The sequence below is a fragment of the Magnolia sinica genome, chromosome 6 (genome assembly GCF_029962835.1).
Source record: "Magnolia sinica isolate HGM2019 chromosome 6, MsV1, whole genome shotgun sequence".
Classification (NCBI taxonomy): Eukaryota; Viridiplantae; Streptophyta; class Magnoliopsida; order Magnoliales; family Magnoliaceae; genus Magnolia; species Magnolia sinica.
The window spans coordinates 40,564,462-40,636,550 of record NC_080578.1 but is presented as its reverse complement, the minus strand read 5'-3'; the positions used below and the strand labels follow the sequence as shown (position 1 = coordinate 40,636,550).

The following is a 72,089-nucleotide window of genomic DNA, read 5'->3' as shown; positions in this document are numbered from 1 at the left end:
ACAAGCCTAAAAGAACGGGATGGATAGCTCGATATACCTACCTTGATGAAGGTGGTCGCCAACACCTCATGACGTCCTCTGGATGTAGAGCTAGCATCATCCTGACCTCTTCCTTAACCACATTATGGTTTCTCCACTGAGCGAGAACCGCCACATGTTGGCTAAGGGGCATGAGGGTGCATGACCTGCTCGCCGCTACCTCGGGAGTCTTACGTCCTGAGGTACCCCCCATCTCCTCCTGCTAGTCGTCAACGGCTGTAGCAACCTCGACCTGGGAGTCCTCATTCCGAGCTGAGGATGACTCCAAGTTCACGACTTCCATTGTAGCTGACTCTAGGGGGAAGACTGTAAGTGCCATAATGTATAGCCCTTTGTGTTGTTAAATTTGTGGTGCCAAAGACACTGTTATGAAGCTTGCATCTATGATGAACAATGCTCTACTCAAGATCAACTTAGGTTGACAAGCACTGTTCACAAGTCAACAATCTCAAGATGCTTTCAAGTTCAACCTCAAGATCTCAAGAAGCTTTCAAGTTTGAACTCCATCAAGACTTCAAGCTTTGCTACTTTCAAAGGTCACTTGTCTCCTATGTTCAATGTCCTTACTTCACTATTGAGGTATGACTGACCTTAGGTTGACCTTTAGAGTAGGCCGTTTTGGATACATAATTCATATGTTTTATATAAGTGAGTCACTCTGTTCTAAGACTAGTCCTGGACTTTGTTCGACTAGTCCTAGCACTGCTTCGACCTGTCTAAACATTTTCTGGATCAGTCGTAAGTTTGTTACAAAAATTGAAAATTTTTTATTAGGCTTCGACTAGTCCTAGGGACTGTTCGACCAGTCGTAGGAACAATGTCGACTGCATCTTCGACCTGTCGTAGAGTTACGACTCAATGTATAGCGCTCAAAATTGACTTGCTTCGACTAGTCGTGTGAGCCTACAACCAGTCGTAGGAGACCTACGACCAGTCGTAGACCACCTACGACCAGTCGTAAAACTACCAATCTTATCACGCCCGAAATTTTCAAATATCTGTTGGTTCTATGACCAGTCGTAGAGGTCCTTAGACCAGTCGACGGTGTGATTTTCTCACCTATAAATAGATCACGAATCTCAAAATTATAAAATAGAAAAAAAAAGGCAATTCAAGTTAATTTAATTCGGTCTTCTGAGAGATAAGTCGGTGCTCCATTTAAGCTAAGTGTGCATATTTAATATTCTCTTTCTTTAGCTTTGTTAATTAATTTTGTTTCTTACATTCCAATCTAATCTGAAAAGAGGAATTGTTGTTTTCCTTTTTCTGGAATCAAAATCAATTAGAGCTAGCCCTTTTGTTTTAATTTAAAATCTATTAGAACCTAGAACCATTATAAAGTGAGCATTGGACATTGAACTTTGACATTCAAATCTCTACTCCAACTTGGTTCTTCTGAGCTGCTATAACAAAGGAGAAAATCAGGTATTTTACAATTTGTGTAATTTACATTGTTTGGTTTTATTTGAGGTTAAGCCAAAAAAATCTCAAAGTTGTTGGTTATCTGAGAAGAGCCAGAAAACTCAGAAGTGGGGATTTTTGAATTGTGTAAGCCCTTTGAAAAAGACACAATTGTGAAGGTTTTGGGTGAACCTGTGAAAACCTATTTGATAGTGAACGTTAATATCCCCTATGTGAGGATATTAGGAGTGGAGTAGCATTTTATGTGGCTGTTGTTTAACAGTTGGTGAACCACTATAATTTTTTGTATTGTGGATATGTGATTTATATTTCTTATCTTTTATCATTCAGAATTGTGGAATGTATGTGTGAATGTGAACGTTGTAACCATTTCATTTCAAGCACAGTGGGGAATGTTGTAATAATTTAGATTTACATTTTAGCATTATATTTTTGCTATCTCTTTATTATTATATTGAGTTTAGTTTCTCTATTTATTCTAGAAATAAGGTTTTCCTACCATAAACTTTGGTTTTTGGTGTAAGGTTGTCCTTAGAACATTTTTTGTTTATATTTCTCTATATTAGGTTGCTTTCCATTCCTATACTGTGATTGGTGTATAGTGTTATCTATTCCTTGTTTCATATTCCACTGTATTTATTTTTAATTTAGCATAGTCCTATTCACCCCCCCTCTAGGACATATAGCTTGGCCATTTCAAGTGGTATCAGAGCCTAATAGCTCGCTCTTATTGCTTTTTACTTGGATTTAATTCCTGAGCTAACGATCTAAGCTATATATAAGATGTCAAATTTTGATAGCCTATCAGTCACTAGGCCTCCACCCTTTGATGGCTCCAATTATGCCTATTGGAAAGCCAGGATGAGGATCTTCCTTAAATCAATAGATGAGAGTGTGTGGCAAGCCACAGTGACTGAATAGAACCCACCTACCACTGAAGTGACTGGTATTGATTGTTCAAAATCAATGAGAGTAACACCATATTTCTTATGGACCACCCTTCAGAAAAATGAGAGTAGTCCCAATGCAAAAGCACTAAATACAATTACTTGCGCACTATCACTAGATGAGTTCAAAAGAATCATATCCTGTGATACTGCAAAGCAAGCCTGGGATATATTACAAATGACACATGAGGGTACTACAATTGTCAAAAAATCTAAAGTCCAACTCCTCACCATTAAATTTGAAGAAATTCATATGGAGGAAAATGAAATGTTTATGGACTTTTACACTAGATTAAATGACATTGTAAACTCAATGTGGGGTCTTGGTGATAAAATCCCAGAAAGTAAAGTGTGTGCAAAGATACTACGCTCACTTCCTGAACGGTTCAACTCTAAGGTAATCGCGATCCAAGAACTTCATAATACAGATAATATGAGGGTAGAAGAACTAGTTGGTTCTTTACAAACCTATGAGTTAAACTTTAAAGCTCCTAAAGGTAAATCCATTGCTCTCAAATCTTCTAAAGGTATTTCTCAAGAAAACTCGGATTTAGAAAATTCTGAAGACGATATGGCTCTTTTAGCGAAGAAATTTTACAAGATTTTCAAAAGCATGAAAATGGTAGATTTTCAAAAATCAAATGATAAGAAAAGATCTAAACCTAGATCTAAAAGTTGGAAGTCTTTGAAAGATAGTCAATGTTACAACTGTCAAGAGTATGGGCACTTAGCAAACAAATGTCCTAAAAAGGACAAAACAAAAAGAAAAGGAATGTTTAGCTACTTGGGATGAATCATCTGATTCTGAAGCTTCTTCTGAATCAGAAGATTCTGAAACCGAGTCGGGCAGTGAAGTTAAAGCCCTTATGACTCTAGTTAAATTCACTTTTTCAAATCATGATGATTTAACTAGTGAAGAAAATCTGAATAGTGATTATGAAAATGAAGATGATCTTTAAGATGCTTACAATGCCTTATACAAGGAAATTTGTAAAATTGCTATCAAACTTAAACTTCAAAAAGAAAAGTTTTCTAAACTCAAAGAATGTTTTGAATCACTTGTTTTAGAAAAATCTCAAATTTTAGATTATTTTGAAAAATAAAAATGCGACTTGGAATTCAAAACCTCGCTGATTGAAAATCTGAAATCTGAAAATGAGATACTTAAAAATGAAGTATCTTCTCTTCTGAGTTTAAAGGATACATGGAGGTATGCCCAAGGAGATCCAAAGTTAGAAAAACTATTATCCGGATCAAGAAAAAGTAGCGATCAATCCGGATTGGGCAATGATAAGAATACTCCTAATCAAAAGTATACTCCTCATAAGTTTGTGAAAGGAAAGTCCTCAAACTCAACAGGGAAAAGTACTTATCAAAGTTTTTCTAAAAATACAAAAACTTTTCATAAACCTAAAAGCAGCCATGTTAACTTTAAAAATCAGAATCGAAACCCTCTTGCTGAAAAGATAGTAGATTTACTCAAGGAGCTCTTAAAATCTAACTCAGTAGGTCATTCTTACAACATCAGTCAGAAGAAGACCAACTATACTCCTAAACCCAAAACAATTCTGAAATGGGTTCCTAAAGTTGCATGCTTGGTTGCTCACACCACTTCCAAAGCAACAAGCCATTCAAAGTAGTACCTAGATAGTGGATGCTCAAGGCATATGACTGGTGATAAAGGTTTATTCACCGATCTTAAAGACATGACTGATGGTTCAGTCACATTTGATGATGGAAGTAACTACAAGATTATAGGCCAAGGTACTGTTCAACTCTACAACCTTCCTTTGTTTAAAAATATTTTATATGTTGAAGGTCTTAAACATAACTTGCTTAGCATATCTCAAATATGCGACAATAACCATAGTGTACAGTTCTCTTATCAAAGTTGTGCGATTTTAAACAATAAGGGTTCAGTAATACTAACTGGACATAGAACGTCTGAAAAATGCAACATTGTTAGTGAATCCAACTCATCTAATCAATCGTATTACATGGTCCATACAGATGAGACTGACTTATGGCACAAACGTCTTGGACATGTACACTACCGAAATGTATATAGATTGAGAAAACGGGAACTTATAAGAGGTTTACCCAAACTGTAAAAATTAGATAAAATATGTGGTGAATGCCAGATTAGCAAACAAACAAGGAACTCACACAAAAAGGTGAATTCCAATACCACATCAAGACCATTCGAGCTTCTCCATATGGACCTAGTAGGACCTACTAGGACGGAAAGTCGAGGTGGCAAAAAATATATCCTGGTAATAATAGATGACTTTACCACGTGGGTTGTCTTCTTAAGGGACAAATCAGAAACCCTTGAAGAAGTAAAAAATGTTCTCAAAAGGATTCAAACTGAAAAATGTTCTCAAGTCAGTAAGATTCGTAGTGATTATGGATCTGAATTTGAGATTAGCGGTTTTGAGAAGTTCTGTAGCGACCAGGGAATATTACATGAATTCTCAGCGCCCAAAACTCCACAACAAAATGGAATTGTTGAAAGGAAAAATAGAGTGCTTCAAGAAATGGCTAATGTCATGTTGAACAGTATGAAGCTCTCTAAGAATCTTTGGGCTGAAGCAGTCAATACAGCTTGCTATATTATTAACCGGGTTTACACTAGTAAAGGTAATAATAAAACAGCTTACGAAATGTGGTTCGATAAAAAGCCTACTATCAAATACTTTCGAGTTTTTGGCAGTAAGTGCTATATTTTCTGAGATCGTGAAAATCTAGGAAAGTTTGATATGAAGAGTGATGATGAGATCTTTTTAGGATATTCTTTAAACAGTCGAGCTTATAGGGTTCTGAATAAAAGGACCGATGTGATACAAGAGTCCATCAATGTGGTCATTGATGATCACTTAAGCACACCTATCTCAAGTTCAGATAATGATGAAGTTCTTATAATTGATAAACCTGATACTTCATCTAATCTGACTAATTCTGAGCTAAGGATTGTTAAAGATCATCCAACCACAGATTCTTGGAAACCCTCTCACCGGTGTTCGTACCCGTAGACAACTTGAGGATATATGTAATTATGTATATTTTACATCCCAGATAGAACCATCTAACGTAAAAGAAACTCTTGCTGATGAAAACTAGATTGTTGCGATGCAAGAAGAACTTAACCAATTTGTGAGAAATGATGTTTGGTATCTCGTACCTAGACCTAAAGATAAACACATCATTGGAACCAAATGGATTTTCAAAAATAAGTCTAACGAGCTTGGTAATATAATTAGAAATAAGGCTAGGCTAGTGGTACAAGGTTACACTCAAATTGAAGGTATTGACTATGATGAAACCTTTGCACCAGTAGCACGACTTGAATCAATCAGACTCTTTATATCCATTGCGTGTTTTAGAAAGTTTAAGATTTACCAAATGGATGTAAAAAGTGCATTTTTAAATGGCGATCTTCATGAGGAAGTTTATGTTGAACAACCAATGGGTTTTGAAGACCCTAAAAATGCGAATCATGTGCATTGTCTTAAAAAAGCACTTTACGGTTTAAAACAAGCTCTTAGGGCATGGTACGAGAAACTAACAAAGTTTCTATTAAGCCATAATTTTCAAATGGGATGTGTTGATAAAACTCTGTTTATTAAAAAACATAAGGATCACATCTTATTAATACAAATCTATGTTGATGATATCATTTATGGATCTACCTATACTGACATGACTATTGAGTTTGCAGATTTGATGAAATCTTAATTTGAAATGAGCTTGGTTGGGGAATTGAATTATTTCCTTAGGTTGCAAGTAAAACAAAAACCTGATGGAATGTCCATTTCTGAATCTAAATATGCTACGAACTTGATTAAGAGATTTGGATTTGAGAATGGTAAGAACTTTGATACTCTTATGAGTACAACCTTGAAACTCTCAAAAGATTCTGCAGGTAAAAATGTGGATCCGAAATTATATCAGAGTATGATTGGTAGTCTATTGTATTTAACTGCTAGTAGACCCGATATTGCTTTAAGTGTTAGTATTTGCGTTAGATATCAATCTGATCCTAAAGAATTGCACTTGACTACTGTCAAGCAAATTATACGATATGTCGCAAGTACTGTTAATCTCGAGCTCTGGTATCCACATGAGACTAGTGTTCAATTAGCTGAGTACTCGGATGCTGACTGGGCTAGTAATCTTAATGATCGAAAATCAACCAGTGGTGGTGGTTTTTATATCGAAAACTGTTTAGTTTCTTGGTTTAGCAAGAAACAAAGTTCTATATCACTTTCAACAGCTGAAGCTAAATATATCGCAGCTGGTAATGCGTGTACACAGCTTGTTTGGATGAAACTTATGCTAAGTGATTATGGAATTAAATAGGATTCTATGTTATTATATTGTGATAATTCCAGTGCCATAAATATTTCAAAAAATCCAATTTAGCATTCTCGTACTAAGCACATTGATATTAGATTTCATTATATTCAGGAATTAGTAGAAGAAAAAGTTATATCCTTGGAATATATTCCTTCCGAGAATCAACGTGCTGATATTTTCACTAAACTGCTCGACAAAAGCAGGTTTAATAAAATGAAATTTGATCTCGGCATGTGCATTTTAAAATGATTAATTATGCCTATTTGTATCATATTGTATATATTTGCTAGTTTAGTTTTCAAATCTTGAAAATTTTACAAAAATCAATTTTTTTAGCCTGTACTCGACCAGTCGTGCTATGACCGGTCGTGTATATCCACGACCAGTTGTGAATCGCATGGAGTCACTTAAAATTTGGGAGAAATCACTTTCTTCTTCATTTCAACTTCTCTCTCTAACGAGCTGACCCACGACTAGTCGAACCCATCTTCCAAAATCTTCAAGGTTAGTGCTTCATTTGCATTTTTCTTGTAGATTTGTGTCTAGATTGCTTCTATTTCTCTCTTGAAGTTGTCTATTTTGAATTTAGTTGAGATTTGGAGATTTTTTTTTGAAAAATCTGATTTATGAAAACCCATTTCTCAATCCATTGCAACTCTCTATATTCTTGAAATTTTTATTGTATATGGCTTCTAAAGGAAGAAAATCAACGGCCCGTGGTCCATCTTCTTCTTCCAGATCAGCCCCTATCACTAAGCGTCATCTTAGGGCTCCTGAGGACGATCCATCTTATGTTCGGGACATAAGATTGCGTAATGTTATTGTTGAACATCCAGTAGATATTAATCATGTTGCTCCGTTTGATATTTTTCCTATGCTTGTAAGTGCTATAGTTTAAGCCCTGTTTGTTGTCAAATTTGTGATTGCCCAATTCATGTTTGCATGCATATGTGCTTTCTCACTGAAAAATTTAACTTTTTCTATCTCCATAAGAGAAGGTCATTTGAAGTTGATCGACATTTGATTTCAGCCCTTATGGATATTCCAGTGAATGATGAGGGTATTCCTATCCATACTTTATATGATAAACCCTCTGTTGTTGAAAAACGTATGCTGACTAATGACTTATGCAATTTGGATGTACAATGGACGCATAAAGGGAATGCGCTTCCCTCAAGGTATTTGTTACCCAAATACAAAATTCTTCATAAAATCTTTGTGTCTAACTTATATCCTCGGTCGGGTAACAAATCTGAATTGACGTCCTTCATGGTTTGTATTCTTCATTCTGTTGTTAGAGGTGTTAACATTTGTTTACCATCCTTGATTTGTCATTTCATCATTTAGTTTCGTTTCCATCTTGGTCATAGTGACATTCCTTTTGGATATTTGATGACCATGTTGGCTACACATATGTCAGTCAAATGCCAGTTGGAGAGGCCCCTATCCATCATCTGATATTTAACAATTCTAATATTAATAAGATGAAACTGGATTATCTTCCTGGCCAAGGTGATGGTGTTGGCGGTGCTGAAGCTGTACATGAGGAAGAAGCTGGTGATCTTCCTCCTGATGATATTAACATGGATGATATTTTTAAAGAGCTTGAGTCCGATTCTACAAATGATCCAGATTATGAGCCTTCTTCATTTGATGCACATCTGAGTGCATTGGAAGATAAAGTTGAGGGTCTAAATGCTAAGATGGAAAACATGTCTGTTGCCTATGATTTACAGTTCAAATATATGCGCAAATATCTTAGGGGCTTGCACAAAGGCATGCATCAACTTGATCCTTCCATTCCTGCTCCTTCATCTGGGTCAAATTAGTATTTTTAAGATTATTGGTTTGTAATAACTTTATTACTCCTAACTTGTTTTGAGTTTGTCACTCTCTTTAACTTAGCTCAGTCTATGAATTATGTGTGTTGCTTATGCTATGTTCTTATATCTTGTCTAGTTTTCTCTCATATTTCTCATTGATTATTTCTCCTCAGTCATCTATTTTGTGCTTCCTTTATCCTATTGTGACAAAAAGGGAGAGTATGGATATGTTATAGACATGTATATTGGATGTTGTCATGAGGAGGGAGTAGCATTGTATTGTATGGTGTTTTATGAGTATGTTACTCAGGGGGAGTATGTTACTCAGGGGGAGTATGTGCAAAGGTGTGAGCAGAGGTGTTTACAAGTCTGCTGGATGCTGGTTGATAATAACTGGTGCATGATTCTTTAATCAGATATTCTGTGTTATGTAACATATCTTGAAAGTGTGTTTTGTCACAAATTTGACAAAGGGGGAGACTGTAAGTGCCATAATATATAGCCCTTTGTGTTGTCAAATTTGTGGTGCCAAAGACACTGTTATGAAGCTTGCATCTATGAAGAACAATGCTCTACTCAAGATCAACTTAGGTTGACAAGCACTGTTCACAAGTCAACAATCTCAAGATGCTTTCAAGTTCTACCTCAAGATCTCAAGAAGCTTTCAAGTTTGAACTCCATCAAGACTTCAAGCTTTGCTACTTTTAAAGGTCACTTGTCTCCTATGTTCAATGTCCTTACTTCACTATTGAGGTATGACTGACCTTAGGTTGACCTTTAGAGTAGGCCATTTTGGATACATAATTTATATGTTTTATATAAGTGAGTCGGTCTGTTCTAAGGCTAGTCCTGGGCTTTGTTCGACTAGTCCTAGCACTGCTTCGACCTGTCTAAACATTTCCTTGATCAGTCGTAAGTTTGTTATAAAAATTAAAAATTTTCTGTTAGGCTTCGACTAGTCCTGGGGATTGTTCGACCAATCGTAAGTACAGTGTCGATTGCATCTTCGACTTGTCGTAGAGCTACGACTCAATGTACAACGCTCAAAATTGACTTTCTTCGACTAGTCGTGTGATCCTACGACTAGTCGTAAGAGACCCACGACTAGTCGTAGACCACCTACGACCAGTTGTAAAACTGCCAATCTTATCGCGCCCGAAATTTTCAAATATCTGTTGGTTCTACGACCAGTCGTAGAGGTCCTTAGACTAGTCAAAGGTGTGATTTGCTCACCTATAAATAGAGCACGAATCTTAGAATTATAAAATAGAAAAAAAAAAAGAAAAAAAAAAGGCAATTCAAGTTAATTTAATTCGGTCTTCTGAGAGATAAGTCGGTGCTCCATTTAAGTTAAGTGTGCATATTTAATATTCTCTTTCTTTAGCTTTGTTAATTGATTTTGTTTCTTGCATTCCAATCTAATCTGAAAAGAGGAATTATTGTTTTCCTTTTTCTGAAATCAAAATCAATTAGAGCTAGCCCTTTTGTTTTAATTTAAAGTCTATTAGAACTTAGAACCATTATAAAGTGAGTATTGGACATTGAACTTTGACATTCAAATCTCTACTCCGACTTGGTTCTTCTGGGCTACTACAACAAAGGAGAAAATCAAGTATTTTACAATTTGTGTAATTTACATTGTTTGGTTTTATTTGAGCTTAAGCCAGAAAAATCTCAAAGTTGTTGGTTATCTGAGGAGTGCCAGAAAACTCAGAAGTGAGGGTTTTTGAATTGTGTAAGCCCTTTGAAAAAGACACAATTGTGAAGGTTTTGGGTGAACCTGTGAAAACCTATTTGATAGTGAACGCTAATATCCCCTGTGTGAGGATATTATGAGTGGAGTAGCATTCTGTGTCGCTATTGTTTAACAGTTGGTGAACACACAGGCGAACCACTATAATTCTCTGTGTTGTGGATGTGTGATTTATATTTCCTATCTTTTATCATTCATAATTGTGGAATGTTGTGTGAATGTGAATGTTGTAATCATTTCATTTCAAGCACAATGGGGAATGTTGTAATAATTTAGATTTACATATCAACATTATATTTTTGCTATCTCTTTATTATTACATTGAGCTTCAGTTTCTCTATTTGTGAAATAAGGTTGTCCTACCATAAACTTTGGTTTTTGGTGTAAGGTTGTCCTTAGAATAATTTTTGTTTATATTTCTCTATATTAAGTTGCTTTCCATTCCTATACTGTGATTGATGTATAATGTTATCTATTCCTTGTTTCATATTTTGCTATATTTATTTTTAATTTGGCATAGTCCTATTCACCCCCCCCCCCCCCCCCCCCCCCCCCTCTCTAGGACATATAGCTTGGCCATTTCAAAGACCTCCCCCACTGGTTCGTTAGGAGGAGCCCCCTGAGCTGCCCCATTCACAGTTACCTCAACCGACCTCGGCTGTTCGGTGAAAAGTGCCTCATTGGTAGGCTCAAGCTTATCCTTAGTGACCTTAGAGGAATCTCCTCGACGAGCCAGAGGAGGGGCAAGAACCTTCTTGACTGCGCTCCTTCGCTTCTCCAACTTGATTGCTGAGGGAAGCTTAATCATCATCAATGGGCAGGGTTGGTCTGCCATTTCTACAACAACAAAAAAAACTACAAGGGTTAGACAAGAAAAAACTAACATTCGAGCGTAACCCGATAAAAAAGATCGACCAACTGCATACCTATCAGCTCAACTATAGATAGGTTGTCCTAGTGCAAAGATGAAGGAGTGATTAGCCACCTTCAATTCCTTTTAGCTGCACTCTGCTCCTTCATCAAACTTGACGTAGCTACAACTCAGATAGGTCGGGCAGCCTCCGGGGAAGAGTTACAAGAAAGCATGACTAGAGTCAGTGATCGACCACAAATAATATGCAAGGGCTACAAATTGGCAACTCTGACATGGGAAAGAGAAGGCGGTGGGAACTCGAGAGCACAATCTACCCACGTCCACTATTGGGGCTTCCCACTCCCCTAACACGAAGAACCACTTGTCTTTACAGCCTTTATTAAATAATGGGTTGTCAGTAATGAGGGTCTAGCCCTGGTTCGCCCAGGAAGAAAAGTAGTAGTAGCCCCGAGCACTTGGCATAGTCTTCGGCCTATACAAGTACAAGAGCTCATCTACGGTTAGCTCGGTATGTTCGAGCTGATGCCACAAGATTTATGTGCCAAAAATGGCCCTCCAGATGTTGGGAATGAATTGTCTCGGAGCAAGCTTAAGACGGTGGGTGACCTACCATACGATAGGATGGAGAGAAAGTCATAGACCGCACTAGAAGGCCACGACATATATAGCCACCTCACTCGCACGAGGGTGGCCTAGATCTTCCCCAACCTCAGGAGCTCGGAGTACCACAAAATTGGGAATGTGGAACTCCAACCTGATCGAGGCTAAGTCTGTTTCCTGCAGTCTTAACCTAAAGGGGACGCTGTCGGAGGTCAGCCCTTCAACAAGTGAAGCAACCGGTCTCATCCGAGCTGATGTTACTTTCACCTCCTGAGCTACCATCACCGGAGATGGCCCACTCAAGGAGGCACCCGGGTGAAGATCTACGCTCTTTAGGATAGAATCTCCCCGAAAAGCTCCGAACACAAAGACTCCTCAGGATCCCTCCAACGACATTTAAAAGGAAAAAAATGAAAAAGGGAAGAAGAGATAGGAAAATAAGCAAGAAGGATCGGATAAGATGCAGAAGATTGGTCGGAGAAGCGTTGAGATAACTCACTAAAAACCGCTCGGCTACTGAAGGAAACAGAAGAGGGGCGATGCGAGTGAAGCAAATAAGGGGGTAAGGGCACCTCCCTCCCCTATTTATAATGACTTCAAATTACAGCATTAAATGTGCACATTCAATGCTACAATTTAAAGAGATGCCTCGGCGCACGCCTCTGTCCATGTGGCGGCCAAGGATTCGTGGGTAGGCCTCACTATTGAGGCAGAGACAGATGTCCTCCTTCCATTCATCCAAAGACGAAGAGGCACCGCTCCAGGCACGCCTCCTTGTATGACTCGTTGTTATCATCACCATATCTTTCTCGATTCCAATGCACGCAGCATTTTCCTCTTCCACAATAATCATATGCGTTATTGATCTAGCCGACCTCCCCCACATGAGATCTCATGCTCGAGCGTCAGTCCAAATCCACTTACTTCTTGAGCTCCTGGAGATAACGCTCAAAAGTAGGGGGGCTACTATTATAGGTAAATCTAGAGTGACCAAAGGATTAAAATAAGATGAAAATAAAAAAGACAAACAAATTGGATGAGAGGTCGGGTATGAGCTTGGCCTCAGATGCCGACCATGACCTCCACGACCAATTCGAGTAGCAACCACGAATGGCGGCCTCAATCTCCTAGTTGATGCCTCACGGTCTCAAATAAGGGAATGACTCTATATGCTGACCTCTAGAGATGAGCTTGAGGGCCAGTTTTGACCAAGGGTCCTGATCTCAGGGGTCGGCCTCAACCATCGACTTGGAGGTCAGCCTCGGCTATCAACCTCGACCTCAGATACTGACTAGTAAGGAGGATCCCCTCTGTATATGTGTAGGATTACCCCCCGCCCGTGAGATCTTTGCCGAAGATCATGCCAAGATAAGTATAATATATCCGGGGAAAGACCCCTTCTATGATACGTATCTACAAAGCAAATTCACTACCATATACGTAAGTAGTGTTAATGGGTTATAAGTAGAGATCCACCTTACAGGGAGAGGTACACGCAATTACCCTAACCCAACTACATCCATTACAACCCCACACTGTCTTAGGCATCGGAGGGTCCACGGCTACAACCGAGACCTCTTATTTTTCTCTGTTTTACAGATGTGCGATGGGCTAACAAGGACAACCAAATTGTAGCATCAACACTAGGAGTTGATAGTTAGCACATCCCACACACACACGTACAGTATCATGTATAGACTAGGTGCTTGATTACTACATTGTTTGTAGTATATGTAATTGGACTCACTAATTGTAACATCCCGGTTCCCTAAACCCGAGTACACTACTCGTGTTCCAAAAACCCGAGCGTTAACCTTTAAAAACACCCAAATTTCATGTACATTTTTTTCTCTTTTTATCAGAGTTAATAAACTTGCGGGATAGAAGAGAATCAAGTATAAGAGGGAGTCCAAATATACAAAACCAACTATTTCAAGCGGTTACCCAAAAACTTACACAAAACAATGTCTTAACCTTTTCCAACATGACAGTATAAATTAAATACAAATAAAATCAGGGATGGAGAGTCGCAAGATCATCTGGCTCCTCCCATTCCTCATGAACACCAGCATACACATCATCTCCATCTCTTGCACACTTAGTACGGTTCGATAGCGTCAATGGCTATCGCAATGAGGTAATCACCGAGATAATTAAGCATAGTTAATAAAGGCAGTTTATAATAAATATTCCACAAAGATTACCATGAAAATTAGATAAGGTTCATCAGATACGCATTCATTAAATAAATCACACAAGATAATCTTATTTAAATGCATGGACACGTGCACATACTCACAGACATGGGGATGCATATCCAGCTGGTAAAAAGTCGCCCAAGGAGAACTAGCCACCCAGGAAAATACTCAACGGTACGCCCAAGGATAACTAGTCACCCGGAAAAGACTGTAATGAGGTAGCCCAATGAGAACTAGTCACCTAGAAAAGTACACAAAGGCACGCCCAAGGAGAACTAACCACCCGGAAAAGACCAAATAATGTAGATCACCTAAGGACAATTAGTCACCCGAAAAAGTACACAAAGGTACACCCAAGGAGAACTAACCACCCGGAAAAGACCATATGCCATGGAAATGCATAATTAGCCCAACCATTATTATTTCAATTTCAAATCATCATCTTAAGGAAGCTCAAAGGTCACTATGGGGGGTTTGTCACCTAGCATAGGCCGACAGTTCAGGCATAATGTCTCATTCCACCATCTCTGGCATATGAGGTTAGTAAATAGGGTGTTTAAAGGTAACTTACGCAACTAGTGGCCAATCGTAGCCCAACAAGTGGAACTCACCACCGTAAGGTTATATAATTCATTAAAGCCACGTGGGGCAATTATTCCATAAAAGCCGCAACGGCCGAATATTCCATTTAATGGTATGATAAAAAGGGATTATTCCCCAAAAGTCATATAGGCATAAATGATCCACGAGATGATAAGTCCACAATGTAAATTTATTTAATCCATAACATAGGTGGCCACTAGTTCGAGGGTTTCCTAAAAACACCATCAAGTAATTATAAATAATAAAATTTTCCACATATAATATCGATAACACATGCATAGCTAAAGTATTGACCTTAAAACCGAATAGAGATAATTGAAATTCATCACATATTCAAATATTTAACTTTAAACTTAATTCATCAACTATTTATAACATTCGAATTCAACATGAGCTACCAATCATATTAGGCAATCGATAAGATATGTGAACAAAAGTGAATAAACAAGTCAATTATTTAGATGTAGAAAAGCTTGAAGGATAATCCTCACCTTAGGGTGTGGGCTCTCTTCAAATATGGTTCAAGTGCATATACTAGCTTAAGATCAAGTTCAAACTTGAAATCCACGATAATCTGATTCCAACCGAACACAACTTGACTCTAATCCACTAGAATCGAGAATATCTACACCTTGACTCAACTAGGTTCAATTGGAGAGGGAAATCTGACTTCGGGGAAAAATAGATTCCTATAATCAAACAACCCCAAAACTGGGAATAAGTCCAAAACATGAAATTGAAAGGTAAACTCACCTAGTTGCTAACTTAGACTAACTCAGTGCTCAATTTCAAGCCCTTATTGAAATTTGAACCTAAATAAGGTTCACCCAAATTTGATTTTAAACCAAACACATCCTCCATGCACTGAGTCACTGACTTAGTGACTAGTTCATATTAAGATGCAAAAACAACTCCCAACAACCCGGTTTCAACCGAGTTTAACTAACTCAGTGGTTGAACCACAATTACTTATTTGATTACAACCCCAGACAAACCAAACTCACTGAAAGTCAGGCCAACTACTACTCAGGAAGCTAACTCAGATTAAGATAATCAGTCTCGACTTCTACAAACAATGAAGAAGATGATAGAATGATTACCTCTAAGGAAGCTAGATGAGGAGAGACTTGAAGCACGCTCTGGTTGCTGAACCCAGCAACCTGACCTGATCAAGACTGAATTCCCTGGAACAAATGAGTCAACTCGGCAACAATTTGGTGAGATAAATTGAGTCAACTCAGGGGTGAATCGCTGACTCGGCACCCCGTTTTCTTTCTTCTTCACTTACTTCTTCCATCTTCTATATCTCTGCTATCCAAATGGCCTACACCAGGCCTAAATTTTAACCAGATCCAAGACTCGAAATCTCAATTCGCTTGAGCGAACTCAGCAGCAACTCTCCGCTCCTTTCTCTCTGATCTTCCTCTTTTTCCATCCATTCTACTCTTGTCTTCCCACAGGGATATCAGCATCTCTCATACCCAACCCAAGCCCGACTCGGAACATACTCCTAACTCAAAACGAGTCGAGGTAGCTTGACTTGGCAGCGGCACGCCCTGCTCTTTCTCTCTCCCCACTCCATCTCTTCTTCTCGTTCCTTCTCTCCTTCTTCTCCTTTCCTTTTGTTCTTAGGATTAGCAACGAATCTTGAAGTTGCTTGAACCAGAATAACTCTGAACTCGGTCCCTACTCGCCCAAAACTCGGTAGATGCGGCAAAGAAAATGACTCGGCCATTAAGGTCGGATCCAATCTCCTAGCTTCTTTCTTCGATCTTACTTCTGTGACATGTCTGGATGAACTCCAGGGAGCTTGTAGAAGGGACGTTTTGAAGCTCCGAGTCCAAAATCCTGGTGGTTTCAATGTTATAAGATTTCAGGAGCTATCCATCAATGATGAGGTGGTTGGGAAGAAACAGCTGTTGCAATTGTTTCCCAGACGCTTTGAGAGCTAAGGAGGACGATTTGTGTGGCCTGGATCGATTCTAGAGTTTCTGGATTGAGGCTGCGTTGATTTTCCAAAACGGTAAAGGCGGGGTGTTTTTTCTTTTTGGAGCGACTTCTTATTGTGTAACCCTAATCCATGTGGAGTTTGTGAACAGTTAGGATGCTCCAATTTGAACGGCCAGGATTGGCGAGAAGAACTCCCTCGGATCGTCTCTAACTGTGCAAGGAAGGGAATCTTTTTTGTTTCTGGAAACCAGTCGCACGCGCAACTCCTTTTGCGCTGGAGTTCGTGTACCTCCACAGGTGTATCTGCATGTGGGACCCATGGGGTTTCAGTAGGCTCCATCTGGAAGACGTCATGGACGGTTCAGATCATCCAAACGAGTGATGGTGGTGGGCCACGATCGAGCCAAACGGTAGTCATCTGTTTGAACTGCAGTCGCGCGGGAAGAGCGGAGAATTTCTCCTTTTTGAAAAAAATCTTGGCTCAACACGCCTTTGACTGACTGTGTTGACGGTCCTGTGCACTGGGGGTGCACTGTCCATGGTTCACACTCACACTAATGTGGGGTCCATCGTGATGGATTTAACAAAACCGCTCCGTCTATCTACTTTAACAGATCATTATAAGGTATTAGACAAAACATGAGGCTGATCCAAAGCTTAAGTGGTCCATAAAAACTAGGTTTTTTGTTAATCTCTGATTTCTATTAGTCTAATAGTTAGATTGATTTCCATCCGAACTCCAACGGTCAAAAGGGCCTTAGGAATTTTTTTAGATGATCAGGACGCTTATTCTATTGGCGTTCACTATCAATACCTTTAGTATAATATAAAATTTTATCATTATTATCTTAACTTAAAATGGCGGTGCCTACTTCTAATTAGAACTGTCCTTACGGTAGATTAGTCCTTGTAGTCATGTACTCGGTTCTTAAAGATTTTTTTAATTATTATGTGGGTCACACCACATGAACGTCTAATTATCAAATCTCGGTTTACTGAGCATTCAAACCATCCAACGGTTGGATTGACTAGTATTTAATTATCAATAACCATGGGGATCCTAAATAATGTTTAGGCATGATATGTGAGTTAGATATGAATCCAGATAATCCGATTTGTGTTTTCAAATGATGGTCCATATAATGGAACGTTGTAAACCTGATGAACGGTGAGTTTGATATCAACAATGGACGGTTCATTCTACCCATTGAGGAGATCAAGATCCTAGAAATGAGTCTTCTTGATGATGTGATGGTCCAATCTATGGATGACGAGTGTACTTGATGGTTAGATTTAGGCTAGCATGAAGTTGAATGTTTAAGTAGGTTGGATCTATGTTTACACTAGGTTAGGTCTCCATAGTAACACCCGAGTACTAAAAACTACAGGGTGTTACACTAATGGCTTGGAAGCCTCAGTGTTAAATTATTTTACTTAATTTAATTTACACGTTGGTTTAAGTTAAACAATTGTATTTAAAAGGTATAATTTTTATTTGGTCCTAATCATCATCCCTTTAGGACATAGCCTTCATTCTATAACTCTGCCAAGCTTCCGCACATAGCCCGTGGCCCGTCACCACATGCAATTTCAATCCTCACTTGGATCACCAATATTCATAGTGAATATCGATGATCCACAATGAATATCGATGACACACGATAACATCCTCAGTTGCATCGCCGATATCCACAATGAATATTGATGATCCACAGTGACTATCGACAATTCACATAGTAACATCCTCACTTAGATCGCCGATATCCAGATATCCATGGTGAATATCGGTGATGCAAGTGTGGATGTTATCAGTAATCCACAGTGAATATTGTGGTCCCAATGTATATTGGCGATCCACAGTGAATATCGGTAATCTACACCGCCGCAACTTAAAAATAAATAAATAAATAATTCTCACTTTGAAAATGACATCCACCTTCCATAGAGGAGGACCACCACACTCTTCTCCCTTTCACAAACTCTCACCATTCATAATCAACAAAAAAATATAAATAAATAATAAAGGGAGACCACAACAACCTTATCCCTTTTACAAACTCCCACCATTGATATCAACCAACAAAAAACAAATACAAAACACATGAAACTACTATTATCTAAAAATGAACTTATCTTTGGATATAATAGCTTTTACGTTAGATAATGTGAAAAAAAAAATCTTTAAAAATCATTCGTTTTCCTCCCAAAGAGTGTATAGTGAACTTTGTAGGACATTCATAGATAATGTGCTGATCCCCTGGAGAACGTGGGCTACTTTGTACAACTTCTAAGGACTGTGAAAGCTTCTCTTATGTGGTCACCTCTTGGCAAAAAAAGAAAAAAGAAAAAAAGAAAAAAAGAACATAATGATATTTCTGTCTTAAAAAGAGCAAAAACCAAAAGACTAATGGTTAGTAAAACAAGGCCTGAAACCTTTGGTATTAGGGCCTGTTTAATTTTCCATGATACATGTAAATCATGGTAAATAATTATTTATTATCTTTTCACCGTGTTTGAAAACGTGAGAGTAAATAGACCTCGAAGATTGATATAAAACAAGACTTATGGTTAGTAAATCAAAGCCTGAACCTAAGTTCCGTAAAACAACAGGACTGTTGTCAGGGCTATTAAAAAAAAGCCCAGATTTAGGTGTGATTCATTTGCCTCTGCTGTAAAATGATTTAGCGAAATAGATGAACGACATAGATATAAAACACATGCATTATGGTGTCCACACAACGACAGATTCAATGACTTCGGTGCTTTCCGTATCCACTGAATTCGCATGCCAAATTGTCCGTATTTACGCCCCCACAACTAAAGTCCCTGGGATGCGCCATAGGAAGCACGCTCACTGCTCCACCTACCAAGCAAATGAACCATGCAATGATGCACAACAGGACGCTCCAAAGCACATTCATTATTCCACCTACCAAATGAACAGTCCAGAACTCGTCCATTAATGATAGGGAAATTGACCATACTCGCCTCAAAGTTTGGGTAAATTACCTAGAAACTACATCATTCCATATATTCCAAGAAGGGCCTTCTGACATGCTTTTAAAAATTTCTTGGACCAAAACGTCCTTATCCTTGTTTCAGTAGTTGTACGGTTTTTCAGGAAAGAAGAAGTTACGTCGTATTTAATGCCAAGAAAGTGATGTGTACGGAACCCTTTTTTGCGTGCGGGTAAGGACCAAGCTCGTGGGGCCCACAATGATGTATGTGTATAATCCATGCTGCCCATCCTTTTTGCCATGTCATTTTAATGGCTAGGGCCTAAATATCAGCCTGATCCAAAGCTCGTGTGGGCCACATAATAGAAAACAATAGGGACAAAGAAACCCACTGTTGAAACTTTCTAGACTCACTCACTGTGATGTTTGTTAAAAGAGGACACTACCCAAGTCAGGACTTTTTTGGGCCCACGCCGAGCAGGCCGACAAGGTGGACGGAATGGATCACCCCATTATGGGCCTTAGGCTATTGTATTAATGGCTATCCTTTCATTTAGTACTAAAGGACGTGAATATGTAACAACTGCGACCCATATAACATGCGAACCATGACCCATATAACATGATAACTATGACCCATGACAACCATGACCCATATAACATGAGAACCACAACCCATGACAACTACGACCCTTACCACATTACAACCATGACCCTTACCGCATTACAACCATGACCCGAGTGTGGGTCGTGGTTGCCATGAGGTAAGGGTCGTGGTTGTCATGAGGTAAGGTTCGTGGTTGTCACGCTATACGGGTCGAAGTCTTCATTTTATAGGCCTTAGCAAGGACCATCTAGTGGGGCTTACATTGATGTATGTGAATAATCCATGCTGCCCATCCTTTTTGTCATGTCATTTTAGGGCTAGGTGGATGGATCGGATCACCCCATGTTAGGATTTTTTAGGCCCACGATGAGCTAGCTAACAAGGTGGATGGATAGGATCACCCCATTGTGGGCCTTAAGCTATGGTACCAATAGTTTGGTAGAAGAGGAAGTGAACACGTGGATACCACGATCCATACAACATGACAACCACGACCCATATAACATGACAACTATGACACATGCAAACAACGACCCATATGGGCCCACATTGATGTATGTGTACAATCTATGCCGCCCATCCCTTGTTGTTGGGTCATTTTAGGGGTAGGGTCAAATATCAACCACGACCCTTTGTGGATAAAAACCACAATCCATTGTGCATGTAAACCACCACCCTTTATATGGATCATGGTTGTCATGTAGCAAGGGTCGAGGTTATCATATTATACAGGTCGTGGTTGTCATGTTATACAGGTCGTGGGTGTCATGGGTCGTAGTTGCCAAGTTATATGGGTCGTGGTTCTCTTGTTATATGGGTCGTGATTGTCATGGGTCGTAGTTGTCATGTTCTATGGGTCAGGGCTGTCAGAATTTTTTAGGCCCATGGCATGCTGGCCAACAAGGTGGATGGATCGAATCACCCCATTTTGGGCCTTAAACTATGGTACCAATGGTTTAGTAGAAAAAGAAGTGAACACGTTGAAAACCACGATCCATTCAACATGACAACCATGACCCAAATAACATGGCAACTACGACCCATGCAAACCACGACCCAAATGGCCCCACATTGATGTGTGTGTATAATCTATGCCGCCCATCCTTTTTATTGTGTCATTTTAGGGGTAGGGCCCAAATATAAGTCTGATCTGGTGCACATGGGGGCCACAAAATAGAAAAGAATGGTGAGCCTTAAGCTATGGTACCAATGGTTTGGTAAAAAAAGGAAGGATTTTTTGGGCCCACGGCGAGTTGGCCAATAAGGTGGATGGATCGGATCACCCCATTATGGGCCTTAAGCTTTGGTACCAATGGTTTGGTAGAAAAGGAAGTGAACACATTGAAAACCACGATCCATTCAACATGACAACCAAGACCCATATAACATGGCAACTATGACCCATGCAAACCACGACCCAAATGGGCGCACATTGATATATGTGAATAATCCATGCCGCCCATCCCTTTTGTTGTGTCATTTTAGGGGTAGGGTCAAATATCAACCACGACCCTTTGTGGATGAAAACTACGATCCATTGTGCATGTGAACTATGACCCTTTATATGGAGTGGTTGTCATGTAGCAAGGGTCGAGGTTGTCATAGTATTTGGGTCGTGGTTGGGAAGTTATATGGGTCATGATTGTCATATTATATGGGTCATGGTTGTATGTGAATAATCCATGCCGTCCATCCTTTTTGCAGTGTCATTTTAGGGGTAGGGCACAAATATCAGCCTGATCTAGCACTCGTGTGGGCCACAAAATGAAAATATTGGTGATTGTTTAAACTTTCTAGGCTCACTGTGATGTTTGTTAGAAGTGGACACAACCCAAGTCAGGACTTTTTGGGCCCACAACAAGCTGGCCGACAAGGTGGATGGCTCGGATTACTCCATTGTGGGCCATAAGCCATAGTACTAAACATTTAGCCGAAGAGGAAGTGAACACGTTGTAAACCACGATCCATGCAACATGACAACCACGATCCATGCACATGACAACTATGATCCATGCAAACCACAACCAAATGGGCCCACATTGATGTATATGTATAATCCATGCCACCCATCCTTTTTGCAGTGTCATTTTAGGGGTAGGGCACAAATATTAGCCTGATCCCGCGCCCGTGTGGCCCACAAAATAGAAAATATTGGTGATTGTTTAAACTTTTCAGGCTCACTGTGATGTTTGTTAGAAGTAGACACTGCCCAAGTCATGACTTTTTGGGCCCACGACAAGTTGGTCGACAAGGTGGATGGCTCAGTTTACTCCATTTTGGGCCATAAGCCATGGTACCAAAGGTTTAGTAAAAGAGGAAGTAAATACGTTGCAATCCACGATCCATGCAACACGACAAACACGATCCATGCACTTAACAACTACGACCCATGTAAAACCATGACCCAAATGGGCCCACATTGATGTATGTGTACAATCCATGCTGCCCATCCTTTTTGCAGTTTCATTTTAGGGGTAGGGTACAAATATCAGCCTAATCCCACGCTCGTGTGGGGCACAAAATAGAAAATATTGGTGATTGTTGAAACTTTCCATGCTCACTGTGATATTTGTTAGAAGTGGACACTGCCCAAGTCAGGATTGTTTGGGCCCATGGCAAGCTAGCCAACAAGGTAGATGGATCAGATCACCCCATTGTGGGCCATAAGTTATGCTACCAATAGTTTGGTAGAAGAGATAGTGAACACGTTGTAAACCACGATCCATCCAACATGACAACCATGATACATGCACATAACAACTACGACCCATGCAAACCACGACCCAAATGGGCCCACATTGATGTATGTGTATAATCTATCACTACGCCAAAATTACAGATTTGCGACAGACCAAATCCGTCGTAAAACCAAATAAATGATAGATTTCGTCCGTCGCTGTTTACTGGGTCATTTTTTTCTGACGGATAAAATTCGTCATTTAATCTGCGACGGATAAGGTCTGTCGCAGATTAATGATGGATAAGATCCGGCGCAAAATTTTTAAAAAAAATCCATTTCTGAAATTTGGAGAAAACCACGAATTATTCATCATAAAAATATTGGCGACGGATAAGGTCCATCGCTAATATGAGGAGCGACGAACCTCAAATCCGTCGTCCAATCTACTTGTTCAGAAATTAGCGATGGATTTGGTCTATCGCGAAAATATCTGCGAATTAAAAAAAACAACGTTAGATTTGTTTGTATTTTTTTTTAATCTTACACCTGATAGTCATTCCAAAAATAATTCATACGGAGATGATATTGAGAAAATTTAAAAGTAACTGAGTCACAGTTCTTTCATTTACAAAAGATAAGATTGAGAAAATAAAAAAGTAACTTTAAAAAAGGAAATCAGTTTCATTTGCAAAAGAGGGGACCAAGGAAACCTTTTATGTATTATTTTTCTAAGAAAAGAAAATCTTGCCACAAATTCATGGATAGGTCCAATGGTTTTAGCATACCAGTTCTGGGGTCAACTTCTCTGCCAACTTTGCAATTGCTAAAAAGAAAAAACACATCATGCAATTAAGCAGATAGAAATCAAAGAGAAGCTGATACAACTCAAGAGAGAAGCCTTACATGATTGGAAGCTCCTGTTAAAACTGCCAGTTTCCTTGAAAAGCTATTCAAAATGAGGCTTGCAGTATAGAACACCTTCCAGTGAAGAGTAATTGCTTAGCTGAAAAGTAAAGCAGCAACATCAGATGGGAGCCACGTTATACACCCACCCTTCCCACCTATTACTGTTAAGTATATTCTAGAATATCATATGGAAATGGAACCAATGCAATGTCTTTTATACCAAAAGCATAACTATATATGCAAATTTGTCTGCCAATTTGTAATTTTATGTTCATTCATTTTTTATCGGTAAAAAGCTATATACTGAAGGAGCTAAGAAGCATTATAGATGCAAAAATCATTCCAACACACAAAGATGCTCTCTAAACTTTGGAATCCATTTCTTGTTCAAAAGTAACTTCTTTAAAATATTGAAATCATTTGTGGCCCTTGTATTTTGGTATATATAATGGCCATTGAAAATTGGGCTCAGACACTTCAAAATATGCAACACCCAACAACTATGTCTGCACAATTTTTCCAAGTTGCATACATAGAACTGAGAAATATAAACACAAATTTAAACATAATTGGATACTGGCTTGTACTCAATCAAGAGTCCATTCCATGTAAAATCCTCAATTAGAGCAATTAAAAGACAAATGCAATAGAGAACAGCAAGGATACCGGTAAATTGACTCAAATGCTTTAACTTCCTTGCATTCATCAACATTAGGAAATGAAGGATGAAGTGTAAGTGCATGGACCAAATATGTGAGCATAGTTTCTAGATAAGAGGACAAGTTCACATCAGGTTGCATAGAAAGTTGTCGTGCCTTCAGTTGGTAACACATTTGAACAACCTCCGTTACGTTATGTTTTTCCTGTGGAATCAATATGACAAAGATAGAAATACATTAGCCAGTATAAGAAACTTCAACCCCATTCATATAGGCTAGAAAAGACACAACATTCAGTGAAATGCAACATAGAGAAACTTCGCGAAGTGAGTGCTCTATAGAATAAATTATAAGAAATGCTTGCCTCTTTAAACTCAAGTGGATGGGATCCAGTTATGTTGAATAAGAAGCCACAAGCATACTTCGCATCTAGAAGCCTTTCTTTATATATTGGTGTACTTTGTTGAGGAATAACTTCCTAGCTTGTGGGTAGACATCCTACATGCCAAGATAAAATCAACTGCTACTAGTGTGAAACATATTAAAATCTCTAGATAAGCAAACATCATATGCTTTTAGACTACAAAAGGCAACGAAACAATCAACACATTTTATCTTCATTCTAAGAAGATAAATACAATGCTTAGTAAACAGCCATTTCCAACAAACTTTCGCATGAAAGAAAAGATCCAACCTATGATAATCTTAAAGTCAAATAAAAGACATCAATTGGTATTTTTTTTATCCCAGTACTTTGACAGGCGCAAGACAGCTTTTGCTGAAGCAAGCCTTAGATGGGCCTTGTCTATAGTACTGCAAGATGAGAAAGTCCTCAGGTATAATTCTACTGTCAGCTACTTAAAACAAGAGATAATTCCTATACAAATGATAAATGTAAAATGAAGGCAAGGATGCCCATTTCCAAGAGATGAAAAAGTGTCATGTTAGTAGGCCTATAATACCTTGATTTTACATCCTTGAGTCCGGTCACATAGACCCAACTCAGATCGACCCTAGACCTATGCCATCTCATTCGTATTGTCACCGCGGTTCCAACGCTGCATCTCATGCATGAATCCGACATGTATATCTTGAGATATTAACCGCACCATTCTTGGCCATTCATCATGCATGTAGGACCCTCGTAGACCCATGGGCACGTTTCCCCATGTGAGGGCCCCACCTAGTGCTCTCTTTTCTATGATAGTTACTCTTAGCCTAGCCATCATTACTCCTCTTTTCAAAACTCATCATGGGCTTCTTTTTCTCTTTTCTAGAGAGCAGTCATGAGATTTTCTATCCCAAGCAAATCCCTCTTCCCTAAGCTACCCATTCTCCCAAACTAATCATCACTTTGTTAGAACCCTTCCATCCCTCTCTCTCTTCTCTCATTTCTCTCCTTCTCCTTTCTTGCATGGTGGAAACTTCCACCACTCCATTTTTCCAGCAACTTCTCCTCCATCTCTCTCTCAATCCCACCATCTTCACACCATCTCCTCCATTAGAACACCACCCTTGGAGCTTTGGAGCTAGTACCTTGAAGGAGATGGTGGATCTTGAAGGTGGGTGTTACATATTGAAGCTTCTCTATTCTTTCCTTTTACATCTCTTTTCTATTATACTTAGGAGTATGTGGGACCCACCAATCAATGTGGAGGTCCTACATGGCTCTATGAAGTGAGGCCAAAGGCCCACTACATGCATGCACGTTTCCATGGTGGGCCATTCTCCATGGACCCACCATAGTGGATTTCCTCTTTGAATCTAGATTATTTGCATCATCTAGACCTGAGATGCATGGTGGGGATGGAATCCCCACCTCAGAATTTCTTAGATTTGTATAGATTACATGCATGCATGATCTATGTAGATGTGTGATGTGGATGTGTTGGTGAAGGGTTCATAGTATCGGAACCCTCCCCTTTGGCCGTAATCTCTCTCTCTCTCCCTATTTTTCTCTCTTTATTTCTTTCTCTTTTGCTACTGATGTTGGTGGCCCACTAATGTGATCAGAAAATCCTAGATCCACCGGAATTTTGGGGATGTCCAGGCCCACCTGATGGACGTCCCGGCCCACCCTGACATGCATGGGTTGGATGACCCTTAAAACTTGAATTTCTTGGATATCTTTGCAAGGTGATGAGTCTGAAATTTTTATGGTCCATCTAGGTGGACCCCACTTGTATTATTTGGGCATAAATCCATCTGGATATTTTTCTCTGGGCTGAAATGGACAACATATGTTGCTGTCCATATTTCAGGCCCATTTGTTGCATAGTTTTTGGGCATTGTTTTAGGCCAGCTTGTGGAGCTTTTCTCCCTGATTTCTTTGGGATTTTTCTGAGTTGTGGACCACACCTTAATGTAGGATGGATCCCACACCCTCTATCCTATGATTGAGACCTATGGGATGGGCCAAAGAGGGCTAGACGTCCAGAAATTTCTGGATAGTCCAGCGGGGTTGCATGTCAAAAATGGACCTATTACACCTTGATTTTGGGGAAAGTGGCCCACTCCAGTGGACTCCACTTGCTGTTCATACGTGGCAGCATCAAATCCACCTATTTTTTTCTTAGTTTGGCAGGCCTAAGCCCACCCCATGAGGTACCAAAGATGGGGACAATAACAAATTCAGCAGCAGATTTTTCAGAAATACCTTGCTGTCCATAAAATGCATGAGTTAAATAAAATACTTTTACTTTCACAAAAATTATAAAATTTTTCAAAAAGGTGTCCCACCCATGGTAAAACCTACCTGCAAAATTTCAGGGCCAATGGACCCTATTTGGGCATCCAAAAGGGTAGGCCAACATAGTGGACTGCCAGAAATTTCTGCTATGCAGTCCAGCAGCATAGTCCCATAAAAAAACATTTAAAAATATTTTCTCAGAAGGTAGGCTATATTTCAAGGTCTTACCTTATTATAAGATTGATGAGGGACCTTGGTCCAAATTTCAGGAATTTTGGAGGCCCAGAACCCACCCATTTGGATGGCCCAAATTCAGGACAGTGATATTTCCAGCAATATTTCACCCTGGACAGATTGTAATTTCAAAATTTTATTAAAATAGTTTTGAGTATCCAAAAAATTATGAAAATTTACAAAGAGGTGGCCCACACATGGTGGGACCCACCTATAAATTTTTGGAGCCAATGAACCCTTATGCACACTGTGGCAAGGGCCGGACTGGCCCACCACGTTGGGACGTCTAGGATGATCAGAAATTTTTGGGTAGACTATTTTCCGTAAATAAATTAAAATACTTTTGAGTATCCAAAAAATCCTAAAATTTTGTGGGGGTGTGTGCCACCCATGGAAGTATCACCCTACAAAATTTCAGAGTCATCGGGACCTTGTACTACTCACCGTACGGCCTGGAGTGGCCCATCACGCAGGGACGCCCAGGCTGGGGCGTCCAGCCTTAGCTGGCCGTCCAGTCTACTTTGTGGGCCCACCTAGATGTGTTGTATATCCCATCATCCATCCATGTGGGGTCCTTAGGGGACTCGATCATCTTCCCCTTCGATGGTTTCCAATTGGGGCCCATTTGGATGAGATTTTGGGCTAAATACCTGGGCCCATAGGGCTGCCTATACAGGAGGCATCCCTGTCTTGGGCTGCTGCTAGACCTACAATCCAACGACACAGCCCACTTGATATATGAGTTTGTATGTCCCCCTCTCATCTGGTGGGACCCACTATTATGTATGTGAGCCATCAGAAATTTCATATACAATAAAATAATTTTTGTTGTTGGATTCTAACCAACTAAGAAAATGGGTGGGCTGAAATTTGGCAATGAGCCCAATAATTGTTGACTATAAATGTTTGTTTTGGGGCAGTATGGCCCACTAGATTTGAGGAGGATTTAAATCAGTCATCTTACCATTTTTTTAATAGATTATTGAGTGTAATTAAGGCCCATATGAGGCCCACCCAAGTTGAGTTTTAATAGAATGTTGCATGTGATTGAAAGACTAGTTCCTTAGGCCTTACGGACTAAATCCTTTTACATAGGCCCATTGATCTTGGGCCTATACTCTCCTATTTATGAGGATAGATTTAAGGGTTATAATATGCAAGTAGTTGGGCCCTTGGCCGCCCACTAAGTTGACCCTGTACTTGGGCCAAAAAGTGGGGCCTAACTCACTTGTGTAAAATATGAAATTTGCCCATGAGGATGAACTACTGGGCTGCCCATGAAGCCCACCACAATATATGGATTTATGACCTTTATGGTTGAGCCAAAATCTTACTTGAGGGCCCACCATATTGCCTATGAGTTGGGCTTTATGTATAACCCATTAGGCCACGCATTGCTTGGGCCTTAAACCTTATTTTGCATACGTAACAGGCTACCTTTTGGGACCCAGTTGAGGTTAGATGTCCTCCTTGGTGGCCCTAAGGTAGGCCCATAAGGCCCTTATAGGTGGTTGAAGGCCCACCTTAGACCTTGTTAGGCAAGTTTCCTTTTGAGGCCTTAGGACTCCCCTAGCTTGTGGGTCATTCCAAATTGTTGGGCCCCCACCAAGAGAACTTCATTCCTCCTTACCTGTTTATATATATCTTGTCATTGTCCCTCCTTGGGAAAGAGGAATACATATTCTATAAGTAGCACACTTACGTCGTTGTGACCCATACGCATCGTTTGTGAGAATTGATTGCATTGTATGGTGGTCATAGAGGGACGGAGTTTCTCTCCTTGTGCACGTTGAGTGCGTGAAGCTTGTGCATGATCTGTATGTTTGACTCATGCATTGACATCACATTTCATGATGATACTGCCTATATTTCATTAGGGTCCTACCTCCACAAGGATGTTCGTGGATGGTCGTATGTGTGGACACCGAAAATATTACTTGAGCATACTAGGTGCATAGGATGCCCATGGGTGAAATTCTCAAAACTTCTATGGTACCAAGGATCTGCTCCAATGCCGTGACCGGGTGGAATATATGAGTGCACGAGGGTCTTATATCATTAGGCCGCGACTCCCACTATCGTGTAGTCGGTTGGATAGGAGTGTGGCCTTACTCACCTAAGGTAAGGAGGCATTGCTAGGTTTAGTCTGACCAGCTGGTAAATGGGTCCGCTACCATCAGGCCTTGCTAGTGATTGGCTGTCCATAGGCGGGTAGTGAGGTCTCTTAAGTTCGTTTGACTGTGTGGGGTCTGTAGAGCAACAGTCATCCAGCAGTGTAATGGACCTCGGTAATTTTCTTATGATTGTAAATGTACTTGATATGTGGATTGGATATGAGCACTGGCATTACTTTACATCGCATTAACATTGGCTGTATAAGCCCCTTCATGCATCGCCTTGGTATGACGCCTAATACTCATTGCATCGTATTCATGATAAGCCTCGGTAAGGCTAGTGATATTGTCATTGAGCATGTTCCTCTTCCTGTACCTCCTTCTATTTTTTTGTGCACCATTATCACACTTTCACCACCCTCTAAGCTTCTATAAGTTTATGCATGATTGATGCGTGCAGATGATCCTAGGCGGGTGTCGTTGCCACAGAGCTCAGAGTAAAGTTGAGCTTGAGGACTCCAGTATTGCTGACTTTTCTCTCCTTTTCTATTATCTTATGTATGTCCTTATGGACCTTATGAAAGTTGTAAAAGTTCAAATTCTTAGTGGATTTTATGATGTGTGCCTTATTATTCTCAGATATACTTGCTGTGATCTTGGGTATGCTCATATTGGAAATGATTATATTGTTATGAAAATCCTCCTTATAGGATCTTAGGATCAAAACCTGCCTCAGAAGCCGAGAATGGGGTACTACGGAGGCTGTTGCGACTAGAACTGGCCATCGGGTTCCTTGTGAGTCCGATTACCGAGTCTGGGGCATGACAAGATAATTCCTATACAAATGATAAATATAAAATGAAGGCAAGGATGCCCATCGCCAAGAGATGAAAAAGTTTCTCATGTTAGTAGGTCTATAATACCTTGATTTTACATCCTTTGAAATGTCCCAACATAGAGAGGAAATTATACAAAAGATGAGGAAGAAATAAAAAAGACGAAAGTATAAGCAAAAGGATCTAGAGAGGTAGAGCTTACCCAGGTTTAGATGCAGATACACTCATCGGAGCAAACAAGTAAAAACAATTAAGCAGACTTCTCAAATCCATCACAATCATCCCTCTCCTTCCAGAAAGCCTCACACATGCAACTCTCATTGGCTTTGTAGGTGGAGATGCTATTGACTAGAAAGCCTGCAAATCATCCTGCAATTTGAAAGCACAGTGAATGATAAAAGGTGAGTGAAGATGTATGCGTACATGCAATGTGGAACCATAGGTTGCTACCAATATCTTTCCATCAGGTGAAATGCTAAGCCGGTCATAATGCAGAGTTGAGCCACTAGTATCATGAAGTGGAATGGGAAACAACATCAAAGTCTTTGGGACCTCATCAAGATGATAGTGAACTATTTAGGTAAAAGGAAGTCGGTGAACCAGGAAAAAAATTTCTGTAAAAACGAAAGAATTAAAAAAATGGATAATTAAGCTTTGGTGTTGACCAACTTCACCAAGCGCATCAAGCCCTCCTGCATCTCACCTAAACTTGATCATGTAAAACACAAAAGAAAAACATACGTCATGGAAATGTTAGGATTTCTTACTAGTTCGAATTTGATAAATTTCACATCTTTAACAAATAGTGGGAATGCATTTGAATCTATCAATGGATTTCTCTCATGACCAACTGCAGCAAATGCTTGTCCAAAGTATTTTTAAGTGGAGCCATGGAAATATGGAAGAGATGCATTGAATCTCTACTCCTAAAAGCAACATGTCATGAAACATACTAATAATTTTTAAGATTTTTTCCCAAAAAAGGCCATTATAGGAGCCATATTATATCGACCAACAAGCTAGCACAATATGCTGGCTGATATACACCATTACGAAATACCTTGGATCAAGGTCACTATAGAAACTTGTAGCCCCTGAATTGTGCATTTTTATACGAAACTTGGACATGGGCATGTTGTTGAGTCAAAAACAGATCTATGCACAATACATTAAACTACATAAACAGTATATGCATAATACCGCCAAGCCATAATCGAATCTTTTCCTTGATACCCACATTGTCTTGTGCCCATAAAAAATGTCTAATATGTGTATCCAGTATGGTACTTATCTTTTCTTCTTCATTTTCTTTTTTAATAAACTATATCAAAGTTAAAATGTAAGATTCAGCTTCGGATACAGTACTCATTTCAAAGAAATCCAAGAAAAAAAATATTGCTCATTATTCCTCAAAAAAGATGAACTAATCCAGCCATATCAGTGGGAAAAGATTTCTCGGTAGTTCGCTAACATGAGATCTTTCACTAATTCTTAGAAGCATTTTAATCTTGGGCTCTTAGCTAATGTAACAAAGTAGAAATAGAACTTTCAAGTCATTACATTTGAAGGTGGTTGGAATTAAACATCATTCTTTATTATATGAGTTTTAGAAAGGAAAAAAGAGTTGCATGATAATGACAATTTTACTATGAAACAAATAATTTATAAGGGCATTTCGAATTTCAAGAAATGGGTTTGTGCATGTCACCCCATTATTCCCATTTAAATAATAATATGGAAACTACCAATTCAAGTATTAATTTCATGACTCTATAGTATAGAGATTTGTTTTATAATCCAATTGTATTTTCATAATGGATCTTGACTCTGGAAAAGGTGGAAGTTATCTTTTCTATTCTATACTGTGCAAGATGTGTTTACATATTGATATCACCAACACAAAATTAATGAACTGATCAGTCACCTTTTCTGAAGCATATCAGCATCATGAAGCCATGTAATGCAGGAATTATCCTAGAGAAAATTGCAGTCATAATGAGTCTCTTCTGAATTTTCTATATTCGAGACAAATATTTGTAGTTTTTGGATGCAACGGATTAAGTAAGTTGTCATTCCAAACTTCAAAATCTATCTGTAGTTTTTTGTTCCCTGGACCACTGTTTTACTTTTTTTAAAAAAAAATTCTCAAAACCTAATTATGGACAAACAAAGAAACAGGTAAGACTAACCACCTTTTGCAAATGGAACTATGAATGAAGGTCAATAAATAGAAGCAATTGATGACCAGGTGCAGACATCTAAGAACAATGCACAAGACATCAAGGATAGAACTAACAACAATGATGTTTATGTACTAGTGGTTATGCATATCCTAACTCTTTCACATCACTCATGTTCTCGAGAACACCATTCCAAGTAGCACCTATATCTGAAAACATACGGTCTGGATGTTCAAATTTTCCACCATGTAGTTGAACTGAAACAGTAGTAAATGGTTCTAGCCTAACAAGATAGTATAAAACCTGTAGAAGTATCAGCTATCGAACAAATTTTTACCTGAGATCACTATATTCTAGTAGCATTCAATGCCTAAGTGGACACCCAAACAATAGATATGTAGGTCCAGTTAATACAAGAGAGCTATGAAGGTAAAAGGCAATTCCTAAGTTACATTGTTCAGACCACAGAAACATAATGAAATGTGTAAGGACCACAGTCTATTCCTCATTGAGAGAGAGAAAGAGGTCTCTCTCTCTCTCTCTCTCTCTCTCTCTCTCTCTCTCTCTCTCTATATATATATATATATATATATATATATATATGTATATAGAAGAAACCACCGTCCAAAGAAGTTCACTAAATTGTTCAGTAAATCGTAGATTCACTTCTAACAAGAATGATATGCCACAACAAAACTAAACATTATGAATATCAAATGATCAATAATCTTCATGTTACAAACATTGTTTACAGAATTAGGAAAGTTACTCTATTTGCTGTGAACTGTGCAAATGTAACCCTTGGTAGTTCACTGCAAATAAGTTCTCAATTCATTTCAAGCTCAACAAATTAAATATTCAAATCAGTACCTTTAAATAAGTTCCCTTGTAAGTTTAGGTCTCCCAATTCTTATATCTGCCAGAATCCACTTGTTAATTTGGAGTTTGCATGGCTTAACAAGGTAGATTAAAATATTCACTATGCCAAAATCGTGAATTTGCGACGGACCAAATCCATCGTAAAACCAAATAAATGACGGATTTTGTCTGTCGCTTGGTCCGTCTTTGTTTACTAAGTCGTTTTTCTTTTTCGATGGATAAAATCCGTTGTTTAATCTGCAACGAATTAGGGCTATCGTAGATTACCGACGGATAACATCCGTTGCTGAAATTCGGAAAAAACCACCCAATTAGTCGTCACTAAAAATATTGGCGACGTATAAGATCCGTCGCTAATATGAGAGCGACGGACCTCAAATCCGTCGTTGATTTTCTACGTTCAGAAATTAGTGATGGATTTGGTCCGTCGCTAAAATATCTGTAAATGTAAAAAAAATATCGTCAGATTTTTTATTTAATATTATTTTTATTTTATTTATTACACCTGATAGTCATTCAAAAAATAATTCACACGATTGTTTAATAAGAATCCTATTCACAAAATTGCTAACAACTCGATTCAATAAAGAGGAAATAGCTTGTGGGGCCAACCCAAACAGCAGTTCCCATAGTTTCAAGTTGGACGTGAAACATGGAATTACAAAGAGAGTTTGGTTGTCGCTATGTCTCACCTCCACTATGGTCAACACACAAATGGTTGACGGAACATAGTACATGCCTCGATCCCATCATACCAAGAATCAATCGCCCATGGTGGAGACCTACTTGTTGCCCAGTCGGACTTTAGCAACTCCATCGGTTTGTATGGTGCTCGTAGCCATTTGAATTACTGCATGAAACATTCTTGTCTGAGAAATCATCCATGTTAAAAATCAGATTAACTCAAGTAACACTAGCCTGCCTCAAAAACAGTTGAAATTCCATTACTGGAACAGAACCCAAAAAAGTACAAAATAGCAAGCCAAAAAGTTGTGCATACTACTAAAATACTAGGTGGTAGTTTCATAATGGAAACATATTCACAGAGTGATGGTAGTGGTGGCAGTTGTGGTAGTGGTAGTAGTAGCTCAGCAACAGCAGCAACCATAATAACAATAGAATGAGGTCAACAAGTGAAATAGATGTTCATGTTACACTGCATAGAACACATGATAACCTACCTATATAAACAATTGAAGGTAACAAAAATTGTACTTTTATTTGAAAGTGGATGCCCCAACAGGAAGGATCATAAACTCCTATAAAATATAAAATAAAAATAAAAATAAAAAAGAAACACAGTCGAAAAGATTGTCATTTTCACAACAACACTTCTCATAACATATTATTTGTTTCAACCATTCTTGCATTGCCAGCTAATTGCCTACTTGTGATCCTCCATTGATGGCCTTAAATGCAAGCACGGGCAGAACTAAAGTTTTATTCCCCACAAGGTTGGCAATGCGCCGCATGACAGAGAGTGTGACTTGACAAACGCGACTTGACAGACATACTTTTTGTATGTTCTGAACCTCCCCAATGCTCATGGAGCCAATAGGCCTGCCAATAGTGAAGACATGCTTCCTTCAATCTGCAAATAGTGAAGACATACTTTTTGTATTTTCTGATCATACAAAAAGAGACTTCCTGAGCTGTACCAGGGCATGATCTGAACCTCCCCAGTGCTCATGGAGCCAATAGGCCTGCCATAAACTTCGGAGGACCGTCATACTTGTAGCTCCTACCTGCATTCAAATCATAATTCGACTCAATAAAATTGATGGCTATGCTTTTTTCTTCTGAATGTTTTAAAAACTGGAAATAAGTATTAAAGCATAGTAGACAATTGGCGAGTTTTGTGGTTAAAATAACCTTAGAAAACCATATTTCTAGTGTTTTGGATGTCAAGCCATTAGATCACCCCAACTTTCTACCTAAACAATCCAATTCAGCAGGAATATGCTGATACACCCACCTGATGTGATTTCCATTTTCAATGAGTTTTTAGTTAGTCAATTTTTATTTTTATTTTAATATGAAAAGTTAAAAATGAGAAATCCTAGTTGATTTACGCATAAAAACTTCTTTGAATATGTTTTTTTGAGAGGAATGATCATATATATAACCATAGAATACCCAAATGAAGCATGTCCTGTTGTGATTCCTACTTTGCATAGAATGTGTGAAGGACACCCAAGCTATCAAAGAGGTGGGTCCCATCCTGAAGATCAGTTGGCCCACACCACCAGAATGAATAGTTGGTGATCTGATCTTAATCTAAAGGTATGAACCCAGCCTGAATTTTGTGCCAGGAAACACAGAAAGAGCCCACCTTGTGTATGGCTTGGATGTCTTACACATTTGGCACGTTAGTGGAGTGATGGTGCAGATTGGTAAGCTTACCATGCTATGGTTGTAAATGACTATTCCTCTTTTTTTACACTTGCTACTTATTCACTCTCATTTGTGCCTTTTTTCTTGACAGAAGTTACATATAGATCCACAAATCCGTAGTGTGGAAGAAAGATAGCCCTCTAGCAAGTGAAATCCTCTTCCATTGTTTCATTAGACTGATGTTAGATTTCACATTTCCTCAGTACCAAACCATAACTTTAATTGTGAATTTTGTACCCTCGACCTCAATGTAAAATGCTCGATGTCATCACTTCTAGGGGAGGTGTTAACTACAGTCTGCAGCTCTTCTAATTTATTAGATAACTTTGGTTTGCAATAATGATTATTAGCCTTCTCCCACATATTTGGTGTTGGCTTCACCCACCAATGCACATATTTTGGCTTCTAATAATAAACTAAAAAAAAATCAAAAATTTCCCACTTCCCATCAAGTCTCACGACACTGCTTTACATTTTAAGTATCGACTTTTTCCAACTTTTTAGCATTTCCTACTGCACTACTTTACATTTTTCACCATTTCAACAAATTCACCAAATTGCAATTTTTCTGGAATGTCTGGTGAACAGACCTCTGCTTCAGGCCATTTCAGGGCAATTGACTAATCCAGCCACCTCATGAGTTCGATTGACAGTCTGATTTGTGAAATCTTTTCTAACAAATACCAGCCTATAATTAGAACACAGACTGTACCCTGAATGAAACAAATATTTCCAACTTTCTTAGTTGTTGGGGTTTACTCATGACAAGAATATGATGCTCCTTTGCATATAACTCTAGAAGATCCTTAACCTATTTGGAAAGCAATGCATTAAGAGTGAACCTGAATTGTTATTGTGGTTGATGGTTTGCATATAAATGTATTCAAGCTTAGATCATCCCACTCTCAGCCCCCAATCTAGTTTAAACATTGAGAAATTAGAAGGAACGATCACATAAACCCACAATCGACAGAATGGTACTATCAACCTTGACACAAATGCCAGGTGTTAAGTGTGTACAACATCCAAGCCATAAAACAGGTGTGCCAAGAAGATCATCTGGCATAAAAATTAGATGAGTTCACTCACAATCAAGCGACAATATGTTGAATTGGATCATCAGCAGATACGAGTTAAATAGTCCACTGTTTTCCCTATGGTGCACTGACCTGATTTGAATGACATAATCTTCATGGTTGGGGCCCATTTTTTCAATGCTTTGATTTGACCCACATTTGACATGGTATGCATGTCCTATATGGACAGTAACTTACCAACCATTGAGGCATATGTTATCACTAGTAACATAACAATGCCCAAAAACTCAGACAAATAGTATCCAACATATGCTAGAAAATGTGAGACAGATACCATATGACTGGAACTCTCCCCACCAAGATAATCAATTACAATGATCAGGTTGAAAGTTAACTCAAGGAGCTCATACAGATGGCAGGAAGCAATAGCAAGACAACCAATTCCAGAATGATATATTATCTTTTTCTAAATTTCCTTCTTTTCTCAAATCCAAAAGCAGATGGAAAATTTAAAAAGTGTGTGTGTGTGTGTGTGTGTGTGTGTGTGTGTATTGTAGTTCAGGCCTAGCAATGTATGATGGTAATGTCTCCTAAGTTTTTGTTTTAATAGATGTTAGACCTATTAAGATGAGCTAATCCCTCTTAAACTAATCGTTTGATGAACTTTCAAAACAACTGATGAGTAAGTTATGCTAATCGAAAAATCTGCTCAAAAAAATCACACATGAAATCTTACAATGCAAATCAAATGTGAAGCAAAATCACGGCGTGTGCTGTGCTTCAACGGGCTCATGCAAAGAAATGCAATTTGTCAAGAGCGAGCAACATAATAACCAGAAGAACCAAGTCTAATGCAAGAACTGGAACAGAGAAACCTATATACGCACCAATGACAGGTTGAGGCAAGTTATAAAAATAAAAATAGAAAATTTAAAAACCACCATCTTTAACAAGTTGACTTTACCTGTGTTTTCACTGTCTCATCCGTGCTTAGAATAAGACAAACTGCTTCAGTTGCAGCATTTATAGCATTAATCTGTAAAAGATGGTTTCCATGGTCAATAGTTAATAGTGAAATTAAGTTACCAGTTATCAAATTGAATATGAGATTGACCGTACCTTTACATTCAATTCATGCCAAGCCAAACAGTGTTCGCAATCCCAATTGGGTAGATTGTTCCACAGCTTCAACATTTGTCCTTATTTGTTGTCCTGAAAATAATATCCATAGTTAAAAATCCAGTCACAAGACTCACAACCATGACTTGTGATGCTGTTTTTCGAAGATGAAGAGCGATTAAGGGTAATCAGCTGGGAAAATAATACAGAAAGAAGAGATTAACATGACAGTGGGTTCAGAAAGCATGCAATATATTAAGAAATTGTTTCATGAAGAGGCCATATGCTACCACAAAAAAGTCAAGGCAGATTGGTTTTGAAGAAATGGGGCTGTCCATGTAGTAGGGATCTGAAGAAAAGAATATAAAAGGAAAAGAAAAGTAGATTATCAAAAGCATAATACAGTTCAATAGAGATATTGACTGACATAATAGGTGCTGGTGACAATTTTGAAGCATGATAAAAAAAAAAATGCAATAAAACTAAATGAAGTAAATGAAGGATAAGAAATATGATGAGGAAAAAGAGTACCAGATACGTAATTCATAAAGTTTGATTTCTGTTCACGGTTATACTGCTCAATCTTAGATTCCTTTCTCATCTAAGCATGCCGAGCCTAAACCATTAGGAGAATAAATGAAAAAAGGAAAAAAGGAAAAAAGAAGAAGGTACTTCTTAATCATTCTTGTACAATTAGACTAGTGTCAAAAGCCATGCAAACCTCAACTCTGTATACTTATCATGAAGCTTGGAGTAAAGCAACTGCATCTCCATCTGCATCAAAAATTAGAAGACGACCTTTGTAAAAAAATTTAAATTAAATTAAATTTTAAAATAAAAATCAAGCAGGTGAATGCCATCACAAGAATGCATGTAACATGCAACTGCTATGATACCTAGACACTTGTACAGGTCTAGAGTAGTTGTACCCAAACTATACAGTATGGGTAGGAATACAGGATATGGCATGGGTATGGCTATAGCAACATGCTGCTATTTTTAAAATTGTGCAGTCTCCATATCCACATCCATGTCAAGGTATGATAATGCATCCATATGGGTATGTCATTCCGAAAGGAAAAAGAGAAAACAGGCTCCCATGAACAGTCGCAATCATACTTTTTAAACAAGACCCAGTCCTAGAGCCCGTCCTAGTTCTCAACCTAGGAACCACCCAACTGTGCCCATCTAGTTCCAGTCAAATCTTTGCCCCCATCTAGTTCCAGTCAAATCTTTGCCCCCATCTAGTTCCAAAATTAAATGCACACACATAACTGGACATCTTTTAGTCCTAGGATGGAAGGGGAAGACCAAAACAAGCTTTGGAGGAAGATGATTCAGCAGATGCAAGTGGTAACAGAACAGATAGGTGCTATGAATAGTATGACAGATCCTATGACAGGTTGAGTGGATGATCTAACAAAACATCTGATTGTTATGAAGGATGGTAAGAAAGGAAACTCCAATCCATGTATAATGGAGTATCTAAGAAACATCTCAATCTAGAGGGACAAAGTCAAAATGAGTAGTGTATCTTAGATGCGAATGAGATCCAGGCCATCCATCAGGTGAGCACCTCACTTAGATGCCCCAGGCCAAAACCAAGTAGATCCATTCATCAATTGGACAGTGCATGTATGAAATCAAATACCAGTTTAAAGGCATCCCACAATGGTATTGAAAAATGGTTACTTCATAGCTGTATCAGCAGCTATAGAAAGTAAATGGTCACCATCATTATGCAATAGGGGGGCGTATCAGTCCACTACGAAAGTAAATGGTCACCATCTTAGCTGTCCAAGTCCAGAGGTGTAAATAGGGCACAACAATAATTGGTGTTTTACAATGGTGGATGGGATAGTACCTGACATGTCAACAATCAACAAATAAGAAGGCTGAAAATAAGGATGATAATAGCAATGAGGAGTCATTTGATACTCTGGAAAAGTATGAATCCTGATATACAGAAACATGAAAATTGTGTGCATGGCATATATCAACTCAAATTAAACCAACTGCATTGTGGAATCCACTGTAACCAAGTCACTATCCCAAAATGAAATTGGCTTGAACCAACCTGCCCTCTTAACTCCTGGAGGCTTGTTGAAATAGGACAGTTGGATACTTCTTTAATTTCAAGTGTTTAATAAATGTCCACCATTCCCATCACAATATGGCAGGCATGATAAACTAGAAAAAAGAAAAAAAAAAACTAATATCAATCAGAATTAACACACATGAACCTTGAGCAGAGGATATGCATTTGTAAAAGTGGGGCTTGTGAAACTAATGAACAGTAATGTGGGTAAGGGATTCTCAAAGATTTTGCTATTTGGAAGGTCAATAAGAATCCAACATCTGGCCCTTTCCCCCCATGAATGTGGACTCTTTCTTTATTTTTTGCTAACCTCCTATTTTCAGGTCAAAGATCCAAGGGTTAGTATTGTTCTAGCAGAGGATATTGGGCGTACCCAACCCATGGTGGGAACCATCAGTCTGGACCACCAGCACATGGGTCCCACTTGTAAGTCTCTAGTTGTGGCGCTTTTGACAGCATGGATCTTGGGCAATTAGGAATTGGAATCCAGGATTATCAATCCAAATCATGTTTGGCAAACCCCAAAATCCTAGATTTCAAATCATGTTTGGCAAACCCCAAAATCCTAGATTTCAAATCATGTTTGGCAAACCCCAAAATAGCCCCTTTCAAGATCCATGAGAAAAGGTGGGGGTACAATCGGTATTGAGATTCAAATCTCTAAATCCCTAAATCCCTAAATCGGTATTGAGATTGAGAGAGATTGAGAGAGAGAGAGAGAGAGATACCTCACGGTCGTGAATGAGCTAGCCTTTAACCGAGCTTCAAATTCTTTAGCTTGCCATGTACTCATGAACTTCCTCACAGATATGATTTGAACTGCAAAAGTGTCATTCCTTGTGTGGATAAAATAGTATGTCTCCGATCACTATACCGTCAGCTAAAGTACTTTGACCTATATTTTCTTTTCTAATTTCAGTACAGTGCCATGCTCAGAACCTTTTTTGATGTTATTGATTTAGATGTATGGGAACCTTCCCATTTGCTACTAATTTCCATGTTCAAGAAGTACACTTTGCAGGTGTCTGTGGAAATTACAAAGGCCTGTTTTGCAATCAACTAGGTCAATTTTTATAGGAACTGTGATCTCAGGACATGTCCAAGATACACCTAGATTTCACTAGCCTTTTGACTAGTCAAAATTCAATTCCAATGGAACCAATAAGGGAATCTTCAACAAGCTGCCATTGCACTATGCTAGCCTGACTCCCGTGGGCATTGGATGGGCTTGCTTGCCACAAGCTAAGCGCTTGATGTGATAAACGTACATCAGATCCACCCTTTCCATCAGGCGAGTCACCAGATTTTCGCCATGAGTTCTTAAAAATCATTCCAATCCAAAACTTAGGCCACAACACAAGGAATGCAAAAATTAAGCCTTTAAAAAATCATGCTTATTTGAATCCAGATCTAAACTAGACCAGATTCTATATGAATCATGACTGAAATTAGACTAGATCAAATTAATGCTTAAATAAGGATTTCGATCTAGTACCTGGTTGTTGTTACTCATATCAGTACCCAAAATGTTAGCTTCTAGTACGAGTCATATAAAATGTCAAACACCCACATCAATTAGCCAATGCTTAACCTTCAAACCCAAGATTAAAAACTTATTTTCTTTAATCCTAAAATCCAAAATTCCTAAAATCTTCACATCCCCGATTCCTAAAAACCCCAATTTGTAAAATCAGAAAATCCCCAATTTTAAAAGTCCTCAAATCCCCAAAATCCTAAAATCCCTAAATCCCCAATTTGTAAAATCAGAAAAAACCCAATTTAGGGTCCACATTCAAATCTGTAAGCCTAAAATCTCCAAATCCTGAAATAAGGGTCCACATTCAAATCAGAATAACTAAATTTGGGGTCCACATTCAAATCTGCTTGACAGACCCCTAAGACCTGGCTCAGATTGGTATGATGTTTACATGGCAACCCCTTGAAATGTGCCTTGGACCTAATGAACAGTCTAGATCAATGGATTTGGGACTTCAAAATGTCAATAAAGAAAGAGAAATAAATAAATAAAACACAGAAGGTGAAATCCCCAATTCCAAAAATCCTTAGATCCCGAAAATCCTAAAATCCCCAAATTCTTAATTTGTAAAATCAGAAAAACCCCAATTCGGGTTCCACATTCAAATCTGTAAGCCCTAAAATCCCCAAAATCCCTAAATGAGGGTCCACATCAAATCAAGTTTTAGATCTACCTCATTTTTTGGGCTGACGTCTAAATGTGGCCCATAGAGCTTACGCCAAGGTACTCCTAGGCAGGAAATCGAAGTCCCAGAAAAAATCGAATCCACCCTAAAATCCAAAAAACCCTAAATCGACATTGAGATTGAGAGAGAGAGAGAGAGAGAGAGAGAGAGAGAGAGAGAGAGAGAGAGATACCTCAATGTTCCTGGAGATTTAAGCCTTCAACCACAGATTCAGAGAGAGCGAGAGGGCGTGTGTGGGTAGGGCGGTCGGCAACAGGATCTTGGGTGGGGATAGAGAGAGACAGTGGGAAGAGAGATCGAGCAAGGAAGAGAGAGGAGGGAGAGAGATCGACAGGAAGAGAAAGAGGAAGGAGAGATCTAGGAAGAGAGAGAGGAGAGAGGAGAGAGGTGAGCGTACGAGGGAGAGACGAAACCGAGACTGGTTAGGGTCGGCGCCCTAACCAGTCCGCTTAAGGGAAATTGAGAAGTCATGTGGCTGACGTCAGCAAGTTTTGTGGGTCCCATCATGAGGTATGTGTTATATCCAAACCGTCCATCCATTTGGCAAGCTTGTGTTAAGGCTTGAGACGAAAAATAAAATAGATCTAACCATCAAGTGGACCACACTGTAAAAATCAGTGGGGGATTGAACGTCTACCATTGAAACCCTTTTGGGGGTCACACAAAAGTTTTAGAACAATATGAAAATTGTTTTTCCTCTTCATCCAGATCTTTGTGACCTCATGAACAAATTGGATGGGAAAAAAAAAATGTTATAGTGGGCCCTACGAAAATTTTAACAGTGAAAATCATCATCCTGTTGGTATTTGTGGCGTGTGGTCCATTTAATAATATGATTCATTTTTTTGGGTAATTCTCTAAAATAACATCATAAATTCGGTTGAGCCCACCGTGATTGTATTTATCTTATCCACTTGTTCCATCCGTGTTTTCAAATCATTTTAGTGGTTAAGCCCAAAATTGAGGTATATCTAAAGCCCAAGTAGGCCATACCACGGGAAACCGTGGGAATAATGATTTTCACCATTGAAACCTTTCTATGGCCCATAGTAACGCTTATTTGTCATCCAACCTGTTCATAATATCACAAAGACATGGATGAAGTGAAAATACAAATATCAGATTGATCTAAAACTTCTGTGGGCCCCATGAAATTTTCAATGGTAAATGTTCAATTCACACTCTTTCTGGTGGTGTGGTCCATTTGAGCTTTGGATATGCTTCATTTTTGTCCCACAGTGATATAAGTGCTTTATCCACGCCGTTTATCATTTTTCTTAGTTCCTTATAAGGTATGAGCAAAAAAATGAGGTAGGTAAAAGGCTCCTGTGGACCACACCAAAGGAAGTTGTAGTGATAATGACATCCACCATTGAAACCTTTTTAAGCGCCAGCGTGATGTATTTTTTTACCATCCAACCTATTCATAAGGTCATGTAGATGTGGATGAAGTGAAAACACAGATATTAGCTTCATCTGAAAACTTGTCCAGCTCCTAAGAAGTTTTTAATGGTGGATGTTCAATCCCCACTTTGTAGTCCACTTAAGCCTTGGACCCGCCCCATTTTTTTGTTAATATCTTAAAACGATCCGAAACAAGCGTTGAACGGTATGGAGAAAGTCAATCCATGACTCGGGTGGGCCAAGAGCTTAAAAATAAAGCCAATCCATGACTTCCATGTGCCACACCACATAATATAGTGGAGAGGGGTATCCTTAAAACATTCATAATCATATATTGGGCCACCTAAATGTGATTCACAAATCCAGCCCATTCATTATGTGTGTCCCACTTCGATGAGGGGTTAGACCAAGTTTCAGCCGCATCCAAAACTCATCTGGGCCCACTAAGTGCTTTTATATATTTTTAGTATGTCTTCACATAATTTTAAATGGTATGGCCCACCTGAGTTTCGTATACGGATGATTTTTGAGATATCTCATAACCTAAAGGGGACACATCAAATGCACGGTGTTGATGATCGACACACATCATGATGGAGCCCATAAAACTCACTAACATCAATTCTTAGGTTTTCACGAGGTTAGTATGTTGGGTCACAATTTTGACCAAAACTTTTGGCCCATTTTATATGTTTGGTCCATTCACTATATTTTATTGATCAATACCCTCAATTTCACTAGTTACTCACCCTGATTAGGCTACATTTTTTTTTTCACAGAATTTCCATTTAAAAATAACATTTATTTCAAAATGTATATTTTTTACACTTAATTTTTCTTTGAAAACTTTTAACAAAATATCATTTTTATTATAAAATATATATATATATATATATATATATATATATATATATATATATATATATATATCAATTAATATAAGTTTGGTCAATTACTAATGGTTAATCATATCTAACTTAAAAATCCTAATATGATGTTACTAATGATAATTTTGTTTTCAACTTTTCAATTTTCTGTTTTAAATGATATATATATATATATATATATATATATATATATATATATATATATATATATATATATATATATTTCAAAATTTCAATGTTTTTATAAAAACTTTTTCCTTTAATTTCAAATTTTTAACATTTTCAATTATTTTTTAAAATCACAATTTTTTTCAACTTCTTTATTTTTCATTTCAAAATATTTGTTTTTGGTCTAAGTATCGATTCTTTAATATTGTTTAATTTTAAAATTTTCAATTCTAACTTCTCCATTCTTTTTTAAAAGCATTTTTTTTCAAACTTGTCAATTTTTATCGAACTTCTCAGTTTTATTTTATTTTTCAAAATACAAACTCTCATTTTCTTTTTCAAAATAATTTCATTTTTCAACATCTCAAAATTTTCACATTTTTTTAAAAATATTTTTAATTTTCTTTTTCAGGATATTATTTTTTTTCTCGAAATTAAATTCTTTTTCCCACATTTTAACTTTTTCTAAAAAATTTCAAAATGCCGATTTTTTTTTTTCTTTAAAAGCATCATTTTGTTTTCAAAATTTTCTCATACATTGTTAAAATTTTAAACTTCTCAATATTCTTTTTCATGTGATATTACAGATCATTTAAATATTACTTTTAATTAAAAAAATAAATTTCCACTCATTTGATATAAAAATTATATATATATATATATATATATATATATATATATATATATATATATATATATATATATATATATTTTTTTGCATTCAATCAATTTTTAAAAAATAATATTAGATACAAATCTTTACAATTAAACCACTGAAATTCTATTAAAAAACAATTCTTAGATTAGAAAAAACATAATTTTCCACCATATTCTTAAAAAAATGAAAACAAAATATGTTTAAGGCAAAAGCCCTTTTACAACGGACCATGATTCGTCACAAAAGAAACTAAAAAATGTTGTGAATTATTATTTTGGGCAGGAATTTGCAACTGATCGTATTTCGTCGCAAAATTAAAATTTGCGACGGATTTAGTCCGCCACCAGTTTATGTCGGACCAAAAACCATCGTAAATCATATTTTAGTGATCGATTTTAGTTTGTCACTAAAATTCCACGACGTTTGGACGACAGATTTTCGAGAAAGACGGGATGGACGACGGACCTTTTCCGTTAGCGACGGATCAAATCCGTCATTAAACCAAGAGATTTTTCCCTTGCAAAATCCATCGTAAATTCGCAATTTTGGCGTAGTGTATGCCACCCACCCTTTTTGCCGTGTCATTTTATGGACAGGGCACAAATATCAGCCTGATCCAGTGCTCGTGTGGGCGACAAAATAGAAAATATTGGTGACCGTTGAAACTTTCCATGCTCATTGTGATGTTTGTTAGAAGTGGACATTGCCCAAGACAGGACTTTTTGGGCCCACGACAAGTTGGCCGACAAGGTGGATGGATAAGATCACCCCATTGTGGGTCGTAAGTTATGGTACCAATAGTTTGGTAGAAGAGGAAGTGAACACATTGCAAACCATAATCCATGCAACATAACAACCATAACCCATGTAACATAACAACTACGACCCATGTAAACAACGAAGTAAATGATCCCAAAATGGGGTGATCTGATCCATATACCTTGTCAGCCAGCTCGTTGTGGGCCTAAAAAGTCCTAAAATGGACAATGTCCACTTCTAACAATTAAGGTGAGCTTGGAAAGGTTCGATAGTCACCATGGTTTTCCATTTTATGGCCTATACGAGCGTTGGATCAGGTTGATATTTGTGCCTTACACCAAAAATGACACTGCAAAAAGGATGGTCGGCATGGATTATACACATACATCAATGTGGGCCCATTTAGGTCGTGGTTTGCACAGGTCATAGTTGTCATGTGCATGGATCATGGTTGTCATGTTGCATGGATCGTGGTTTGGGATTGTGTTTGTCATGTTACACGATCCATTGTGCATGTGAACCACGACCCTTTAAATGGATCGTGGTTTGTCAGCCAACTTGTTGTGGGCCCAAAAAGTCCTGACTTGGGCAATGTCCACTTCTAACAAACAACACAGTGAGCCTGGAAAGTTTAAAAAATCACCAATATTTTCTATTTTGTGGCCTACACGAGCACGAGATCAGGCTGATATTTGTGCCCTACCCCTAAAATGACACTGCAAAAAGGATGGGCGGCATGGACTATAAACATACATCAATGTGGGCCCATTTGGGTCATAGCTGTCATGTGCATGGATCGTGGTTGTTATTTTGCATGGATCGTGGTTTGCAACGTGTTCACTTCCTCTTCTACTAAACCTTTAGTACCATGACTTATGGCCCATAATGGAGTAATCTGAGCCATCCACCTTGTCAGCCAGCTTGTCGTGGGCCAAAAAAGTACTGACTTAGGTAGTGTCCACTTCTAAGAAACATCACAGTGAGCCTGGAAACTTTAAACAATCACCAATATTTTCTATTTTGTGGCCCACACGAGTGCGGGATCATGCTGATATTTGTGCCCTACCCCTAAAATGACACTATAAAAAGGATGGGCGGCATGGATTATACACATACATTAATGTGGTCCCATTTGGGTCGTGGTTTGCATGGGTCGTAATTGTCAAGTGCATAAATCATAGTTGTTATGTTGCATGGATTGTGGTTTTCAACGTGTTCACTTCCTCTTTTACTAAACCTTTGGTACCATGGCTTATGGCCCACAATGGAATAATCTGAGCCTTCCACCTTGTCGACTAGCTTGTCGTGGGCCCAAAAAGTCTTGACTTGGGCAGTGTCCACTTCTAACAAACATCACAGTGAGCTTAGAAACTTTAAACAATCACCAATATTTTCTATTTTGTGGGCCGGACGAGCACGAGATTTAGCTGATATTTGTGCCCTACCCCTAAAATGACACTGCAAAAAGGATGGGCGGCATGGATTATACACATACATCAATGTGGGCCCATTTGGGTCGTGGTTTCCATGGGCCATAGTTGTCATGTGCATGGATCGTGGTTTGCAATGTGTTCACTTCCTCTTATACTAAACCTTTGGTACCATGGCTTATAGCCCACAATGGAGTAATTTAAGCCATCCACCTTGTCGGCCAACTTATCGTGGGCCCAAAAAGTCTTGACTTGGGCAATGTCCACTTCTCACAAATATCACAGTGAGCCTGGAAAGTTTAAACAATCACCAATATTTTCTATTTTGTGGCCCATACGAGCGCGGGATCAAGCTGATATTTGGGCCCTACCCCTAAAATGACACTACAAAAAGGATGTGCGGCATGGATTATAAACATACATCAATGTGGGCCCATTTGGGTCATGGTTTCCATGGGTCATAGCTGTCATGAGCATGGATCGTGGTTGTTATTTTGCATGGATCGTGGTTTGCAACATGTTCACTTCCTCTTCTACTAAACCTTTAGTACCATGGCTTATGGCCCATAATGGAGTAATCTGAGACATCCACCTTGTCGGCCAGCTTGTCATGGGCCAAAAAAGTACTGACTTGGGTAGTTTCCACTTCTAACAAACATCACAGTGAGCCTGAAAACTTTAAACAATCACCAATATTTTCTATTTTGTGGCCCACACGAGTGCGGTATCATGCTGATATTTGTGCCCTACCCTTAAAATGACACTGTAAAAAGGATGGGCGGCATGGATTATACACATACATCAATGTGGGCCCATTTGGGTCGTGGTTTGCATGGGTCGTAATTGTCAAGTGCATAGATCATGGTTGTTATGTTGCATGGATTGTGGTTTTCAACGTGTTCACTTCCTCTTCTACTAAACCTTTGGTACCATGGCTTATGGCCCACAATGGAATAATTTGAGCCTTCCACCTTGTCGGCTAGCATGTCGTGGGCCCAAAAAGTCTTGACTTGGGCAGTGTCCACTTCTAACAAACATCACAGTGAGCCTGAAAACTTTAAACAATCACCAATATTTTCTATTTTGTGGCCCACACGAGCGGTGGATTAGGCAGATATTTGTGCCCTACCCCTAAAATGACACTACAAAAAGGATGGGCAGCATGGATTATTCCCATACAACCACAACCCATATAATATGACAACCTTGACCCTTGCTACATGACAACCACAATCCATATAAAGGGTCGTGGTTCACGTGCACAATGGATCGTGGTTTTCATCCACAAAGGATTGTGGTTAATATTTCATCCTACCCTTAAAATGATACAACAAAAAGGATGGGCAGCATGGATTATTCACATACATCAATGTGCACCCATTTGGGTCGTGGTTTGCGTGGGTCGTAGTTGTCATGTTATATGGGTCGTGGTTGTCATGTTAAATGGATTGTGGTTTTCAACATGTTCACTTACTTTTCTACCAAACCAATTGTATCATAGCTTAAGGCCCACAATGGGATGATCTGATCCATCCACCATGTTGGCCAGCTCACCGTGGGCCCAAAAAATCCTTCTTTTTCTACCAAACCATTGGTACCATAGCTGAAGGCCCATCATTATTTTCTATTTTGTGGCCCACACGAGCACTGGATCAGACTTATATTTGGGCCCTACCCCTAAAATGACACGATAAAAAGGATGGGTGGCATAAATTATACACACACATCAATGTGATCCCATTTGGCTTGTGGTTTGCATGGGTCGTGGTGTCATGTTGAATGGACGTGGTTTTCAACGTGTTCACTTCCTTTTCTATCAAACCATTGGTACCATAGTTTAAGGACCACAATGGGGTAATCCGATTCATCCACCTTGTTGATCAGCTCGTCGTGGACCCAAAAAATCCTGACAGCTACAACCCATATAACATGATAACTACGACCCATATACCATGACAACCACGACCCATATAACATGGCAACTACGACCCATGACAACTACGATCCATATAACATGACAATCACGACCCATATAACTTCACAACCACGACCCATATAATATGACAACCTCGACCCTTGCTACATAACAACCATGATCCATATAAAGGGTCGTGGTTCACATGCACAATGGATCATGGTTTTTATCCACAAAAGGTCTTGGTTGATATTTGATCCTACCCCTAAAATGACCCAACAAAAAAGGATGGGCAACATAGATTATACACATACATTAATGTGGGCCCATATGGGTCGTTGTTTGCATGTGTCGTAGTTGTCATGTTATATGTGTCGTGGTTGTCATGTTGCATGGATCGTGGTATATCCACGTGTTCACTTCCTCTTCTACCAAACCATTGGTACCATAGCTTAAGGCCCACAATGGGGTGATCCGATCCATCCACCTTGTCAACTAGCTCATCGTGGGCCCAAAAAATCCTGACATGGGGTGATCCCATCCATCAACCTAGCCCTAAAATGACACATCAAAAAGGATGGGTGGCATGGATTATTCACATACATCAATGTAGGCTCCATTAGATGTTCCTAACCAAGGCCTATAAAATAAATACTTAGACCTGTATAGCATGACAACCACGAACCTTACCTCATGACAACCAGGACCCTTACCTCATGGCAACCACGACTCATACCCAGGTCGTGGTTGTAATGCGATAAGGGTTATGGTTGTAATGTGGTAAGGGTCGTAGTTGTCATGGGTCGTGGTTCTCATGGGTCGTAGTTGTCATGGGTCGTAGTTATCATGCTATATGGGTTGTGGTCCGCGTGTTATATGGGTCGTAGTTGTTACATGTTCACGTCCTTTACTACCAAATGAAAGGATAGCCATTGATACAATAGCCTAAGGCCGACAATGGGGTGATCCATTCCGTCCACCTTGTCGGCGTGCTCGACGTGGGCCTAAAAAAGTCTTGACCTGGGTAGTGTCCTCTTCTAACAAACATTACAGTGAGTGAGCCTGGAAAGTTTCAACAGTGGGTTCCATTGTCCCCATTGTTTTCTATTATGTGGCCGACATGAGCTCTGGATCAGGTTGATATTTAGACCCTAGCCGTTAAAATGACACGGCAAAAAGGATGGGCGGCATGGATTATACACATACATCAATGTGGGCCCGACGAGCTTGATCCTTTCCTGCACGCAAAAATGGGTTCCTTACACATCACTTTCTTGGCATTAAATACGATGTAACTTCTTCTTCCCTGGAAAACCGTCCAACTACTGAAACAAGGATAAGGGTATTTTGGTCCAAGTAATTTTCAAAAGCATGTTAGAAGGCCCTTAGAATATATGGAATGACATAGCTTTCTAGGTAATTTGCCCAAACTTCGAGGTGAGTATGGTCAATTTCCCTTAATGATATGAAACCCCATCCTGTATATGTACTCCGACACTTGAATGCCCGTCTTACCACATTTGACTCCTTTTCGCACTAAACAGCACCCATGTTTTCAACCGTTAATCAAACCAAATCCTCTAACGAAGACGAATAATGCATGTTTGCCATGCAACTCGCAAGCGCGACCATCCTGCCCTTGGCCTTGAAAGTAGTGTTGGAGCTGGACGTGCTAGAGATCATGGCCAAAGCTGAGCCAGGGGCACACCTCTCCCCTACTGATATAGCCGCTCATCTCCCCACACAAAATCCAGATGCACCCACCATGCTCGATTGTATCCTGCGACTCCTGGCTAGCCACTCCATCCTCACATGCACCCACACCGCACGTGGTGGGGATGGCCACCTCGAGAGACTCTACGGTTTGCCACACGTTTGTAAGTTCCTCATTCGGAATGAAGATGGTGTGTCCATCGCGCAGTTGCTGCTTATGAACCATGATAGGGTCTACATGGAGACATGGTAGGCTGTGCAATTTTCTTCTTGTTCTACTACAGAAATGCTCCTGCAATGAACTAGTCATGGTGTTGAAGTTATGAAATCCCTTGATATACATTGATATACCACACTCCGATAGCTTAAGCTTTTAGAGTGAGTAGTTGTTTGACATGATATCAGAGAGGAAGGTATTATGTTATATACCTTGCTAAAATATTATTCTCCCACGGGTGACATGGTGTAAGGGCAAGGTAGCTAAAGTGCTCAGCGAGCCTCACCATTATATATGTGTTTTATCCATGACATTGATCTACTTTTTCAGATCATTTGAGAGGATAAGCCAAAAAATAAGATACATCCAAATCTCAAGTGGACCACACCAGTGTAAAGTTTATTTGCCATCCAATCTGTTGATTAGATTACAGAGATCTGGATGAAGGGAAAATGCAAATATCAGCTGATCCAAAGCTTTTATGGCCTTTTAGAAGTTTAGTTTTTAAGTTCCCTATTGTGTGGTTTGTATGATATTTGGTTGTATTATTTTGAACTCATGTCTTAAAATGATCCAAAAAAGTGGAAGAACAGCGTGGATAAAAAGCATACATCATAGTGGGGTTCATAAAACACCGTCCAGTGATAGCGTTAGTAGCAATCCGCGTCAAGGGTCATGCTGCCCTCCTAACATGGCACATGAAAAACCCTACTCTTTTTGTGGGTAACGTTGGCCTGCCCTTATTAAAGGTCGATGTCATCTCAGGCCCATGACTTGTCTTTCACCCAGTCCTAGCGATGCACCTTGCATTTGCCCCTTCCGTAGGAGCTAGTGGGACCAACAGAGATGCCCGTGACATATCTGAAGATGTGGATTGCGTGGTGTAGCAGTGGCAGTGTGTCGATGTCACCAAGTTTTGTGGGCCTGACCATGATACATGTTGTATGTCCACCCTGTCCATTCATTTTGCTAGATCATTTTAAGTCCTGGCCGAAAAATGAAGTAATTCAAATCTCAAGTCGATCACAACATAGAAAGCGGTCGAGGCAATAACACCCACCCACCCTTGGAACTTTCTTATTGCTTGTTATGTTCATTTGCTATCCAACTCGTTTATAAGGCACTATAAAAAATATAGTTATTAGGGGTGTTTTTAGCACAAGCGGCCGCAGCAAACTACCACTGTAGATGAAATGAGGGGCATTTTTATGTGGCCGCCTGTGTACAAAACGGGCCACCGCCGCTGATTTGAAATAAAAAAACCCAAAAGCCCTAAAACGCGTGCCATATCCCCAAATAACCAAAACGCAATTTTCATTTCCCTCTCTATGTTTCCTCTTTTGACGTGCGCACGCCCTCCCTTTCTCAAGTATCTCTTCTCGTGCGCTTCTCCCATCTTGGATTTGGATATTCAATCTCCCATATTACCTCCAAATCTCATTCTCTTTTATTTCCCTTCCTTTCTTCTCATTATCGGGTTCTTAGATCAGATCTAGAGCTACAGATCGAGTAGGGCCGGCAACCTGCAGATGTGGTCATCAACGGTGAGCAATCAAGGACCCTAATCAATGGTCAGCGGTTAACGGCCAAGAAAATTGATGTCCTGCATCTTTCTTTCTTTTTTTGGTTTGGATGTCCAACATCTTATCCGAAGATCATTCCAGTGGATCGAGGGTACTCTCTCTTTCTCAACGGTGAGCATCAAGGACCATAGCTCGTTCTCTTCGAGGCACTCAAAGGTACTCTCTCTTTCTCTCTATTTTCCTCTTTTGAAGGCCAGATATTGGGCAGTAGCCATGGCAGTGGCAGCCATGTCCACCACTGTCCACGACCCCCTACATGTTTGAAGAAATGCTTCAACTAAGATTCTCAATTGTGTCACGTACACTTTCAGAACATAGCCCCCAACATGTTTGAAGAAATGCTTCAACTAAGATTCTCAATTGTGTCACGTACACTTTCAGAACATAGCCCCTAACATGTTTGAAGAAATGCTTCAACCGGACCTAGATTATAAACATCTCCTCTTCATCATGGACCCCATCATCATCAATATAGGTAAGGATGCCATGTCCAAAGAATAACCTCTTGGGTCTCAAAAATCAGTCCACTGACCTGCTGGACTCAGCCCTGTTTTACCTCTAATGGTGCTTCCCCCATTAGAGGTGAAACAGTGGTACTATGTACTTCACTTAGGAAGGACATATAACAATGGTGAAACTTAAGTCACAAGTTTAACTAGTCTTGATATCTGAAATTATTGGAAACCCAAGGTATCAGTTAGGAGTCTTTTTAACTGTGAAAATCAATTTATTCTTGGTTTATTGTAAGAAAAAAGAGAGAGATTGTTTTAACAGTCCTTTCAAGAGTTGAGATTAGATATCCTTAATAAAATAAATAAATAAATAAAAGAGTTGAGATTAGATTAGATGGTTTGGAAAAATTACGTTAGAACCATAGAAGATGGAGATGTGTTTTGGGTCTATGTCAACTGTAACTTACGAATGCTGTTGATGAGAAAGGGAACTTTATTTTTCTCTTGAGAGTGATTTTCAAGATGTTTGCCTAGTCTTGTTTGATGCCTTTCTCATCTTTTTAACCATCATCTTACAATCCCACCTAACATTTAAATTGCATGGGCTGAGATCTGGTTGATCATTGTGGCTGAACTATCACAGCATGCACCAAAGTGCATTTTGATTTAGATGAGAACTCGAGAATCAAATTAATTACCAGGATTTTTTTCTTTATTTGACATAGTTGAAGTTAACAAGGAATGAAAGTGTGGCATTTCCAGTCTGTAAACATACTTCTGTTGAGTGACTGAAGACTTGTATGCCATTAATGGTCTGTAGGAAACACTAGATCCTAGTCCATTGGCTTTGACATACAATTTTTGTAAAGTGCCATTGACTTAAATGTTTTAAATATATGTTTTTATCATGTTTGTTGTCAACGAAAGATTTAGCACTCACACAAGCTACTGGCCATACCCCTAGATAACTAAAACCATAGCATAGGATCTTTTTGTTCCATCATCAGGACAAAAGCTGTTGGAATTACTCCTAGTTGGTAGAACAGAAATACTCTAGCTACCAGAAAGGCTACATGTCAACTTATCTTTGCTTTCTGGTTTTGTAACTAATCTAAATGCTTGTTGATACTTTTTGAATTGCAATACGTCTATGGTTTCTAGACAATATATATTGATTGGGTGACTGGGTGTTGTTGTTCTGATTATATATTTCTTATCCAGAGCTTAAAACACAACCCAAATGGGAGGTTTGTTGTGGTTTGTGGGGATGGAGAATACATTATATATACAGCTTTGGCCTGCAGAAATAGATCCTTTGGTACAGCATTGGAATTTGTTTGGTCATCAGATGGAGAATATGCAGTCAGGGAAAGTATATCAAGGATTAAGATTTTTGAGATCACATATAACAATGGTGAAGGCTGTTGTTGTTCTTAATAGCAAAAATTAAATTTCTCAGATTCCTAACCTTGTCATCTTTTTGGCTGCCACATGACTGATAAATTGAGTGAAAGTTTTCTCGAGTATAATTCTTTTACAGGAAAAATTAAATTTCTCAAATTCCTAAGCTAGTCATCTTTATTGACTGCCGCATGACTGAAAAATATGAGCAAAAGTTTTCTTGAGGTTTTTTTCTTGACCCCATCTTTTCCTTCATTCTCCTAGCTTTGGAGGGTGGCCTCCACACTCAACAGTATTGGAAAGCACCGATCCATATTAGGCTATCTGCGTTTAATGGGAATAGTGAGGTAGTGGATAGTAACTCATTAGGCGGGAATTTTCATTCCATACTTAATCTAATTACCTCCGCCGAGATACCTCTTAAGGATTTCAGATTCTAGTACCTTCCATTAGGTTGCTGTAATGAATGCTAGTTGTAATGGCTTTTTTTTAAAAAAAATGATGAAAATGCTTCTCTCTACAAGGACAAACTTGAGTAATTCGATATGCTGCATATCCATTAATCGAGTAGTTAATGTGTGCCTATTTATCACACTATGCCACAACTATTCCAAGGCCGGGGAATAAAAAAATGTCGACCTGCTTCAATAACATAACCTATTCTCAATCTCTCTCATGGCTATCAACTAGTTCCAACTTGTCAGAGGTTGTATAGTAAAACTGTACTTGCTTGACTTCATTTAGCATTCTTTTTTGTTACAGCATAATGTGGTTGCTTGTGAACCTACATCAACTCCCTCATACAGCTTATCTACCATGACATTTTTGCAACTAATTAATGTTTTTTTATCTTATTTTGCACGTTCCAAGGAAATCTATGTAAAAATGTAGAGGCAATGAGAACTCTGCTGCTTACTCTGTGATTAAATTAATTATCTAGTGATTCTATTCTTCAGTCTCTTAGGGAGTTGGCTAGAAAGCCAGTTGAACAATTATTTATAAATAGTCCGGTGGTGTTTCTACATCTTTTTTCAGCATGCATAAATTGGTTCAGATCAGTTGGTACAAACAATAAGGTTCTAATCCTCATGTAGATCCTCAATTTACTTGCATTTCTAGATGCTTCTTTCAGATGACTACTTTCACGCTATACTTATTTGTTTGCATGTTGCATTAAATATTCATGAAAGTGTGCATAGATGTAAATGCATGATGTATAGGTGTGAGCAAAATGCACATGTTGCAGGAATTAGTGCATATATTGGCACAAATTCACTGTTGGCAAATCCTTGCATATGCACAATCACACCTACACATAGACGCATGTTGACTTACCTTTGCATATGTGAAAATTGTTTGTTTACATGTATGTAATGCACATTGAGGTCCTGGTATTGATCCCTAGCAGGGGTGGCTAACATGGAGTGTGTGTACTGACATGGGTGTGTACTAACAAGCTACCCAAAACAAATGTATGTAATGCACATTGACAACTACTGTAAGTACCATAATTCCACCAATACCAACTTTAATTTCTCTAGCTACCATGTGGAATTTTTCTCAATACATATGATGTCCTGATCTCATTTGTTTGATTATTTTTCACTCCTTCTTCAATATCTGGTGCAGAACTCAAGGTACCTGTCATCCTTGATCCCTACTCTGATTAATTATTTGTTTGCTAAGTTTGGAGTTCCCAAAACACCAATTCACATAGGGAACAATGTAGTAAACAGTTCCACTGAAATTTTTATTCCATGCATATTCTGTTTTTTGGCAGTTTGCACAGAGGGGAGTGTCACCCATATGCTAGCAATAGTTCACTATGTCAGAAGATCCAAAACCTTCAACTGGAGTATGGCAAACATATTTTCCAGTTCAGGACTGAAAATTAGGCAATGTGTTTCCTGAGCAGAGGATTCACCACATGTGAAGCTCAGGTACATAGCTTACTATGAGCAATCCTAATAACAGGGTAGAATAGTAAGCATAGCATCAAATGTTTGCATGTGATCGTTCCTCATTAATTAGAGAGAATTTTCTTATGATTAAAAGCAGGAATCGGGTCATGAGTTGGGCTATTGGGTAATCCAAATTCTTGTCATTCAGTCATAGGGTTTTGATAGTTATGCAGATATTGATTTGATAGTTAGACCGATGGAGATTTGATTGTAGGATAGCACTTATCGGAAAAGATTAGTCAAAATCAATAGGAATTTGTGCGAAAGGATTAGTAAAGAGTCAGTAGGAATTTCTATTATTGCCACTTTTACCGGTGCTTTGTACAGCTTTTACTGGCGTTTTTTCAATCTCTTATTGGCACTTGTTATAGGTTTTACCGGCGTTTGTTGCGACTTTTACCAGCGTTTGTTACAAATTAAACATGTATTTCTCATAGCTTTACCTGCATTTCTCTTAGCGGCGCTTTTTATAGTTTACTGGTGCTTTTACAGTTGTACCGGCACTCACAGAAGCGCCGGTAAAAGTTCATTTTTTAGCAGCAGCCATAAAAACGCCGGTAAAAAGGGATGACCACCGGTAAAAGATACAGCGATGCCCTCCTTTAGCGGCACGTGTCAGATCGCCGGTAATTCTTATACCGGCAATTTTTGGGACTTTTAGGGGCGGTTTTGGCCGCTGGTAAAAGCTATTTTTCTTGTAGTGAGGTCACACAAACCTGGATGAAGGAAAACACATATATCAGCTTGATACCAAAACTTCTGTAGCTCCTGGGAAGTTTTACATTATGAGGTGTTCAATCTCCCCTTCTTTCTACAATGTAGCGCACTTAAGCTTTTCATCTGCCTCACTTTCTAGATAATTTTCTAAAATAATTTGGTAAATTTAACACACACCACCATGGTCATACCACACAATCTGCTTCCCATATTAACTGCATGCAAGACCACAATAGTATGGGAGAGTAGATTCAAAACTTAGGTGGGCCACCCCGCACAAAACATTTAGAATGAAAACAATCTACTTATGAAACCTTATTAGAGCCAAACTATTCATAGGAATTTTATCACTCAGATAAACTATAGGTATAAATATTATTCTCATAAGGAACTCCTGTGCACTTGCAAAGTTTCCAATAGTAGGCACTCAATCTCTACTGTTTCGTGAAGTGACACTTAAGTATTGAATCTACCTAAATTTTGTACACCTATAGTATTTCGGTCTTGGCAAACTAATGAACAGAGTGAATTTATCAAAGGCATTTTTTGGCCACACAATCTTCAAATGCAGGAACATGATATGGTACCGGCGAGCAGCGTTCCAACCGTAGGTATGGTTCACACTGTGGATCTTAACCCTACAACAGGGTCCAGGAGCTAGGTGGTGAGAAATACACCCATCCATTCATTTTTTTAGCTCATGATAGCACGTAAGTGTAAAAATAAAGCTGAAAAAAAATTCAAGTGGGCTGCATGGCAAGGAAAAAGTGTTAGGAAAATGCCTACCATTGGAACCTCCTACATCCACCATCATGTTTGTATTCCATTGGAACAATTCATAAGGTTTCCTATTGGGATGAGCTGAAAACAATATATATATATATATATATATATATATATATATATAATATATATATATATTTATATTTATATACATACACACATAGAGAGAGAGAGAGATGTTCACACACAACTAGTTGGACTATTCAACACTACACCAAATTATCAATTTTGGAAGGAAACATTACTTTGGTTCTGGAACGGCTTAACGTTTTAAGCCGTTCTAGATTTGGAACCATACCACAACAACAAAAAAAGTATAAAATAATATTCCCACACCTACATGTGGAGGTTTCTAGCCCCAAACTCTCTCTCTCTCTCTCTCATTCCCTCTCTCTCTCTCTCTCTCTCTCGCTCCCTCACACCTGATTTCCCTCTCTCCCTCTCTCTCTCTCTCTCCCTCTCCCTCACTCCAGATCTTCCTTCCTCTCGATCTTTCTCCCTCACTACAAGACAATTTAGCATAGCCGACATAAAGATCCATATAAATTCAAAACAAAAAACCCTGCGCGCATGGCATTGGATGTTGGATATGGTGTGGCATCGACACTGAGAAGTGAAGCATCTTTCTCTCTATCTCTATCTTTGTAGTAGATCTAGAAAGGTTATTTTTGTTTTCTCTTTCATTATTATATATTTTTCAGCCCTAATTTCTTCGATCTCTATTTGTAATTATTTGAGGAGAGGATTTTGTTCTAATTTGGGAAATCTAACATGGATTTTGTTTATTTTCTAATGACTTTGTTTCTTGCTTGGAATTTTTGAGTGTTTTTATTGGAGGTTCTTTTCAAATCAGTAGATTTGGATGTGCTACTGTCTATATTTTTTGCTTAGGTTCTTTTCAAATCTCCATGGGCTTGACTTAAGCCCGTTTGTGCAGACCAGGCTGTTAAATTTTTATGTGAAATACAAAGAGATTTCATGTGCACGTGGGGTGTTTGATGAAATTCCTGAGAGGATATTTATTGTAAATTTATATTTTACCTTATTGTAAATATTTATTCGAGAGTGGATAACTACTGCCGATTTGACTATAGGCCCACCTGAGTGTATATGCAATCCAACCGTGGCATCAAATTACTTCTTGAACCCTAATCTTTTAAATTTTATCTATTGCCTTAAGCCCACAGACTCCTTTTTTCACTTCTTCCTCCCATTTTTGGCTATTCATTCCTATTTATTTATCTTTTTATTATCCATTCTTTAACTAGCTTTTTTCTGCATATCGTTTTGGATGCAATCCAGAACATGGTAACTGGATAGGGGAGGATCAGAGTGGATGCTCACTTCTTCTTCTTCTTCTTTAATCTTCCTGCCGATTAACCACAGATTGCTCTCCACTACTCATTTGCTCAACAACCTGAAAGTTGAATAATGCAACCCTTGTAGCGCATGATTACAGTTCGGATTCATCTGTCTTCTAGAGAAAGCTTATGATATTACAAGAAGTTTAGAAGAACCTATGCTGTAATTGTTGCTTGAATTCGAAAAAGTGTTGTCAAATTGGATTGGTTTGTGTTTTTAGTGAGGTTGTTTTGGTGACATCAGAAACGATTATTTTGAACCATATATTTGATGGAAATTTGATATTTCTCTAAATTACAATGATTTTCAGAACGCAACAAGTTTTCTCTAGATGATCTCAAAATGAGATTGGCCAACATAGATTTCTCAAAATCAGGTTAGATTTCTTACCAATTCTACAATTATAATTGCACTGTTCTTTTTTGTGTGAACCGGCAGCTCAGCCTTGGGATGTTTACATCTGAACTGCAAGAACATGATGCCCACGCCACTTCAATTAGTACTTCTATCATTGTTTTTGCTTTAGAAAAGCCCGATGATGTTAATAGTCATTCATTATGGATCTCCATTCTTTGGCTGGTAAGATTAAACCAATAGCAGTATCAAAAGAATTAATGTAAGAAATAGCAGGTGTAGGTGAAGCCATCGTGGATAGAAATGTGCGCTCGATTGATTGCATGGTAGCAGATATGGTTCCATTCTCAAGAACCATGTGTAAGCCCCTAGATTCATTATGGTGGATCCTCACAATGATTTGTTCAGAGTGTATTTGCCTTTTTCTGTTATCTTCTGCCGATGTTATGTGTTTATTCAAATTGATCTTGAGGTAAGAAAATGTACCCTGGAATGATGGGGAAATGGAATCCTGCTATCTGTCATTTTGATTTTCTGTACTGCCCAAATGAAAAGCAGATGGGTTAAAGTGCAAGACGCAACCTAAATTGGCATGCAGCCAGATGGGCTGGCAACTAATGGCAAGTCTAGCTATTTAGCTTGACTTTTATCAAAGGGAATCAAGTGGTTGGACCTATCCATTCGGTGGAGTTTATAGTTAAAAGGGTTCTCCACTTTCTTGTTTCCTTCTTTCTTTAGTGAAATTCGCAGTTAATTCTCAAAAAAAATAAAAAATGATGTTTGTTTTTTCTCTTGAACATGTTTGGAATTGCATTGCCCCTACATTTGCTTTAGAATGCTATTAAAATTTCAGACTGCATTTGTATCCTATTTATGCATCTTTTTCTGTCCACAATGAACTTTTGGCACATTTTTCTTGCTTTGGGTTTTGTTGGAATTAGTTTCCTTGGTCCTCCCATTACTTATTAGTTATTATTACTAATTTCATTGTTCTTAGTATTGCTTATTCCAAGAAGAAAGCAGGGGAGTCTTCCTACTTTAGAGGGTGTTTGGCTGCCACCTAGCATTGGTTGGCAGGGTGCGAAATCATTCTTAATCATACTGATGATGTTTGGGGCTGCATGGAAAATGGAAGCAACATTTGATGGGCTACAGTTTCCTGGTTTTCATGTCCCAAAACACTATTGAGTTGAGAACAGGAGGAATCCCATTGCATCTTAGCTATGGCTATGGGAACTGGTAGCACCCATCTACCCTTTCAGCCAAATAGCCTTCAAATGCAGTCCTGTTAGTGGGTACCTAGACCCGCAGGTATTCAATGGACTCTACCCAATTTTAATGCATTTTACCAACTATGACTGTTCAATGTAGTTGTGCATCCTATCATTTTACCAACTATGATTGTTCAATGTAGAAATGCAGGTTTAGAGGCTTGTTTTCCTATGCTTTTGCAACCTTTCAATAATAATAATAATAATAATCTGTAGAACAGTAGGTTTTGAGGCTTGTTTATGTGATCTATTGGGCTTAGCAAAAGGTCTTTACAATTGGCCTTGGTTTTGCAAGGTTTCTTTCATTTCTATATCAAAGTGACAATTTTGGAAATAGCACAAATAGAGGAAAAGAGTGGGCATCCTTCAAATACAAATGGCAAGTGAGCTTACCTCATCAAATAGAAGAAATGAACACAATGGCCACAATTTTCTATAATTCAGTTTTTTTTTTTTTTTTTTTTGTTTCCTCATTCTTGTTATTTCTAGTGCAAGGTGTCAACCCAAGAATCAAGGTGGAGGTTTGGCCAAGAGTAAGATTTTCACTTGGGGCATCTTTAGTGTAACCCAACTGTTCAGACCTTGTAATTTTTAAAAATGAAATCTTGTTTATAGCCTTTTCTAGTATCTTCAGTAAATGCCTCTCATCTTATATATTTTTGTGGCTAATAATTATCTTTCTATAATAAGTAATAACAAATCATATGTGAATTCATGATCTAGTCACTTGACACAGGCATCAAACTTTTGACATCACTAATCTAGTCACTTGGAGAAGTGTAGTAGCCTCTGCGAATTTGGGAATCTTGTACTCCAGCTGCTGCAGAGAATTCTATCAAGTAATTTCCACCATGGTCTTTAATGCAACCACCCACCCCGAGAAACAGGCAAACATCAAAATCCAACATGCTGCAAACATGTATTAAAATTTTTTTTTATTCTGATGTCCATTTATTGTTTGCTAATGTGGATTTCGACATGTGTGCCCAACATGACAAATTTTAGATGTATGGAGTGTTGTTCAAGCACAAGTTTTATATTGGATCATTGCTTCATTCTACTGATCTTTAACATTCAGTCCACATGTTTCTTCTTCATTATGTTTTACACAGCTAGGATTGCTTTGTCATAATTCATGATGTTGTTGGTTTTCATTTGTTGCAGGTCATGTGCCCCACATGCCTTTGCACGGGGATGGCAATGGCAAGCGAGCATGATCCTCAAATTGACCCCTTCAATTAGAGGTGCATTGCATCATTATCTCTTACTATCAGCTGAAAAATGAAAATGTCCTATTAGTTGCATCTTCAAGCTAGCTGTAAGCGTTCCTGTACATAACTTATGGAGTACTTGAAAGAGTCATGTATCTCTAGCATGCACTGATTAATGTTACTTCGATGTCTTTCCTCATTCTTGCTATCTCCAGTACAACCCCACCACCAAATTCCTTACTAAGTAACTATTTGTAGGCGAAAAGAACTAAAAACTTCAAGGTATATTTGCTAGCATGACAAATAGGTTAGCATTTACTAGGCTGAAATTTTACATGATAGAAGAAATAGTACCACTTACTAGAATGAGAAATTTAATGTGATAGGTTGGTATTCCTGCCTTATCTGCCATAAAAGCACGTAATACATGTAGTTTATTTACCTTGTTTATGCAACCTTGTATTCTATATTCTGTAGTTAATAGTATACATGGTCGTTAAATTTCATTTTCTCTTCATTTTTATTTTTCTTCAAGAAAAATGAAAAAGAAAAGAAAAGAAAAGAAATGCATTATCTCATGCAAGTCTTGCTGAACTCAATCAGCCAACCTGGTTTTTGCTTGGGGCATGTAAGTATTTGACATCAGATACTTAGATGTAATTGACTTGGATGCAATCTACTAACTCCATGCATTCCAAAGTTCAACTGTGATAATAGCTTGGATTGCCAATGGGTGCACTAGTGTCAGAATGGATATAGTGAGGCCTAGTCTAATGGAGTACATTACAAATGCCACATCTAAGTTGATTCAAGACAAATTTTAGGTGTTCAAGGTGCGGACTTTGGAGCAATGCGTCAAGCTGGAAAATTAATTCGTGACAAGAATGTGTTGAACTTCTAATGATAGGTTTTAGACCTTACAATTTATGTCCTTCATCTGGCCATTTGGAAGTGTCAAAGCGCAGAATTGAAGGATTGTCCTCGACACAACTTGAAGAAATCATAGCATTCAAGAAAATTGTTGTCATATTCCTTACATTTGATCATTTTTAAATACTTCAATACTGTTAGATACAAACAAACATGAGCCTCTGTTTTATGATGGGAGTTGAGAAAATTAGACCAACATTCCATACACCTTGAGATTATTGCAACAATCTACATGACAATGAACATGTAGTTTACACAGGCTAAAGGCAATGGTAGATTGGCTTTCAAGGGCACAAAAAAGCCTACAGTTTCCAGGTCTTATTCCTTTCAAGTTACATTGCCTTGTTTACCTCTATAACTCAAAGACTCATGTGTAGCACCCTTATTTCTAACATTCAATTTTGGTTAGGTTATCTTTTTTATGTATTGCATCCAAGCTTGTTTCCATAAGTGGCATGTCTCAAATGTTTTTGATTATCAGGCATCTAGTTTTTGGATGCCTTTCTGTTTGAAGGACTTTATCCTTAAGCCCTTGTTTTCTCCTAAAGTCCATTTTTAAATTTTCAGCACTCTTGAACAGACCAATTTCCAGGCCTGCTAGTTTTTATTTAGATACATGAAACAGTAGAGTTCCCCATTCCTTATTTTAGTAGCAGAGATATTAGGGACAACTGAACTGTGTGGCACAGTGAATTTCAATTCCTTATTTCCCTTCTTTTGTAGCGACAGGGAATACGTGATAGGTCGCTAGATTTGGGAGTCAAGAAGAAATTATTGTGTGATGAAGGTAAGATAGGGCATATGGTTTTTAAATTGCATATGATTGAGAGTATCAGTCTCCAATTCTTTTTGTATCTTTATATTGGTTATAGGTATACTAATGTTTAGTAGGCATAGACAGTTAATGAAATCTAGAATGGCTAATTCCATTTATCAAGAAATATTTGTTGCAACAAGCTCTTATAGTTTTTCAAAAATGAACTGAACAAAAGGATAAATGGAATAATCCTCAAAAAAGCAAACTTGTTACCTTTCAAGTACATTGGGCTTTGCCATCCCTTGCTGGATCTTCTTCGTGCCCACCAAATGGTATGAAATAGATAGACATTTTATAGCAGAGGACTGCTCCATTAGTAGCCTTGCTCTCCATTCCTAGTTAATAAGCATATGAGCGTGCTAAAAACCAAAATGATGAATAATGATAATGAGAAATGCTATGATTTGGCTGAGGTTTTGCACTGTATGTCTGGATTTTAAGCTTCTACAAGTTGATCCCATGATCTAAATTGTTAATCTGATGGGCCTAATTATGAATAGCTTATGAAATAGACCTTTTTTTAAAAGATGAGAAAATTTACAAAGATCCCACACCTGGAACTATCATTTAGTGTTGTTTATGCAATAGACCTTTTCAAGGTTTCTTTTTTTTTTTTTTTGAAAGATGAGAAAATTTACAAAGACCTCTAGAGTCTATGCTTTGGTTCTTATGGTTTGATCCCTTTTTGGTTTAAGGAGACCAACTTTCACTATTGGTGGATTTCTGTAGAAATGATTGCCTTTGTGATTTTTTATGCTCATTTAATGGTTTTGGTTTTGAATCCTATTATGATAATTTTATTTCCATTATTTTTTACGCCGAGTGCTTAAAAACATTGGGAATGGAATCTTATTAAAAAAAAAGAAAAAAGACAACAGGAATGAAGACTTGTAATGATTCCACCTTTGGTATGGGTAGCAGGTGTGCATGAAAGGAGGGTTTTCTAATTTAAAGGCTTTCTGCCGCAGTTGTGCCTGAGTTTTAGAACTATGCCATCTAGTTGATCTTCTAAAATGGAGAAAATAAAGGACAGTGGTGATAGTGCATTACCTGTCCCTTCACTTCTCTAAGAATCCCTAAAGTGAGTGACTCCTTGCAATCAAAAGTTCTGCAAAAATAAAGAAAAATGATAATATATATGATGGAACAGTGACAAACAGGTGACGATGATGACAAATGAGTATTTAATGAAGCTTTTGGATTTAAAAATTTCACCAGCTTGTAGCTTGCTAAGTGGATTGTTTTGATTCGGAAGAACTTGGGGCTGTGTGTATAGGGACATTGAGTAGTAATTATCCATTTCAAAGGTGAATAATGGGGTATGCTCCTATTAAAAACTTCCAGTTCATCTCAAAATATTGAAAAAGAAGAAAAGTGTTAAGGCATAAAAAGAGAGAAAGAAAGACAGCAAAATGAGCATTATGTGCAAGTCATTGTGCAAGAAATGAGTGTTGTGCACAAAAGATCATTGTGCGTAAATGAGCATTGTGCATAGATGATGGTTGTGCGGAAGGAGTCCACATAAAGAGATCCGCACAGTGAAGACTGCACAAAGCGATTCGCACAGTGGAGTCCAAACAAAACGATCCACACAGTGGATTCCTCACGAAGTGATCTGCACATTGAAGACCACACAAAGCCATCTGCATAGTGGGGTTCACGCAAAGGAATGTCGCACAATGCCTACGTGGCATGATCACACGTGTGAGAGAGCTATAAATACCCCATGACCCCTCTAAGGGGGTCATTAGCATCCAATCACGGAAAAGGAGAAGATTGTGAAAGAAGAGAGAGGTAGAGTCCGCACCCATTGTGCGAAACAGGTGTTATGCGGTACGCAATGCTGCTGGTACACAATAAGAGACAACACACAATAGGATGGAGCACACAACAGTGTCCAGCGCACAGTAGCTTTTTTTTAGCGCATAATGGCTTCTCCCAGCGCACAGTAGCCTCTGCCAGCGCACAATGGCTTCCAGCACAGCATTTAGTATAGTGTCTTAGTGCTTGATGCCCTTATCCATAATGCTACTGCTTGATATTGGTTTTATATTATAATTCATAAACATTCTATTTTGGAATCAAAGGAGAAAAAGGATGTAAAAGAACTTAGAATGAAAAATGATGTGATTATCTTCTTTATCTTCTTTTGTTTATAATTAAGTGAATGAATGAGTTTCCCAAATCAAATGCATTTGTTTCTTATTCGAAATAAAATGGCGACTCTGCTGGGGAATATTCTCTTTCTTCATATTCACTTGAATATTAACTTAAGAACTGTACAAAAGATAATCACAACCGTTTGGCACCTGTAAGGCACCAAAATGGCGACTCTTAGTGGGAACATCCTACCTTTCATCTCCAAAATAGAATATAACTTGATTTAATTATAATTTTTGTTGTTTTGCAATCTGGCATAATTCAAGAGAAAAGATATCCCAACCAACCAACCAATCAATGGCAACCGCTCAGAAGGATACAGTCTTCTACTTTATTGCAACAAGTTTCGTTGTGGAGTATGCTGAGAAAGCGGCATCAACCAAGCATATGGAGCCACGGGCGACTGCTATAATTATAACTGTTTCACCTATCGCACAGGAAGAAAGAGATGACTAGATCGTCGTCACTCGCAGAAGGACAAGGACCCAGAATATCACTGTCACAGGAACGAATGCGCCACTGAGAAGAGATAAGGGACCGGTAACGCGAAATACAGCCAGGAAACATCCTGAACTTGCTCCACCGGCAATCTACCCCACGTGGGCGATGATTCCTCCAGCCACACAAGATTTCTTCACCTTGCCTGTTAAGAGCTCCCGATGGACAAGAGAATTGAAAGGAAAGGCTTTACTGACAAGTCTACTAGGATCCACGTCACCAATCTCTGTCTTCCCAATCGGCCGATTACTCCAGAAATACGCAAAGATCATATGAGTCTCCTCTTTCGGCAACTCCTATAACGTCAATACACTCCCATTCAGCATTAACCACTGCCTCATCAGGGAATGGAGAGGCAATCATTCACATGGCTAGAACAAACCGAGGGTCTTCTCCAACTACAGAGGATCGAATCGCTGAAATGGCAGAGGTATAGAAAGTACTAATAGAATGATGCAGAAATCTCCAGGAGGCCTTGGGGACTCTTGCGCATAATGTAGCCTGAATGGTTACACCCCTAGTGACCGATTATGTGTATGAATGAGAGCAGCACCCCAAAGGGTCGCAGCTGCCTAGGAACGGGTCACACAGGTTTGCCCCTACGATGAGAGTAGTGACACAGGAAGAAGTACGATAAGTTGTCGAAGAAGTGGTTAGGTGAGAAAGAGAACACGAGGGCACAGGAAGATTCAGATATCGAATGTCATACCCAAGGGAAGTAGAAGATATCCCATTCCCGAACAATTTCAAGCATCCTGATTTTCAAAGACTCAACGGGATGGGTCACCAGAAGAACACATGATGCACTTCATCACTAGTATGGGGAATTTCTCCATAGTACTCCAGTATTGCCTCCGATTATTCAGGTCTTCTTTGACGAACAAGGCATTCAGGTGGTATTCTAGCTTAACACTTGGGTCGATAAGAACATGGGAACAGATGCAAGACGCGTTCATGTCAAATTTCTTCTCATTAGAACGTGATGTCAGTATCACAGAACTAGCTTCGGTGCAACAAAAAGATGGAGAGCCAGTGAAAATTTTATAGACAGATGGAAGACCTTGGGGGCCTCTTGCAGACAATTTCTCTATGGAAACTGGAATAGCATTTGGTCTCATCAGTGCTAACATCAGAACCTTCCGCGATTTGGCTACAAAAGCGCACGCTCTAGAACTGATGACTCGAAAAATGCCGGCGTTCAATTATAAAATGATTAGGAGCAGATCTCAGAAGTTGATCACAAATGTGGTTGAACACAAAAAGAGAAGTCAGGACGCGAGAGAAGTAAGGGGTAAACGGACAGAAAGGAAAGAAGAGTCGAGCCGCCCTAGAGGAAGGTTTTACGACAAAAAAAACCCTGATCGTTGAATTCCCACGAGGGTTTTGCGTTTGAAAAAGAGGACGTACTCCCGATGATGAATCAGTTGCTAAAAGCCGGGACAATTGAACTGCCCCTGTCGAAACAACCCGAAGAAGCATCTAAAACAAGGGAAAGAGACTTTTGTCATTATCACCGCATAGTAGGGCATCCGACAGAAAACTGTTATACACTGAAGTGTATTATACAAAGGATGATAAACAGGGGAGAGATAATAGTTGGGAAAGAGAAAGAAAGAGATAGAAGAGCGACAAAAAACGTACTTACCATATGAGAAGATTATCAGGGAAGGACAAGGGCTGATGATCAGGAAACAATGGGAAAATTTGCAGTAACTACCTTATGATTAGTGAAGAAGATGGCCAGCCCAGCAAGTTCAAAAAGCAAAATATTAAAGACAGAAGCAGTCAAGAATCATATCAACAACAATAATGGTGGCGAGAAAGAAAAGGGAAAGGAGACAAAACAAGTGACTTACGATATTATAAGCCACTTGAAAGGCATTTCAACTCGATTAAGTGTCTATGATGCTCTGAAATTCTCAGAAGACTCCCAACAAAGCTTGATTAAAAGCCTTATCTGATGAAGGTGTAAGGGGAGTGTTGCTGACTGAGGTGGAGAATGAGAAATGAGAAGATTGTATGCCGGTTATCTCCTTCTCCGATGACGACATGGTTTGTGATACAGAACATAATAGGTCGTTGATGATAGTGGGTCATATTCGCGGTGAACAAGTAAAGGGAATAATGCTGGATAACGGGTCTGCTGTAAACCTCTTGCCATTAACAATGCTGAAATGAATTGGGTTATAGACGCTCGAACCTACGCCCTAGTGGAATGATGATATAGGGCTTTAATCAATATGGACAATGTGCGCTTGGTAAGATCACAATAACGCTGGAGATAGGAGAATTAACTACAAATGTCGTCTGCCACATTATAAATGCAGTAACTACATATAATCTCCTTCTAGGAAGATCATGGATGCATCAATATGGCATCATACCTTCTACCCTGCACCAGTGTTTCAAATACTGCAAAAAGGGGTGCAACATAAAGTATTAGCTAATGCTAGACCGTATACAGAAGCTGAAGCTTTTTTCGCAGATGCGAGTTATTATGATCATTCGCCAGCAAAGAAGAAAAGGAGAATGATGAAAACAAGGTTCCAAAAAATGCTTGCATGGAAATAGTAAAATAAAAAGAAACGAAGTCGTCTGTAGCAGAAAAGGTGAAGAAGAAGTTCTATTTTATCCCAAGACATCTGCGACAACCTGGACAACCACCATTAATGTTATTATTGCCAGAATAATTGGAAATTCTGCAGTCAAATTACACAGTACCACTCCCGTATGCTGAAAGGAGTAAGCCATTTCCCCTCATTCCAAAAAGATTTCATGTTAAACCCAGTGCAAGATATCTGGAGCCAATCGAATTCTATGCTCCCTCAGAAGTGAAGAAAGATGAAGCAGTCGACAGTGGTATGGGAAATGGAAGATTAGCACCCAAAGAGCTGGAAAGATATAGCTCGTCAAGTTGAAAAATCATGAAGAAAATGGGCATTGATCACAAAGAAACTATTGGCTTAAATTATGGAAAAGGATTCAGATTCCAATTGGGGTGAATCAAAAGAAGCGAGAAAAATTCCAAGGACTGGGGGTAGAGGCTTCAGTGAACATGGTAACAGTTAACCAGATAGAAGAAATGGACCTTGAAGTAATTAGCAAGCCTGACACAGCTCTAAAGCAAATGGAGTATGTGGGGTTGCCAACAATCAACAATTTGAAAGAGGTAAATTTGGGAATGGAGGAAGAACTGCGGAATACGTTCATAAGTGCCAGTTTATTAGAAGAGGAAACTAATCAATATGTTAGTTTCCTGAAGAAAAATAAAGACATCTTTTGTTGGACATATGCAGAAATGCCAGGTCTATAACCAACAGTAGCGATGCATCGATTGAATACCTCTAAAGACAAAAGACTCATCAAGCAAACACAAAGGTGGTTTCACCCAGATTTGGTTCCCAAGCTAGAAGAAGAAATAAGCAAACTAATAAAGGTCGAATTCATCAGAGAAGTTAAATATCCCAAGTGGTTATTGAATATAATCCCAATAAAAAAGAAAAATGGGCAGATCAGGGTTTGCGTCGACTTCAGAGATTTGAACAAAGCATGTCCGAAAGATGATTTTCCACTGCCGATAACTAAAATGTTGATAAATAGTACTATACAATATGTCGTTATGTCTTTCATGGACAGCTATGTTAGTTACAATCAAATACGAATGGCACCTGAAGATGAGGAAGCGACGGCTTTCAAAACCCCATTGGGGATATATTGTTATAAAGTCATGTTGTTCGGTCTGAAGAACGCAAGGGTGACATATCAAAGGGTAATGCAAAATATATTTCAAGACATGATGCACAAGCATGTTGAGTGTTATGTGGACAATTTGGTGGTCAGGTCAAATCATCATTAGGAACACAGCGAACATTTGTCTTCAGTCTTCCGCCGAATCAGAAAGAAACAGTTAAAGATGAACCTATCCAAATGTGCGTTCGGAGTATAGTCAGGGAAATTCCTTGGTTTCATGGTGAGACACAGAGGTATCGAGATAGATCTGAAAAAAACTTAGAGCTATTCAAGATATGCCACCCCCGAAAATGTTGAAAGAGCTAAAAAGCTTGCAAGGCAAGTTAGCACATATCCGCCATTTCATCTCGAACCTGGCTGGAACATGCCGACCGTTTTCTCATCTGATGAAGAAAGAAGCAGAATTCATATGGGACAAATCCTTCCAGAATGCCTTTGATTCGATAAAAGAACTATTGAAACAACCCTCAGTGTTAATGGCCCAGTAAAAGGATGACCTCTCATTTTGTATATATCAGCAGCCGAGAATTCACTAGGGGCCTTATTGGCACAAGTGAACGAAGATGGGAAAGAGGCGGCACTTTATCATTTAAGTCAAACCTTGATTGTAATTATACACTAATCGAAAAAATATGCTTGGCATTGGTATTTGCAGTTCAGAAATTAAGACATTATTATCTGTCCCATGACATAACCTTGATATACCGAGCAGACCCCATCAAGTTTTTTATGACAAGGCCAATGTTGTCGGGGAGGCTGGCAAAGTGGATGTTACTGTTGTCAGAATATTCGATTATGTATGAACCGGAGAAAGTAGTAAAAGGACAAGTAGTGACGAATTTTCTAGCAGCTCATCCTGTGACGGACCGCGAAGCCATCTTCAATGAGTTTCCTGATGAACAGGTCATGGTGACAGAATTGCCAAACTTATGGCAAATGTTCTTTGATGGAGCATCCTAGGCAACAGGAGCAGGTGCCGGAGTAATATTCATCACCCCCTAAGGCAATTTGTTGCCTTACTCTTTAACGCTGGGTATTGCATGTACAAATAATGAAGCCGAATATAGTGCCCTTGTCATTGGGATGGAAATAGCCAGCGAACTGAAAATAAAAGCACTGTGAATTTATGGGGATTCTAAGCTGGTCATAAATCAGCTGACGACTAAATTTGAAGCAAGGAAACAAGAACTTCTGCCATACTATTGAAGAGCCCAACATTTATTGGGACAATTTTTGAGCGTTGAAATCAAGCATATACCACGGCACGAGAACGCGAGGGTCGATGCTTTGGCCAGTTTAGCAGCAACACTGTCACACCCAAATCGAAGTCCCTTACAAGTGACAATCGAAGAAATGAGATTTTTACCCTCGGAAAATATAATTAGTGGCACAATGGAAGCACTCCCTAGATTATGCCTAGAAGTGACAATAGATGATTGGCGTCAGCCTTTCATTGATTATCTTAAGTATGACATCCTCCCAGAAGATTCAGAGGCGAAGTTGTAGGTTAAG

General features: G+C 38.7%; 1 protein-coding gene and 2 long non-coding RNA genes across 9 annotated transcripts; all 3 read right to left on the bottom strand.

Moving 5' to 3' along the window:
- Positions 1-24,386: 24,386 nt before the first annotated feature.
- On the bottom strand, positions 24,387-32,474 carry LOC131249991 (uncharacterized). Of its 2 annotated transcripts, none has more exons than XR_009172953.1 (4): positions 31,333-32,474; positions 30,450-30,861; positions 25,069-25,187; positions 24,387-24,900 (listed from the first exon to the last, which is right to left on the bottom strand). It is a non-coding gene; the product is annotated as an uncharacterized LOC131249991 (long non-coding RNA). The 2 variants fall into 2 exon arrangements; XR_009172952.1 differs by having other exon boundaries at positions 24,387-24,872.
- A 1,337-nt stretch (positions 32,475-33,811) lies between these two features.
- Positions 33,812-40,722, bottom strand: LOC131248692 (protein root UVB sensitive 5-like). 6 transcript variants are annotated; one of them, XM_058249080.1, is made up of 6 exons: positions 38,388-38,599; positions 37,857-37,949; positions 37,702-37,773; positions 36,413-36,511; positions 34,919-35,051; positions 33,812-34,156 (listed from the first exon to the last, which is right to left on the bottom strand). In XM_058249080.1, exons 2-5 carry the CDS (start codon positions 37,929-37,931, stop codon positions 34,935-34,937), a joined length of 363 nt encoding a protein of 120 aa, XP_058105063.1. In that variant the 5' UTR covers positions 37,932-37,949; positions 38,388-38,599; the 3' UTR covers positions 33,812-34,156; positions 34,919-34,934. The 6 variants fall into 6 exon arrangements, 5 of the variants coding, with proteins under 5 accessions (XP_058105063.1, XP_058105064.1, XP_058105065.1 ...); XR_009172345.1 differs by lacking the exons at positions 33,812-34,156; positions 36,413-36,511 and adding an exon at positions 37,474-37,612 and having other exon boundaries at positions 34,808-35,051; positions 38,388-38,605; XM_058249081.1 differs by lacking the exons at positions 33,812-34,156; positions 38,388-38,599 and adding an exon at positions 40,683-40,722 and having other exon boundaries at positions 34,808-35,051.
- Positions 40,723-62,729: 22,007 nt separating this feature from the next.
- LOC131248691 (uncharacterized) lies at positions 62,730-65,277 on the bottom strand. The gene is made up of 3 exons (XR_009172343.1): positions 65,220-65,277; positions 64,383-64,504; positions 62,730-62,827 (listed from the first exon to the last, which is right to left on the bottom strand). It is a non-coding gene; the product is annotated as an uncharacterized LOC131248691 (long non-coding RNA).
- Between the last annotated feature and the right edge of the window lie 6,812 nt (positions 65,278-72,089).

Bases quoted from the DNA above. Each gene is read 5' to 3' on its own strand.
- LOC131248692 (XM_058249081.1), bottom strand. From the start codon at position 37,931: ATGTTGAAGCTGTGGAACAATCTACCCAATTGGGATTGCGAACACTGT. The intron at 37,774-37,856 runs GTACGGTCAATC...CATCTTTTACAG, and splicing joins GGCATGAATTGAATGTAAAG to ATTAATGCTATAAATGCTGC. The intron at 35,052-36,412 runs GTACAGTCTGTG...ATTTGAATGCAG, and splicing joins AAATATTTGTTTCATTCAGG to GTAGGAGCTACAAGTATGAC.